Raw genomic sequence first — 72,089 nt, 5'->3', positions numbered from 1 at the left:
GCGCTCATGTATTACGCGATAGTTATAAAAAGTTTGAGAAAGTAGGAGTGCGAAAACAATTACTTGTCCAATTCTGGGGTTGTGCATGATTTACATTAGTTGTGTGAGGATGATGGAGCATAGCCAGACCAAATGATTTTGTAGGGATAACTTTCTTTGGCCTTGTTATGTTGAAAGTTCATCATTACTTTGCTAGTTTGCTTGAAGTATTATTGTTTTCATGTCAATAGCAAACTATTGTTTTGAATCTTACGGATCTGAACGTTCAGGCCACGTGAAAGAAGTTGCAAAGGACAACTATGCTAGGTAGCATTCCACATCAAAGATTCATTCTTTATCACCTCCCTACTCGAGGACGAGTAGGAGTTAAGCTTGGGGATGCTTGATACGTCTCCAACGTATCTATAATTTTTGATGGTTTCATGCTATTATCTTGTCAAACTTTGGATATTTTGCATGCCTTTTATTTATTTCTATGACTAACTTATTAACTCAGTGCCAAGTGCCAGTTCCTGTTTTTTCCATGTTTTTGACCCCTTTCAGAGGAGATTTTGAAACGTAGTCCAAACGGAAGAAAATCCCCGAAAAGATTTTTTTCTAGAACGGAAGAAAATCGGAGAGCTTGGGGGCCAAGCCAGAAGAGCCCCAGGGGCCCCACAATCCCCCACCCCGCGGCCAGGGGGGCCGCGCCATCCAGGCTTGTGGGCTCCCTGGAGGTCCCCTGACCTAGATCTTGCGCCTATAAATTCCCAAATATTCCAAAATAAATCAAGTGACGATCGCAATTACTTTTCCGCCGCCGCAAGCTTCTGTCTCCGCAAGATCCCATCTGGGCACGTCCTGGTGCCCTGCCGGAGGGGAGATTCGGACACGGAGGGCTTCTTCAACAACACCATGACCTCTCCGATGATGCGTGAGTAGTTCACCATAGACCTACGGGTCCATAGCTAGTAACTAGATGACTTGTTCTCTCTCTTGGATCTTCAATACAAAGTTCTCCATGATCCTCATGGAGATCTATCCGATGTAATCTTCTTTTGCGGTGTGTTTGTCGAGATCCGATGAATTGTGGATTTATGATCAGATTATCTATGAATCTTATTTGAGTTTCTTTTGATCTCTCTTATGCATGATTTCATATCCTTGTAATTCTCTTCGAGTTGTGGGTTTTGTTTGGCCAACTAGATCTATGATTCTTGTAATGGGAGAAGTGCTTGGTTTTGTGTTCATACCGTGCGGCGACCTCACCCAGTGACAGAAGGGGTAGCGAGGCACGTATCGTGTTGTTGGCATCAAGGGTAAAAATATGGGGTTTTCATCATTGGTTTGAGATTATCCCTCTACATCATGTCATCTTGCTTAAAGCGTTACTATGTTCTTCATGGACTCAATACACTAGATGCATGCTAGATAGTGGTCGATGTGTGGAGTAATAGTAGTAGATGCAGAAAGTATCGGTCTACTTGTCTCGGGCATGATGCCTATATGCTAGATCATTGCCTTGATATCATCATGACTTTGCGCGGTTCTATCAATTGCTCGACAGTAATTTGTTCACCCACCGTGATATTTGCTATTATGAGAGAAGCCTCTAGTGAACACTATGGCCCCCAGGGTCTACTCCACACCATATTTTTAGCCCTACACTTTTTACTTTGTTGCACTTTCCGCCTTCAGATCTCACTTTGCAAACAATCTTGAAGGGATTGCCAACCCCTTTGAAGCGTTGGGTGCAAGCTTGTTTGTGTTTGCGCAGGTACTTTGGGCTTGACGAGGCCCTCCTTATGGATCGATACCTTGGTTCTCAAAATGAGGGAAATACTTACTGCTCCTGTGCTGCATCACCCTTTCCTCTTCAAGGGAAAAGCGATGCAAACCAGAGAAGCAACAAGAAGAATTCCTACGCGCCAGGGAAGGACTTTTCTTGCCGTAGCATCATCCAAGTGTAACATAATCCATGTCGACTAGCCCGTGTCCGATCATCACGTGAGACGGACTAGCCATCGATGGTGAGCATCTCCATGCTGATCATATCAACCATACAACTCATGTTCGACCTTTCGGTCTCCCGTATTCCAAGGCATGTATGTACATGCTAGGCTCATCGAGTCAACTAAGTGTTTTGCGTGTGTAAATCTGGCTTACACCCGTTGTATGCGAACGTTAGAATCTATCACACTCGATCATCACGTGGTGCTTCGAGACAACGATCCTTCGCAATGGTGCACACTTAGGGGAATACTTATCTCGAAATTTTATGAGGGATCATCTTATCTTTGCTACCGTCGTTCTAAGCAATAAGATGAAAAACATGATAAACATCACATGCAATCATACAGTGACATGATATGGCCATTATCATCTTTGCTCCTTTGATCTCCATCTTCGGGGCATCGCATGATCATCATCGTCACCGGCATGACACCATGATCTCCATCATTGTGTCTCCGTGAAGTCGTCTCGCCAACTATTACTTCTACTACTATAGCTAATCGTTAGCAATAAAGTAAAGTAATGACCACATGGCATTGCATCTCATACAATAAATTAAGACAACTCATATGGCTCCTGTCGGTTGTCATACTCATCGACATGCAAGTCATGAATCCTATTACAAGAATATGATCAATATCATACATCACACATGTAACATCACATCCTTTTGGCCATATCACATCACATGGCATACCCTGCAAAAACAAGTTAGACGTCCTCTAATTGTTGTTGCAAGTTTTACATGGCTGATTTGGGTTTCTAGCAAAACGCTTCTTACCTACGTGACAACCACAATGTTGATATGTAAATTCTATTTACCCTTCATAAGGACCCTTTTCATCGAATTCAATCTAACTAAAGTGTGAGAGATAGACACCCGCTAGCCACCTTATGCAACAAGTGCATGTCAGGTGGTGGAACCAGTCTCACGTAAGCGTACATGTAAAGTCGGTCTGGGCCGCTTCAACCCACAATACCGCCGAAAAAAGATATGACTAGTAACGTCAAGCAATTGACAAAATGAGCGCCCACAACTTTTGTGTTCTACTCGTGCATAGAATCTACACATAGAACTTTGGCTCACATGCCACCGTCGAGGAACGTAGTAATTTCAAAAAAATCCCTACGCCATGCAAGGATCTATCTATGGAGAAACCAGCAACGAGTGATGGGTTAGAGCATCTTCATACCTTTGAAGATCGCAAAGCGGAAGCGTTGCTATGAACGTGGTTAATGGAGTCGTACTCGCAGCGATTCAGATCGCGGTGGATTCCGATCTATGTGCCGAACAACGGCACCTCTGTGTTCAACACACGTGCATCCCGATGATGTCTCCAACGCCTTGAAGCAGCAATGATGGAGGAGAGGTTGAGGGAGAGCTCCGGCAGCACGACGGCATGGTGGCGGTGGAGCTGTGTGGTTCTCTGGCACGGCTTCGCCAAGCGCTGCGGAGGAGGAAGAAGAGAGAGGTAGGGCTGCGCCGTGGGAGAGTGATAATTGTCTCTAAAAAATCCCAAAACCTCAAGTATATATAGGAGGAGCGAGAGGGAGGGCTTCCTTGGCCCCTCCTCCAAAGAGGAGAGGTTCGACCGAAGCTAGGGAGGTGGATCCCTTCCTTTTAAACTTCCCTTTTGCCTTATCTCTTATCCCTAACCACATGGGCCTTTAGGGAAGGCCTTGGCCAGCCCAATAAGGGTTGGTCCACATCCTATAACAGCCCATGAGGTCCTTAGGTCGTCACACCCCTCCCGGGGGTCCTCCGGCACCCTCCCGGCACTCCCGGTACACTACCGATGAACCCGAAACTTTTCCGGTGACCAAAACAGGACTTCCTATATATCAATCTTTACCTCCGGACCATTCCGGAGCTCCTCATGGCGCTCGGGATCTCATCCAGGACTCCGAACAACCTTTGGTAACCATGTACACTATTCCCATATAACCCTAGCGTCATCGAACCTTAAGTGTGTAGACCCTACGGGTTCGGGAAGCATGCAGACATGACCGAGACACCTCTCCGGTAAATAACCAACAGCCAGGTCTAGATATCCATGTTGGTTCCCACGTGTTCCATGATGATCTCATCATATGAACCACGATGTCAAGGATTCACTTAATCCCGTCTGCAATTCCCTTTGTCTACCGGTATATAACTTGCCCGAGATTTGATCGTCGGGATCCCCATACCTTGTTCAATCTCGTTACTGGCAAGTCTCTTTACTCGTTCCGTAGCACATCACCTCGTGGCTAACTCCTTAGTCACGTTGAGCTCATTATGATGATGTTCTACCGAGTGGGCCCTGAGATACCTTTCCGTCATACGGAGTGACAAATCCCAGTCTCGATTCGTGCCAACCCAACAGACATTTTCGGAGATACCCGTAGTACACCTTTATAGCCACTCAGTTACGTTGTGACGTTTGATGCACCCAAAGCATTCCTATAGCATCCGGGAGGTGCACAATCTCATGGTTTAAGGAAATGATACTTGACATTAGAAAAGCTTTAGCAGAAAAACAACACGATCTAGTGCTATGCTTAGGATTGGGTCTTGCCCATCACATCATTGTCCTAATGACGTGATCCCGTTATCAATGACATCCAATGTCCATGATCAGGAAACCATGATCATCTATTGATCAACGAGCTAGCCAACTAGAGGCTCACTAGGGACATGATGCGTCTCCAACGTATCTATAATTTTTTATGGTTCCATGATATTATCTTGTCAAACTTTGGATGTTTTGTATGCCTTTCATATCTTTTTTTGGGACTAACTTATTAGCTCACTTCCAAGTGCCAGTTCTTGTTTTTCCGTGTTTTGACCCTTTTCAGAGGACAATATTAAATGGAGTCCAAAAGGAATAAAACCTCCGAAAAGATTTTTTTTCCGGAACAGAAGATACGCAGGAAGCTTGATAACCAAGGCACATGGCACCAGGCGAGGCCACAAGCCCCCTAGCCGTGGCCTGGGGGGCCCGCGCCTAGCAGGCTTGTGGGTCCCCCTATGGCTCCTCTCCCCTACTTCTTGAGCCTATAAATCCCGAAAAATCCAAAACCACGAGCGAGGGCCACGAAAATACTTTTCCACCGCCGCAAGCTTCTGTCTCCGCAAGATCCCATCTGGGGCACGTTCTGGTGCCCTGCCGGAGGGGGGATTCGTACATGGAGAGCTTCTTCATCAACACCATTGCCTCTCCAATGATGCGTGAGTAGTTCACCATAGACCTTCGGGTCCATAGCTAGTAGCTAGATGGCTTCTTCTCTCCCTTGGATCTTCAATACAAAGTTCTCCATGATCTTCATGGAGATCTATCCGATGTAATCTTCTTTTGCGGTGTGTTTGTCGACATCTGATGAATTGTGGATTTATGATCAGATTATCTATGAATCTTATTTGAGTTTCTTCTGATCTCTTATATGCATGATTTCATATCCTTGTAATTCTCTTCGAGTTGTGGGTTTTGTTTGGCCAACTTGATCTATGATTCTTGCAATGGGAGAAGTGCTTGATTTTGGGTTCATACCGTGCGGTGACCTCACCCAGTGACAGAAGGGGTAGCGAGGCACGCGTCGTGTTGTTGCCATCAAGGGTAAAAAGATGGGGGTTATATCTATTGCATGAATTTATCCCTCTAGATCATGTCATCTTGCTTAAGGCGTTACTCTGTTTGTCATGAACTCAATACACTAGATGCATGCTGGATAGCGGTCGATGTGTGGAGTAATAGTAGTAGATGCAGAAAGTATCAGTCTACTTGTCTCGGACGTGATGCCTATATGTATGATCATTGTCTTAGATATCGTCATGACTTTGCGCGGTTCTATCAATTGCTCGACAGTAATTCGTTCACCCACCGTAATATTTGCTATCATGAGAGAAGCCTCTAGTGAACACTATGCCCCCCGGGTCTACTTCACATCTTATTTTCTGCCCTACATTTTTACTTTGTTGCACTTTCCGCCTTCAGATCTCACCTTGCAAATCAATCGTGAAGGGATTGACAACCCCTTTGTAGCGTTGGGTGCAAGTTTGCTGTTTTTGCGCAGGTACGGTGGAGACATGGCATGATACTCCTACTCGATTGATACATTGGTTCTCAAACTGAGGGAAATACTTAGTGCTACTATGCTGCATCACCCTTTCCTCTTCAAGGAAAAAAACAACGCAAGCTCAAGAGATAGCAAGAAGAATTTCTGGCGCCGTTGCCGGGGAGCATTAAGTGAAGCTTATCCAAGTAACCGTTGCAAACTCATCTCTTGCATTTACTTTTTTTGCCTCTCGTTTTCCTCTCCCCCACTTCTGAAAAACAAAAATTTACAAAAATATTTGCCTTTTTCGTTTGCCCTTTTCTTTCGCTTGCTTTATGTTCGCTTGTGTGCTTGTCTGCTTGTTGAAGTCACCATAACTGAAAACACCAAACTTTGTGACTTGTCGAATACTAATAATAATGATTTTATTAGTGCTCCGATTGCTCCCGCCACTAGTGCAGAATCATATGAAATCAATGCTGCTTTACTGAATCTTGTTATGAAAGAGCAATTCTCCGGCCTTCCTAGTGAAGATGCCGCATCCCATCTTAATACCTTCATTGAGTTATGCGATATGCAAAAGAAGAAAGATGTGGATAATAATGTGATTAAATTGAAGCTATTTCCGTTCACATTGCGAGATCGAGCAAAAACTTGGTTTTCATCTTTGCCCAAAAATAGTATTGATTCTTGGAACAAGTGCAAAGATGCTTATATATCCAAGTATTTTCCACCGGCTAAGATTATCTCTCTCCGTAATGATATCATGAATTTAAAGCAACTAGATCATGAACATGTTGCACAATCTTCGGAGAAAATGAAATTGATGATTAGAAATTGTCCCGCTCATGGCTTGAGTCTTTGGATGATTATACAAATCTTCTATGCTCGTTTGAATTTTGCTTCTAGAAATATCTTGGACTCCGCCTTCGGTGGAACTTTCATGGAAATCACATTAGGAGAAGCCACAAAACTCCTAGACAATATCATGACAAACTATTCTCAGTGGCACACTGAAAGCTCACCTACTAGTAAAGAAGTGCATGATATAGAAGAAATTAACTCGTTGAGTGCTAAGATGGATGAGTTAATGAAATTGTTTGCTAGTAAAGGTGCTCCTTTATATCCAAATGATATGCCCTTTTCTTCCTTGATTGAGAGTAGCAATGAGAGCTTGGACGTTAATTTTGTTGGTAGGAATAATTTTGGCCACAACAATGCTTTTAGAGGAAACTATATTCCTAGGCCTTTTCCTAGTAATCCCTCTAATAACTTTGGCAACTCCTACAACAATGCTCATGGAAATTACAATAAATTACCCTCTGATCTAGAGAGTAATATTAAAGAGTTTATCAACTCGCAAAAGATTTTCAATGCGTCCATAGAAGAAAAACTACTCAAAATTGATGATTTGGCTAGGAGCGTTGATAGAATGTCTCTTGATATTGATGCTTTGAAAGTTAGATGTGCTCCTCCCAATATCAATATGGATGAAACTTAGAAAGATATGCGTGTTTCCATGAATGAGAGTAAAGAAAGAACCGCCCAAATTCGTGCTAGACATGAATGGCTTCAAAATGTGTCTTCTCGTGATGAGAATCATGAAGATCTTAAAGTGCTTGGTGTGACTCCCATTGAATCCTTGTTTTCTAGTGTCAAACCTAATGATGATGGGGCTGGATAAGAATCCACTTTGGTTGAAAAACGCCCCAATGATTCGGAGTCCATCTATCTTGATGCTAAAAGCATTGAAAGTGGAGTAGAGGATATCAAAACTTTGAGTAGTAATGAAACTACTACTTTGGATTTCAAGGAATTCAATTATGATAGTTTCTCTTTGATTGAATGTATTTCCTTGATGCAATCCATGCTAAACTCTTCACACGCTTATAGCCAAAACAAGGCCTTTACCAATCATATCGTTGGTGCTATGATGAAATCTCTTGAAGAGAAACTTGAATTGGAAGTTTCTATTCCTAGAAAACTTCATGATGAGTGGGAACCTACTATCAAAATCAAGATAAAAAACTACGAATGCAATGCTTTGTGTGATTTCGGTGCTACTGTTTCCGCGATTCCAAAGTCTTTATGTGATGTTCTAGGCTTCAATGAGAATGATGAGTGCTCTCTTAATTTGCATCTTGCAGATTCTACTGTTAAGAAACCTATGGGAAGGATCAATGATGTTCTTATTATTGCAAATAGGAACTATGTACCCGTAGATTTCATTTTGCTTGATATTGATTGCAATCCTACATGTCCTATCATTCTTGGTAGACCTTTCCTAAGGACTATTGGTGCTGTCATCGATATGAAGGAAGGGAATATTAGATTTCAATTTCCATTAAAGAAGGGCATGGAAAATTTTCCTAGAAAGAAAATAAGATTGCCTTATGAATCCATGATGAGGGCTACTTATGGTTTGAGTACCAAAGATGACGATACGTGATTCTATCGCCTTATGCCTAGCTAAGGGCGTTAAACAATAGCGCTTGTTGGGAGGCAACCCAATGAATTTATCTTTGCTTTTTGCTTTCTGTTTTGTTGCGTCCACACCATCTTAATTCTGTTATGATTGTGTTTTTGTGTTTCTTTTTGTGTTTGAGCCAAGTAAAACCTTTATGACTAGTTTTGGTGATGGTTGTTTGATCATGCTGGAAAAAGACAGAAACATTTCGCTCACGATATTATTTTCCATTTTTATCCATAAAGAGATTTTGAGTTGATTATTTTTGCTGTTGGTTTATATGCCAATTTCCCAAATTGTCGTAATTGTGCAGAATTTTTTAGATACCAGAAGTATACGAAGTATACACATTGCTACAGACTGGTTTGTTTTTGACAGATTCTATTTTTGTTGTGTTGATTGCTTATTTTGTTGAAACTATGGATAGTATCGGGGGGTACTAGCCATGTAAAAGTGAGAATACAGTAATCTAACACCAATATAAATAGAAATCAAGTTTGCTACAGTACCTAAAGAGGTGGTAGTTTGTTTTCTTGTGCTAATGATATCACGAATTTCTGTTTAAGTTTTGTGTTGTGAAGTTTTCAAGTTTCGGGTGATGTTCCCATGGACAAAGGGATAAAGAGTGGAAAGAGCTCAAGCTTGGGGATGCCCAAGGCATCCCAAGCCAAATTCGAGGACACCAAAAAGCCTAAGCTTGGGGATGCCCCGGGAAGGCATCCCCTCTTTAGTCTTCAATCCATCGGTAACATTACTTGGAGCTATATTTTTATTCACCACATGATATGTGTTTTGCTTGGGGCGTCGTGTATCATAGGATTCTTTTCTTTTTGTTGTGTCACAATCATCCTTGCTGCACACCTTTTGAGAGAGACATGCACTCCTCGGGAATTTGCTAGAATACTCATTGAGCTTCGCTTATATCTTTTTAGTTAGGCAATTTAGCTCACATGCGCTTCACTTATATCTTTTGAGCTAGATAACTTTTCTCTAAGTGCTTCACTTAGATCTTTTAGAGCATGGCGGTGTCATATTTTGGAGAAATAAGAACTCTCGATCTTCACTTATATCTTTTTGAGAGTGCTCTCTCTGAGTAACTTGGTAGTTGGCTTGTGCTATGAAAGTAGTCCTAAAGATGATAGGCGTCCAAAGAGGATACAATAAAACTTCCATATTCTTGTGCATTGATGAGAAAGAGAAGTTTGATTCCTCTCAATTAGTTTCGAGACATGGATTTGGTAATATTAAGAGTCATGTTAGTAGGCTGTTATGAATCTAGAAATACTTGTGTTGAAGTTAGTGATTCCCATAACATGCACGTATGGTGAACCGCTATGTTAGGAAGTTGGAGCATAATTGATTTATTGATTGTCATCCTTTGTGTTGCGGTCGGGATCGCGCGATGGTTAACACCTACCAACCCTTCCCCTAGGAGTATGCGTTTAGCACTTTGTTTCGATTACTAATAAAAACTTTCGCAATAAGTATGTGAGTTCTTCATGACTAATGTGAGTCCATGGTATAGATGCACTTTCACCTTCACCGTTGCTAGCCTCTCTAGTGCCGCGCAACTTTCACCGGTATGCAAAACCACCATAGACCTTCCTCAAAACAGCCACCATACCTACCTATCATGGCCTTTTCATAGCCATTCCGAAATATATTGCCATGCAACTCCCATCATTCTGTCTCATGACTTGTGCCGTCACTTTCATATTGCCATTGCATGATCGTCAGATAGCTAGCGAGTCATACGCTAAGCTAGATCGTTGCCCATCCCAGTACACTACCAGAGGCATTTCCTATAGAGTCGTCATTGTTCTAAGCATTGAGTTGTGAGTAAATAAAAGTGTGATGATCATCATTATTAGAGCATTGTCCTATGTGAGGTAATAAAAAAAAGAGGCCAAAGTTGCCCACACAAAAAATATGGAAAGAGGCCAAAGAGCCCAAATAAAAAAAAAGAGAAAAGGAGAGAAGGGACAATGCTACTATCTTTTTCCACACTTGTGCTTCATATTAGCACCATGTTCTTCATGATTGAGAGTCTCTTGTTTTGTCACCACCATATACTAGTGGGAATCTTCATTATATAACTTGGCTTGTATATTCCAATGATGGGCTTCCTCAAAATTTCCCTAGGTCTTCGTGAGCAAGCAAGTTGGATGCACACCCACTAGTTCTCCTTTTGAGCTTTCACATACTTATAGCTCTAAGTGCATCCATTGCATGGTAATCCCTACTCTTTCACATTGATATCTATTGATGGGCATCTCCATAGCCCTTTGATATGTCAAGTCGATGTTACCATCTCCTCCTTTTTGCCTCACAACCTCCACCACACTCTATTCCACCTATAGTGCTATATCCATGGCTCACGCTCATGTATTGCGTGAGAGTTGAAAAAGGTTTGAGAAAGTAAGATTGTGAAAACAATCACTTGGCCAATACCGGGGTTGTGCATGATTTAAATTCGTTGTGTGGGGATGATGGAGCATAGCCAAACTATACGATTTTGTAGGGATAACTTTCTTTGGCCTTGTTATTTCGAAAGTTCATGATTACCTTGCTAGTTTGCTTGAAGTATTATTCTTTTCATGTCAATAGCAAACTATTGTTTTGAATCTTATGGATCTCAACATTCATGTCACATGAAAGAAGTTACAAAGGACAATTATGCTAGGTAGCATTCCACATCAAAAATTCAGTCTTTATCACTTCCCTACTCGAGGACGAGCAGGAGTTAAGCTTGGGGATGCCTGATACGTCTCCAACGTATCTATAAATTTTGATGGTTCCATGCTATTATCTTGTCAAACTTTGGTTGTTTTGTATGCCTTTTATATCTTTTTTTGGAACTAACTTATTAACTCACTGCCAAGTGCCAGTTCCTGTTTTTTCCGTGTTTTTGACCCTTTTAAGAGGAGAATATTAAACGGAGTCTAAACGGAATAAAACCTCCGAAAAGATATTTTTTTTCCGGAACAGAGAATACGCAGGAAGCTTGAGAACCAAGGCAGAGGGCACCAGGGGAGGCCACAAGCCCCCTAGCCGAGGCCTGGGGGGCACGCGCCTAGCAGGCTTGTGGGCCCCCTGTGGCTCCTCTACCCTACTTCTTCCGCCTATAAATCCCCGAGAAATCCAAAACCACGGGAGAGAGCCACGAAAATACTTTTCCGCCGCAGCAAGCTTCTGTCTCCGCAAGATCCCATCTGGGGCACGTTCTGATGCCCTGCCGGAGGGGGGATTCGGACATGGAGAGCTTCTTCATCAACACCATTGCCTCTCCAATGATGCGTTAGTAGTTCACCATAGACCTTCGGGTCCATAGCTAGTAACTAGATGGCTTATTCTCTCTCTTGGATCTTCAATACAAAGTTCTCCATGATCTTCATGAAGATCTATCCGATGTAATCTTCTTTTGCGGTGTGTTTGTCGAGATCCGATGAATTGTGTATTTATGATCAGATTATCTATGAATCTTATTTGAGTTTCTTCTGAGATCTTATATGCATGATTTCATATCCTTGTAATTCTCTTCGAGTTGTGGGTTTTTTTGGCCACTTGATCTATGATTCTTGCAATGGGACAAGTGCTTGGTTTTGGGTTCATACCGTGCGGTGACCTCACCCAATGACAGAAGGGGTAGCGAGATACGCATCGTGTTGTTGCCATCAAGGGTAAAAATATGGGGTTTATATCTATTGCATGAATTTATCCATCTACATCATGTCATCTTGCTTAAGGCGTTACTCTGTTTTTCATGAACTCAATACACTAGATGCATGCTGGATAGCGGTCGATGTGTGGAGTAATAGTAGTAGATGCAGAAAGTATCGGTCTACTTGTCTCGGACGTGATGCCTATATGTATGATCATTGCCTTAGATATCGTCATGACTTTCCACGGTTCTATCAATTGCTCGACAGTAATTCGTTCACCCACCGTAATATTTGCTATCATGAGAGAAGCCTCTAGTGAACACTATGGCCCCCGGGTCTACTTCACATCTTATTTTCTGCCCTACACTTTTACTTTGTTGCACTTTCCGCCTTCAGATCTTACCTTGCAATCAATCGTGAAGGGATTGACAACCCCTTTGTAGCGTTGGGTGCAAGTTTGCTATTTTCGCGCACGTACGGTGAAGACTTGGCTTGATACTCCTACTGGATTGATCCATTGGTTCTCAAACTGAGGGAAATACTTACTGCTACTATGTTGCATCACCCTTTCCTCTTCATGGGAAAAACCAACGCAAGCTCAAGAGGTAGAGGACACATTATGATCTATATATTCACACATGTATTACTGTTTCCAGTTAATACAATTGTAGCATGAACAATAGATAATTAACATGAACAAGAAAATATAATAATAACCATTTTATTATTGTCTCTAGGGCATATTTCCAACAAATTTGCCCTTTTAATTTATTGTAATCATTTTTGGCTTTTGTTCCTACTAGCAAATATGCCCGTGCGTTGCAACGGGAAAAACTATTAGATTATGCAGGTGTGGTAGATATAAAAAAGTATGATTTCATAAACAAAAAATATGATGCTCATCGCGATTTGATTCTTTAAGACGTCACAACATAATATTTTATGGTTGAGCAAACTGCATTTACGGACCATGTCTGAGCTATACTGATGAATGATGTGCATCGACTTAACTTAGCGTAGCAGTGCTTACCATAACCAGTATTCTGGTACGAGAATAAACATAATTGTGTACAAAACTAACCCATAAAAAGATGTATCAATTTGGTTGGGCTCAGCGTTGTACAAAACACGAAAACCTTTTTTTGCCTAAAGCGAGGGACTAAAAAAATTATAAAACGACCTCCAGTGGTCTTGTAATAAAACCTTTATGTAAGCGACATTTAGTTTTGTTCATTATTTACGGATGTGTTTTAATTTTTGCGAACATTTTCTAAAAATAGATGGAGATGTTTTTCAAATTCCTGAATATGCTTTAAATACCGGATCATTTTTAATTTTTTTTTGAACATTTCTTACTTCATGAAAAATTATTTTTGATTTTTCATAATGTGTGAGCAATTTCTGAACTCATGAACTTTTTATGATTTTCCGAATATTTTTCTGAATTCACAAATGGTTTATCATTTTTCTATTTTTTTCAAACTCGCAACTTTTTTATATGCAAGGATCTAAATAAAATCATGAAATGACCTTTACAGATATCCTAATAAAATCTTTACGTAAGCGACAGTTCGTTTTGTTCATTATTTATGGATGTGTATTAATTTTTATGAAGATTTTTTAAAAGATGATGGACAAGCTATTCAAATTCATGAATATGTTTTGATTACAGGATAATTTTATACAAAAATCATGATCATTTAGTATTTCATTACAATTTATTTATAATCGTGATTTTTTTATAATATATGTAATCAATTTTCGAACTCATGAATATTTTATGACTTTTGAATATATTTGTCGAATACACAAATAGTTTTTGCTTTTTTGCTACATTTTTTATACTCATAAATTTTTGATACTTTGTTCTTTTAAAATCTGGAATTAATTTAGGAAAGAAAATGAAAAAATGAAAAAAAATATAAAACAGGGGGCCTGACCTGTACATGGGCCGGCCCATGCTTCAGAGAGGTAAAGAAAAAGGAGAAAAATATGATCGAACCCTAGTGTCAAATCTGGAGACTTAACCGTTAGCCGTCGAGCTACTCGTCAGTTGTTCTCTTAATGTATCGGATGATATAACAACAAAGAACGGCACCGACTTCTGAAATCCGAAAACAAACCTTTTTTTGACTTACGAGTAACATTGGTGGATAATTTTAGTCAACTATGGGGGCAATTTAATTGACGGATGATCAGAAACCGTATTTGCTTTATTATTAGGGAGAGATTTTACCACGCGAAATGACTCTACTACCCGTGTGGTAAATTAGCAATTCTTTCCTTTCTTCTCTGTTGTTGGACTAGATTAGTTCCATCGAGCAGCTCGCCTTCCCAGTTCAATGCCTTTCTTTGCTCTGTTCTTCTTCCCCACTGCTCTTGCGAGAGAAACCTACTCGATGAGAACGACAACGACACCTTGGCCCCCCGTAGTAGCAGTCCGGCGCCCCGGCGGAACCCGTTGTGGCTCCTCGGCCCGACACGCCGGCTCCCACTGTAGCTCGGCGGCCCGTGGCGGCAGAACCCGCTGCAGATCCTCGGCCCGGCATAGCGGCTGCCATTGCAGCTCGGCAACCCACGGTGGCGGAACCCGGTGCAGCTCCTCGGCCCGGCACGGCGGCTCCCGCTGCAGCTCGGCGGCCCGTAGTGGCGGCTCCCGCTGCAGCTCCCCGCCCAGCAACGGAGGCTCCCGCTGCAGCTCGACAGACCGACGAGTCCCGGTGCACCTGCTCCAACTCGCAGCTGCGGATGGCGGCCTCGTTGCCAGTAAAAAATAACTTCTATAATTAATTGATTGATGGATTTTTAGACTGACAATGTATGTTCACTTAGCACATGGAATTGGTAGGAAATCACAAACTGATGTTACAAAAAGGTCGCTCGGTTCAAATGACATGGCAAATTAATCCGAGTTTACATGAAGCAAAATAATAATTCTTCCGAGTCCATATCTTTGAGTGCACTAAAATTAGAACTTCTTTCTCTTTGGGGTCAAAAAAAATTCTTGCATGTCGTAGAGCTTGAAAGGAAGTGAGAAATAGGTGATGCTACAGAATTAATAGTTATCCCAGATGGGTGTGATGCATCGTCTCCAGATATGGCCATAGCAAGCCTCCTACATATTTACACACCAATGTTATAAAAGTAGGATTTTTCTTTTGCATGAGTCAAATATGCATATGTCAAATATAATAGTTACCTCCTTGTGATAGGCCCAGGGCTGTTATGAAGGCTGGGAGGCAGTGTGATTGTTGTTGTACGTGTAGGTGTCGCAACAATAGTCGGAGCGAGCTCGTGAGTAGACACGTCACTAGAAAAGTTCAATCACACCAGATGTTACAAATGGTATAATAGTACTAGTTTGATACTAATATGGAGTAGATTAGATACTAGTGCATGGGTTACCTCTCTTTAGTTTCCTTTTCATTGCAAGTTGCTTTCCTCTGCCCCAATATCCCACATTCTTTGCACCTATTTTTGCTGCCAAATCTCTTCTTTTCTTTTTCCTTCTTTTTGTCACCTCCTCCTTGTTCTTTTTTTGCCATTATCATCTTTTTTCTTCCGTTTGCTGCTACCACCACCACCGTCTTCAAGGAAACTTTTGATTCTTTCTTTCCTCCGTCTCCCAACAGAGCTCTTTAAAATCGGTGGCACCATCTCAAAATGTAGATTAACATGAGGCCATTGAGACTTGTGTGTAATTGGTTCAATCTCTGCAGCATAAGCAGCCCGGAACCTACCCACGGAGTACTACTCATGTACATATGGTTCAAAGTTTACATCCGCCATCTCTGTAAGGAATGCAAGTGCATGCTCACAGAGTTTTCAGGTGTGTTGCCATTCTAGTCAAGTGCACTCAGGGCTGCCTATCTTCACAACATGCCTAAGATTATTCTTGCTAGTGTCTTTGACCTCACAACTTTCTCCGGTTGATCTTCCAACAACCAAATGGTCAAGTTGCCTAGTTCTATCATTTATTTGTTGAATGATGGCAGGCAACATCTCTCCCTGGAGCATTTCCCCAATCCTTCTCCTTCTATAAACAAGTATTATAATTTTCTCTCTTATTGTATCGGCTAGCTCATCCATGGGCAGCTCCTTTGTTCCTTTGATCCAACTATTGAAGCACTCGACCAGATTATTGTGAATGTAATCATATTTTATTTCTGTGTCGAAGTCACATCTCATCCATTTTAAGTTGGGATAGGTACACAAGTACGCACTTACTGTAGGTTAAACTTCAAATATCTTGCCCATATGATAGTTAAATGTTTCTAAATGATAAGCCTTGGTTGCTGGCCACATGCGACCAAAAACATCTCCATGAAACTTTTTTTTTCAAGTTTGCCATTAGATGCCTAAAGCATTCCCTTTGCCCAGCTTGAGGAAACACAATTTTAACTGCATTCTCTAACCCTTTGCATGCATCAGTACAGATAGCTAGAGTTTGAAGATGTCCTATTGCCCAATGTAGTTGCTGCATAAACCAAATCCAGCTATCCTCGGTCTCTCTACCAAAGAAACCAAATGCTAAAGGAAACATCCAATTTTGTCCATCTAGTGTTGTACATGCTGCTAATTGACCATTCCACTTTTCAGTCAAAAATATGGAGTCTACACTGACATATGGTCTACAACCAGCCAAGAAGCCATCAATGCACGACTTAAGTGCCATAAAAAAAAATCTGCGGAAATGCACTTCACCTCCTTCTGTCTTGACATCAACCTCGATAATGCTACCGGGAGATCTTTTAGCAATCTCAGCTTTGAAGTTCAACAAAGACTGAAAGCTTTTTTCCCAGGTCCCATATAAACTATTCATGGCCCTTTCTTTTCCCTTGTTAATAGTATGATACCCAATAGTACATTTGTAATCCGCTTGTAGCTTTTTTTGGAGCTCCCTAGCACCAATGTTTGGTTCACTTTGAAGATACCCCATTGCCTTTTCTGCCACCTATGCTTGGTCTGCCATGTTTGTAATCACTGCAGCGGTTGATGAACACTTATGAGGCTTTACTATCTTGTTAACCTACACAAAACACAATATAACCATCGGTTGCAAGTGATTTATAAAAATAGTTTCAACATAAAAATGATTCATGTTAGATAAGTTCGTACCCTCACTGTTTTCCATCTTCTATTGTCCTAGCAGTTATTCTCCAAGGCCATCCATTCCCTTTACAGTGACCCAAAAGTATAGTAGTGTCACTATACTTGATCTTGATGTCAAACTTGCCTCTAGTAGCAAATGTTCTCATGAGCATCCTGAAATCATTCACTGAACAAAACAAAGATCCTTCCTCTATCATAGGATGTTCCTTATCATACCAAAAGTGATCCTCTTCAGGCATATAGTCAGGCACAGGAAGAGCAACATCAACAAGTAAATCCTCATCAATATCAGACGCACATGCATCAACATCTGCAATGGAGGCTTTCATAGCTGCTTCAGATATAAATTTTTGATGTGCAGGTTCGTCATTGATGCCAAGCACCGAGCACATGTTCTCTTGTGTTATAGGAACATCAATTTCGTCATCATTCATTGGTGCTATCTCAATCTGGGACCAATCAATGCCTCCTTCCATTGTTGATACATGTGTATCATTTCTAGCAACCACCGTTGGCCTACTTAGAGAACAAATAAACATTTTAACATAAGGGCATCATCCAATTAGTTAGAGAACATTGCATCAAATAACAAAAACTACTTAGAGAAATAATAAACATTTTATGCTTCATCTTAGTTTACTCTACTTTCTTTAGAGGTTTATCAACGCCACAAAAGTGTTGTGCTAGCTGCAACAACCATGGGAAGTGGGATCCTAGGTTCATCAAAGCCAGGATCCATGGACACGCGCGCACATGTACACCATGAACTGAGTTCAATAGGATTAGATGTACGTGACTGATGATGTTGTCAAATGCATGGTCTGTTTGTGTTGTACTGGGAAGCGAGATCTAAGAAAACGACCCTCAAGGTATTAGTGCTGGCCGCAAAAAGCATGTGAGAGGGTGTGCGTTGATTACTAACCAATCTGAATCTGGGCCATCTCGTGATGGTCCATAGATGCAGGAGTCCCGATCAGCAGTTTCAGGAATCACCTCGTCTATGAAGATACAAAATAATTACAGAATCAATCTATGATCATTTGCTGGTTGGATATAGCAACGCAAGGATAGAAGAAAGAAAGAATTGCTAATTTACCACAGGGGCAGTAGAGTCATTTCGTATGGTAAAAATAGGAATAAAAAGCCAAAAATAATTACAATAAATAAAAAAGATATTATCCAAAGACCAAAGGAGAATGAAAAAGGGGTACATAATCTAATCCCCTGTAAAGTATGGTAAATTATCAAATGTCCAAATAAACTGTGGTATATGATCCAATCTCTCCTCTCACACTACACGAGAAGACAGAAACCTAGCTCCCCTCTCTCCCCACCACTCCTAGCCGTCGCCGCCTCTTGTGGCGCCCGATCCAGGCCGATTGCGGCGGTCGCCACCGGCGCTCGGCACACCCACGTGATGACCTCGATCCGCTCCCCCATCTCCTCCGACCAGATCCGACGAGCGCGTGTCCTCTTGCGGCCACGCATGACCCACCCCGCGACTAGGGATTTGGCCACCAAGTCACCTAAGAGCAACTCTAGCAGACCCCGCATCCCGCCCCGACCTGCAAATAACCGCCAAAGTGCGGGTCGGGGCGGAAAAACCTGCCCGATCAGACCCCGCATCCCGCCCCCGCCGGCAAATATTTTTGCAGGGCGCGGCAAAAATTCCTCCCAACCTCTAGTTTCACGGGCTGGGAGGCCGACCCGAGCTCAGCCTCTATCCGCAGCAAGATTTGGTGGGAGGGACATTTCCGCGCGGCCATTCCCTCTTCTCCCACCCGCCCGCCACCCATTGCCTCGCCACTGCAAGCTCCGGTGCATCCTCCGCGGCCGTCCCTCGTCGCCATGGACGCCTCCTTCCTGCCGCCCGTCACCATCGAGGTCGCGCATGCTCCTTCCCCGGCTCTCGTCGCCGGCCATGTTAGCCCTGCCGTCGCTCATGCTAGCGCCGCTCCTTACCCGGCTCTCGTCGCCGGCCATGTTGGCCCCGCCTGCGCCGTGCCGGGAGGAAATCCGACAGCCCCCGCCGCGAAGGCTCGCACTCCGGGCGCTAAGGCTGTGTGCGATCTCGGCCGGCGACGGAGAAGGTCACCAAGGTCGCGGGCATCAAGAGGAAGAGGATTCAGGCTCCTCCTTCATCCTCTCACTCCATCCCGGAAAGAGATGCCCCGGCGATGCCGTTCAACGGTGTCGCTCACCCCGCAAGCAAGGTGTTCGACGAAATGGCCGGAAGGTATGCGTCTTCGGTCATGGTCATTTCCTTTCGTTTGCGCCATTTGTTGCGATAGCTCGTGACTTATCAATCGTTCAAAGATCAAAGAACTACACGATCTTGAAAGATCAAGCTTTGATCCAAGCATGGAGTGCGGTGTCTCTTGATGTCTGCACAAGTACATTTCAAACCGCCAAGAGATATTGACAAAGGATCGAAAATCAATACTTCCGCATTATGGCAAAGTATCCCAATACGACTCCACGCATATTTAGGTCGCTTGAAGGGTGTTGGGAGAATATCAAGTCTACGTGTAGCCGTTGGGCAGCTTGCTTAGAGCAAGTACGCAATGCACTTTCAAGTGGCACCGTGGAGTCAGACTATGTGAGTTTGTTTTGCCTTTGTTCAAGTTGTGTGCAATCATATTTGAATATCATGAGAATTGATTATATCACTTTGTTCACATTGTGTAGGACAAGATTGCCCAACATAGATACAAAGACATGGAAGCTTTGGAAGGCAAATTCTTCAAACTAGAGCATTGTTGGGAGTTACTCCAAACGTGCGAGAAGTGGAAGTTGATCGACAAAGAATCTTTCTTGCTCGTCAAAGAGAACAAGATCATGTCAATGAACCGCGATGACATGGACGACCTCATCAAAATATGGCATGATATGGCAAGTAGAGCGATCTTGAAGAGGAGGATGGAAGACTCTGCTTCATATGGTGGCATGATATGGCAATGAGATAGATCTTAAACATGCCATGATATGGCAAGGAGTGAAGCTCGACCAAGATGATGCAAGACCATCTTTTGTGTTTGTCCTACTGAAGTTGGCTTTTATTTCCGCGTAAAAGTGAATTATGTTTGTTTGAATTTGAACTTATTTGTGTGAACTTATGTCAAATGCGAGAATTAAGCGTTTTCTGTTTGCGGGTCGTCGCGGCCGTGTCGGAACAGACCCCGCAAAGCTGACCCGTAAAAAAACATATTCGACGAATATATTTTTATACGGGTCAGTTTGGGGGGTCTGCATCTGTGCCACTCTGTATCGGTCCACAAAAATGATTTCGCGCGAACTGCAAACGCGTTTTGTGGGTCGGCATTATGCGGGGTCTGCTAGAGCTGCTTTGCTCCGGCGAGTCCAGCGAGTCCATCCGCTCCTCCTCCTCACAGCCCTCCCTCTCTTCCTCACCTCATCTTCTCTCCCTCCCCCACTCTCTCACCAGGGAGAAAAGATCGAGCCACAGCAACTATTCCAATCTTTGAGATCTCAGCTTCCTCTTCCTTTTCCTGCTTCGGCAATGCCTCCAGGGGCCGCAACCCTCATGCTGCTGCTACTGCTCGTGTAGGGGAGAGGAGGCCATGGCGCCATCACCATTGGCAGCCTAGACATGGACATGTCCATGGGGGTGGAGGCAGTGTAGATGGGCTCGGAGCCTGCGGCGCACGGGCGGCTGCTATGGGAGGCCGACGGCGGCGGCCGGAGGTACATTAGCTACGACGCGCTGCGGGGGGACGCCGTGCCGTGCTCCAGGCCCGGGGTGCCCTACTACAACTGTCGGGTCAGCACCACCACTAACCCCTACACCCGCTGCTGTGATTCCATCACCCACTGCCGCGACGACGACTCTTCCTAGGTGCTCCCTCCGTCCCAAAATTCTTGTCTTAAATTTACATATAAATGTATCTAGTCACGTTTTAGTATTTACATACATTCATTTTTAGATAAACTTAAGACAAGAATTTTAGGACGGTGGGAGTACGTAACAAGTAATTGGCGATTAAAATTGCTGGATCCAGAGAGAGGGTGTTGCTACTCATTTTGTGTGTGCTTTAGTTTTTGGGTCAGTAGCAGGTGTAGTATTTTGCTGGATCGTATCACCAGTCAATATTATCCATGAGCAGGGGGAACACGGGCGGGCGGGCGCTGAATCCATTTTACAGTGAGAGGTTAGGCTTGGTGATTTACTGACTGATTGAACTAGCTTGCTGTATTCATCAGATTTATTGGCCAAGTCAGTGGTTGGATTCAGACGCGCAAGATACTGTGAATTTGTTGCCGTTGCGTTTCTGAAGAACTTTGCATCAAGTTTAAAACAAATGTTCTAGTTTAACTATTTTTATTCTTGCTTCGTGCAGTTTACTTGACCATTGCTCACACCTTGTATGTTCATATCCTCTTGGAAAGATCCTTAATAGTGGCCGAACCCCATTTCCCCAGAATCTGGTAGTCTCACCATTGCTGGTCCAAGTGTGTGACTATTCTGTAGCACTTCTCTGATTGTTTGATATTACTAGTAGAAACTAAAATAGATTTGCTTAAATCTGAAATCTGTTTCCCCAAAATAGCTAGTTTCTTGTTTCTTCTATCAAATTAAGGTTTCATTCTGTCAGATTAAGGTTTGACTAAATATATATATAGCTCGGTTTCTTATAGAGCAACTTATTTTTTATACAAAAACATAGTACTATCCGTCAACAGCTTCTTTGGTCCCTCTTTCCTTCCTTCTTGTTTACTATACCATTGCCCTGAATCTGTTATTGTTTCCTCTTCTGAACACTTGTACTAAAATGTTCTCTTCTCTTTGCAGAAATGCTTGGCACAGATGGTGTTGCTTGCTGTTCCACGTGTGGTCATGTCAACGTTTTTGCTTGGCATCCTTGTTAAGGTATTTGTGCTACTCGGATTCGGATTCCGAACCTGGGCCGTCGGTTTCAGAATTCTAACATTCAGGCGAAATAATTCACGTTCTGATACTGGCTAGTTGACTTGCCGCAGTTTACTTTTCCATATGACTGGAACTGGAAAACATCCTTCTTGTTTAGTGGACTGCTCAGCGCAACCGATCCCGTCACTACGTTGCGCCCTTGAAAGACCTTGGATCAAGCAAAAAAGCTCAGTACAATTATTGAAGGAGAATCCCTAATGAACGATGGCTATGCACGCTACTGTGACCCGCAGATGCGGATTGTTCCTATTTTTTATATCCTTACAATGCATGCATTTCTTTTCATGCCTGTCTAGCTGCTCTTGCTTGCTGTTGTTGCTGTTGCCTTGTTGCTGCTACTTGCTTGCTGCTGCTGCCATGCCGCTTGCAGCAGTTGCTGCTGATGCCTTGCCACTGCTGTTACCTTGTTGCTTATATGACTACCTTGCCGCTTCTGCTACTACTAAATTGAGATAGCATTGAGTTTAATATAGTACTGATGATTGTCATGGTTTGCCTTTGAATAATGCTTGTATTTTAGCTACTGCCACTTTGAGCTTCTATAGGCTTGTAGTTATCAATTGTAGTTGGCCTTATATATTGCATTTTCGGACCTGTCGATCACCATTTCTAAGCTTTTATGTTATATAAGACGAACCAATGTTATGTTTGCTGTGTGAGCTGACTAGTAATACTAGAGAGAACCTAGCTCCACTTTTGCAAATGTTAGGGTTGCACATTATATGGTTTCATTAGCTATGCGATGCCAAATACTTGTATTTTAATTTTTGGTTTGATGTAAATTTTGGTCTCGGTTACACATGATTGTTGGTGGTGCTCGCCTACATGGTTACCGGCAAAGCTGCAGTTCAGGTGGGCGCTTCTGCTCTCCCTCCACACGCCCTACATCCACGTACACTCTTCTATCGGTACCTACACATACATGCGCCAGGTGGCTGGATCTCGCTTGTTTTATGGCTCAGTTTTACTTCAGGAATATGTATATGGTGGCCCTTGAATACAAATGAATAATCAAATACTTCTCTGGATTGTTCCTTCTGCGTAACCCTTGTTGTTTCGTTAGTTACTTGTGCAGGGGCGATGTTTTTACTCACATCTAATGATGCATGTCAAGCTATTTGGAGCTTGCTTGCATCATTAAATGAGCATGCACTAATTGGACACAAATAAAGGAGATGAGTACTAAATGAACTTGTACTAAACAGAAACAATTTATTTATGGTGTACTCCTTCCGTCCCAAAATAATCGTCTCAAGCTAAGTACAACTTTATACTAGAGGTAATACAAAGTTGAGACATTTATTTTGGGACGGAGGGAGTACATAATTATCAAGTTGAAAGCTGATCTATAAATAGCAAGTATTGTCGTGTGTAAACCTTTTACTTGGTTTGTCTTTTACAGGAGCTCCATGGCTAAGAAAGTTAAAAGTGCGAAAGTGTGAACCCGTGAAACCCTACTCAGCAAAGAGTTGTTTGTTCTATTTGAGTGTAACGGATAGTAAATATTGTAAGTTGGCATATCTGGGTTGTGGGTTGTAATAGACAGCAACAATTGTAATAGACTAATTTAGTGTTATTTGATGGATTTCATGTCTTCTCTGTTCCGTTTGAAATATTTCGTTATGAATGTGATCTGAAAGTGTGTGAAATGGAAACTTGACCAGTGATACCCACTTATTGAATAATATGACAAATTTGGAACTTTATGATGTGTGGGGCCAATTTATGAGATGAACATGACTAGTGGGACCCATCTCACTAGTGGGGCCAGCTCCAAAATATAATGGTCAAAAGAAAAAAAATCAATAGATTGTAAATGGCCAAAGCCCAAAACTAAAAAGGTAGAAATGTTTTGGCCCATGAAGTCGAATAGTATTCAAAGACTGAATTGTTGGGCTTGGTCTATGTAAATCACCCCAACTCATTTCAACATAATTGTGCCACGTCAGCCTGCCACATTGGATCTGACGTGGTCTGGATAGATTTCCACTAACAAAAACAATTGGTCGTAAAATCTATGACCTTTTATTTTCGTCGTAACCTGATGTCTACTACAGAACTTTATTCTTGTAGACTATGTTGGACCTCCAAGCGTAGAGTTTTGTAGGACAGTAGCAATTTTCCTTATGTGGATGACCTAAGTTTATCAATCCGTGAGAGGTGTAGGATGAAGATGATCTCTCTCAAACAACCCTGCAATAAAATACAAAAAATCTATTGTGTCCCCAACACACCTAATACAATGGCAAATTGTATAGATGCACTAGTTCGACAAAGAGACGGTGATACAAGTGTAGTATGGATAGTAGATATAGGTTTTTGTAATATAAAAATCTAAAAACAGCAAGTAGCAAATGTAAAACAACGAGCAAAATGTTGTATAAATGCTTGGTAATAAGGCATAGGGTTCATACTTTCACTAGTGCAATCTCTCAACAACGTTAACATAGTAGAATCATATGAGCATCCCTCAATGTGTAACAAAGAATCACTTCAAAGTTCCTATCTAGCGGAGAACAATAAGACGAAATTGGTGTAGGTAGTAGAACCACCTCAAAGTTATTCTTTTTGATCAAATCTTTTGAGCTATTCCTATAAGTCTCACAAACAATCCTAGAGTTCGTACTAGAATAACACCGATGATACATATCAATCAACACTAATGTCATCTAGATACTCCAATGTCACCTCAAGTATTCGTTGGTGAATTATGCGACATGCATCAAACAGTTTCAGATCCATCATATTCAATCCAACACAAAGAACTTCAAGGAGAACCCCAACATTTCTATCGGAGAACATAATATGACAACGTACAATCAACCCCTATGCATAGATCCCCAAGGTCACCGAAATCCGCAAGCTGATGCCATAACATATATCAAGTGAATCACTTGAATACCCCAATGTCACTACGGGTATCCTCATAGTTCTCATACGTGGTTTTGGTAATTGATGACAATCCCTATGGACTAATGGTTGCATTGAGTTATATTCGAAGGATTTGTCCATCGACACTTCTTGAAGTCCATATGTTGGTTTCAAGGAGTTTATATGATGACCAAGGTGGTATTTAAGGTATGACACAAGGTTGATCAAGACTAAGCAAAGAGTAAATCAAGATGATCAACACACGGCGTACAAGATGTACCGAGAGGGATCAAGTGATTCCATGGTATGGTAAGCATTGTCCATACGCTTTTGTGTAATAACCCATGGTCTTTGTGAGAGTTCTATGTGGGGTTAGGTGTGTTTCCATGGGTTTGCGTCAAGAGGAAGTTCTCATTCAACCCATGAAGGATGACATCAAGTGGTTATCGTCTTCAAGATTGCGGTGTGCAAGTTCAAGTGGAGTATCACGAAGATATCATTCTTGAATCTTGTCGCCCATTGTGGTGGCAATGAACTTGTGAAGATGTGCTGAAGAGTGGCTCACCCACAACGAGTATGGGGGAGCAGTCAATTTATCTTCATCAAGCCAACGCAAACAAGAAAGGTGGTCCATCTTGAGGAAGTCAAGATCGTCATATTCTAGCTTAAGTGGACTATGTGCAAGGTATAGGTTTGCCCTTGATAGGTTTTTCTATTTTAGGATAGATTGCCATACTGTCAAGGGGCTCTCAAGAGAGTAGTTTGATCATATCATTCATTGAGAGCTCAAACCATTTGCATCCTTGCATCATCTTTCTTGGTTCTTGTTTGGTGGTTCTCTTTGTGAGTTTTAGAGCTTATGGTCATATTTATGATAAGCTCAAGTTCATCGAAAACGAAGTTTATGTGAATCTTCTATGATGTTTCCGATGTTGGAGTTTTTGACGGTTCTTCATTCATAGAGGTCTCACATCTCTATATCATTGGCATTTTCATAAATCTTGTCATCCTGAATCCAACAAGCTTGAGTTTTCTTAATTCGGAGCTCATTCGCACAAGTTATGGCAGTTCCGGTCTTTCGTGTTTTCTTCCAACGGTTGAACCGCTGCCCCGGGCGGTTGTGCCGCCCACACCCTGGGCGGTTGAACCGGCCTAGCATCAAGCTTAAACCGGGCACGGTTCTGTTGAGCTCCGATTGTTGGGCAGTTGTGGACCGATTGTACTACTATATTACATAGCCCGGTACAACTACTGTTCCACGCGGTTGTACCGCTTGGGACTTTGTCGTGTCCAGGGTTCGAGTTGGGCGGTGGTTGGGTGGTGGGGACCTATTTAAGGGGGTCTTCTTCTCTAATGGTTCCCCATCTATTGAGCTCGATTTTTACCCTCATTGCTAACCCTCTTAGAGCTTGCTAACTCTCAATCCCTCCAATGATTCTTGCTAGTTCTTGAGGGAAAAGAGAGAGGAGATCTAGATCCACATTTCAACCAATCACTTTCTCTATTTTTTGACGGGAACCCCTTGGATCTAGATCGTGAAGTTCTTTGTGTTCTTCTTCGTTCTTCATCTCTTTTTATTCCATAGAACTAGTTGTTGTGGAGGGATTTGGGTGAGAAGGACTTGGGCACTTTGTGTGCTCGTGCCATTGCATTTGGTGCATAGGTTTGAGTTCTCCACGGTGATATGTGGAAGTAAAGTTGAGAAGCTTATTACCCTTGGGTGCTTGGTACCCTAAAGATTGTTCTTTATGGATGCTTTGGTGTCCTAGAAGCTTGGTTGTGCCTCGGAGCTCAATCATTGTGGTGTAAATCCCCGAGCAAGCTTCGGGGTCTCCAATTAGGTTGTGGAGATTGCCTCGAGCATTTGAGGATACCTCGAATCCATATTCCATTGTGGTAAAGCTTTGTGGTGTTGTTGGGAGCCTCCAATTAAGTTGTGGAGATTTCCCCAACCTTGTTTGTACTAGTTCGGTGACCGCCCTCAAGGGTCCCTTAATGGAATCATGACATCTTGCATTGTGCGAGGGCGTGAGGAGATTGTGGTGGCCTTAGTGGCATCTTGGGGAGCATTGTGCCTGCACACCGCTCCAAACGGAGATTAACATCTGCAAGGGTGTGAACTTTGGGATACATCATCGTCTCCACGTGCCTTAGTTATCTCTCACCCGAGGCCTTTACTTTGTGATAGCCATATTGTTTATTGTTATATATTTTGCTATCACTTAGTTGTTTATCTTGCTTAGCATAAGTTGTTGGTGCACTTAGGTGAGCCTAGTTGTTTTAGGTTTTGTGCTTGACAAATTTAACGTTAGTTTTATTCCGCATTTGTTCAATGCTAAACTGTAATAATTTTAAAGCGCATATTCGGCCCCCTCTAGGCGACATCCACGTCCTTTCATCTACAAATATAACTTAAGGCAACCATTAGTCCATAGGAATTATCATCAATTACCAAAACCACATATGGAGAAATATGCTCTACCAACTATGCTACTGATCATTGTGCTGCAGATACTAAATCTCCAAGTGTGGTTGAATTTACAACTCAACTGCTAATACCTACAAATATTCTTTGGCTCCCCTTGTGTCGAATCTATAAATTTTTGTTGAATACTCTACCCTCGAAAACTATCGCGATCCCATATACTTGTGGGTTGTCAATAACATTTTCTGGCGTCGTTGCCGGGGAGCATAGCTATATTTTCTGAGCCACTTGGGATATATATTTATTGATCACTATGAAGAATCTGAAAGATCGAAGAACCAAGATTGTTCCCTCTAAGACTAGGGGAGGTAAGGAAATTCCATCTAGCTCTGCACTTGATTCACCCTCTGTTTTGAATAGACTTGCAACACCGTCACCACATACTATTAATCGTGATATCTCAAAAGTAATTGATGATGCTACCTCTGCTATGAATGATGATAGTACTTTGCTTGATGATATTGTGCCACTAGGTGAATTTCTTGATGTGCAATTTGCTAGAGCTAAATAAATTGAGCATGCTAAAACTGATGAAGTCGTTGCTGCTAAAGTTATTGAAATACCTTTTAAACACGACTATCCTAGAACCGAGATGCCTGAAATACCAGAAGGTTATGTTATGGATGAAGGAATTGCTAGAGACTTTCCTGCTTGTAAGGATAGAGAAGATCTTAAGAAACTAATATGCAAGTTGAAAGAAAAATCCTTGAATGCTAGAATGAAATATGATCCTAAGTTTGTTACTTCACCTATCTCTGTTACCGATAAGGATTATGAATTCTCTATCGACCCAGAGATAATTACTTTGGTTGAATCTGATCCTTTTCATGGCTATCAAAATAAACTGTTGTGGCACATATCACTAAGCTAAATGATATAGCCACCCTATTTACTAATGATGAGAAAATTTGCTACTACTATATCCTCAAATTATTTCCGTTCTCATTAAAGGGTGATGATAAGATTTGGTACATACTCTTGCTCCTGGTTGTGTGCATAATCCATAGGATATGATTTACTACTTCTCTAAAAAATATTTTCCTGCTCATAAGAAACAATCTGCCTTACAAGAAATTTAACTTTGTGCAAATTGAAGAAGAGAGTCTCCCACAAGCTTGGGGGAGGCTTCTCCATTTACTTAATGCTTTGCCTGATCATCCTCTTAAGAAAAATGATATACTTGATATATTTTATAATGGCCTAACCGATGCTTCTTGGGACCACCTAGATAGTTGTGCTGGTTGTGTTTTCAGGGAACAAACTATCGAACAAGTTGAGGAATTATTGACTTATATATTGAAGAATTATGATGAATGGACACTTCATGAACCACCACCTAAGACTACTCCGAAGAACATAGGTATCTTATTCCTTAGTCCCAAAACTATGCAAGAGGCAAAGACATGCATGCAGGAAAAGGGCATTAAAGCTGAAGATGTCAAGAATTTACCACATATCGAAGAAATACATGGTCTCCAAACACCACCAGAGGTAGTGGAGGTAAATTCTCTTTTAAATTTTGATGAAGGTGATATCCCTTACAATAAACATCCTAGTCAATGCTTATATGAGTTTGATAATTATATTATAAAGCAAGATCATTTCAACTCCTATCATGAAATAATTGAAACAAAACTCTGATATGATTGCTTGCTTAAGTGACTTGTTATTTAGAATCACCAATGATGTAAGAGGTTTAGGAAAACATGCTTCTATGGTTCAAACCCAACTAGAACAGGTTGCTAAATCCCAAAGTGAGTTACTTCATGAAATGACTAATAATATGAATGATCATGTTGTTAGAGTAATGACTAGAGGAGGAACAATCACTCAAGATCCACTATATCCAAAAGGTCATCCTAAACTAACCGAACAAGATTCACAAAGAATTAATATTGATGCACATAGTCCTTCTAGGAAGAATAATAAAAAGAAAAATGATAGGACCTTGCATACTTCTAGTGAACCTGAATTAGAGAAACCTTTTTCTAATGCTAATGATATCTCTATCTTTGATGCTGAAACTCAATCTGGTAATGAGGATTCACCTAGTGATAATGAAAATGAAAATGATGATGATCATATAGATGCTCAACCTGACAATGATAAAGAACGAGATAATAATGTTGATATAGAACCTGCTATTGCTCTTGATAACCCACAACCTAAGAATATGTGTTATGATAAAAGAGATTCTGTTGCTAGAAAGCATGGCAAAGAAGAAAACCATGGGTTCAAAAACCCATGCCTTATCCACCTAAACCAACTAGGAAAAAGGATGAAGAGGAATTTGAATGCTTTTCTGAAATGCTTAGGCCAGTCTTTTTTTTCGTACTCGTTTAACCGATCTTATGAAGACCGCTCCTTATTGTAACAGACCCAATGCAATACCTTCCCCCCTCTTATAATATCTTTCCTTGTATGGCAACCTTCCTATGTTGTCATGATGAGTTGAATAAGAGTTTAAGCTTGGCCTTCATCACATGTTCATCATGGCATCATAAGCATGATATCATTTGTGTTGCATAATGTTTGTGTTGGGGAACGTTGCATGGGAAACAAAATTTTTCCTACGCATACGAAGACCTATCATGGTGATGTTCATGTATGAGAGGGAGATCGGATCTACATACCCTTGTAGATCGCTAAGCGGGAAGCGTTAAGAAACACGGTTGATGTAGTGGTACAACTTCGTGATTCAAATCACCGTCGTCCCACGACCCGTTCCGATCTAGCCCCGAATGGGCGGCACCTCCCCGTTCAACACACGTACAGCTCGATGACGATCTCCGCCTTCTTGATCCAGCAAGAGAGACGGGGAAGTATATGAGTGCTTCGGCAGCGTGACGGCGCGCCGGTGATGGTGATGATCTATTCCTGCAGGGCTCCGCCCGAGCTCTGCAGAAAACTGATCTAGAGGAAGAACTACAAAGTAGAGGTTTGGGTTGCATGTGGCAAAGTTGTGTCTCAAAAACCCTAAAAACTCTAGTATATATATGAGGAGGGGAGGGGCTAGCCTTGGGGAGCCCCAAGGGCGCCGGCCGGGAGGAGGAGGAGGACTCCAATTCCAATTTGGTTTGGGGAAGGAGGAGTCCTCCTCTTCCTTCCCACCCCCCTCTTTTTTTTCTTTGGTTTTCTTTTCCTAGCCGACATAGCCCACTTGGGATGACCTCACCAGCCTACCAAGGGCTGGTGCGCCACCCATGGGCTATTAGGCTCACTACCGCGTGGGTGGGCCCCTCCCGGTAAAAACCCGGAACCCATTCGTCACTCCTGGTACACTGCCGGTTATGCCCGAAATCTTTCCGGAGACCAAATGAAACCTTCCTATATATCAATCTTCGTTTCTGAACCATTTCGGAAACCCTCGTGACGTCCGTGATCTCCTCTAGGACTCCGAACAACCTTCGGTCACCAACACATATAACTCACCTATACCGAAACGTCACCGAACCTTAAGTGTGCAGACCCTGCGGGTTCGATAACTATGCAGACATGACCTGAGACACTCCCCGGTCAATATCCAACAGCGGGACCTGGATGTCCATATTGGATCCTACATATTCTACAAAGATCTTATCGGTTGAACCTCTGTGCCAAGGATTCATATAATCCCGTATATCATTCCCTTTGTCCTTCGGTATGTTACTTGCCCGAGATTTGATCGTCGGTATCCCTATACCTATTTCAATCTCGTTACCGGCAAGTCTCTTTACTCGTTCCGTAATACAAGACCCCGTGACTAACACTTGAGTCACATTGCTTGCAAGGCTTATATGTGATGTTGTATTACCGAGTGGTCCCCGAGATACCTCTCCGTCACACGGAGTGACAAATCCCAGTCTTGATCCATGCTAACTCAACGGACACCTTCGGAGGTACCTGTAGAGCACCTTTATAATCACCCAATAACGTTGCGACGTTTGATACACACAAGGTATTCCTCCGGTGTCAGTGAGTTACATGATCTCATGGTCATAGGAATGAATACTTGACATGCAGAAAACAATAGCAACAAAATGACACGATCACATGTTACGTTTATAATTTGGGTCTTGCCATCACATCATTCTCCTAATGATGTGATCCAGTCATCAAGTGACAACACTTGCATATGGTCAGAAAACATTAACCATCCTTGATCAACTGGCTTGTCAACTAGAGGCTTACTAGGGACAATTTTGTCTATATATCCACACATGTATCTATGCTTTCATTCAATACAATTATAGCATGGATAATAAACGATTATCTTGAAACAGGAAATACAATAATAACTATTTTATCATTGCCTCTAGGGCATATTTCCAACAGTTTGTTCAAGTGCCATGTGAGTGGTTGCGGTGAGGTGTGTGCAATTGTTGAGTAGGCGCTAGCATGTGGGTTTTCAAACTTTGCAAAACCTTGGTTTCTTCAACTAGGGAAAACCCTGTTCTTCTTTTATTTTGGTGTTGTGTTAAAAAGTTACTGGTTTTGGCCAAATAAAAATGTGGCATCTTCCCCAAATATTCTGGTTGGAATTTTGGTGAAGTTAATTCTGGTGTGAATTGCTTTTGTGCCTTCAAACCTTGCAAAAGAGTTTGAATTAAATGTTTTGGGTGATATTTTGTTGTTGTAGACAAAATACCAAGTCATTTTTTCTAAAATAGTGCATAATGTGGTGAGGCCACAATATTTTTATTTTTGCAAAACCCCTTGTGTTTTCTCAATGTGCATTTTTAGATGTTGTTTTAAATAAACACATGGTGTTTATTTACTTAAGAGAGAGAGGCTTACCTGAGCCTTTCCCCCTCTCCTGGCGCAGCCCAGCAGCACCCCAGCAGCCACCAGCCAGCCCAAAGCATGAACACGTCATCCTCCTATGTACGGAGCGCATCGGTAGCAACCACGTCGGCGACCTCGGTGATTTGACGGCTGGTGGAAGCCCTAGAGGCCTATAAAACACATCCTAGACCTAGCCTGTGATCCCGTCGCTCCATTTCGTCCCTCCCCTCTCCTTGTCGCTACAAGGTAAGAGAGCCACACACCTCACCGTCGCCATGCTCCCGATGCTCCGGACGGGCCTCTGCTCGCGCTGGGTGATCCTTCTGCAGCCTCTAGTCGCGCTCTAGTGCCGTGGGGACGTCGCCCCGGGGAGCCTCTTCTTCCTCGATAGTTCGAAGGAGCGGCAAGGCCGAGAGAATAGACGTCCTCGACCTCTTCTTCTCCTTCAGCTCGGACCAGAGACACACCAGATTTTTTTCAAACCTCGCCTTCTCCGGCTCATCTTCGACCTTGCTACCTCTTGAGCTTGCATTGGTTTTTGCCTTGAAGAGGAAAGGGTGATGCAGCATAGGAGCAGTAAGTATTTCCCTCAGTTTGAGAACCAAGGTATTAATCCAGTAGGAGAATCAAGCCAAGTGTCCAGAGTACCTGTGCAAACACAAACGAGCTTGCACCCAACGCTATAAAAGGGGTTGTCATTCCCTTCAAGATTGATTGCAAAGTGAGATCTGAAGGCGGAAAGTGCAACTAAGTAAAGTGAAAGGCTGAAAATATGGTGTGAAGTAGACCCCGGGGTCATAGTGTTCACTAGAGGCTTCTCTCAAAATAGCAAATATTACGATGGGTGAACAAATTATTGTCGAGCAATTTATAGAACCATGCAAAGTCATGACGATATCTAAGGCAATGATCATACATATAGGCATCACATCCGAGACAAGTAGACCGATACTTTCTGCATCTACTACTATTACTCCACACATCGACCGCTATCCAGCATGCATCTAGTGTATTGAGTTCATGACGAACAAAGTAACGCCTTAAGCAAGATGACATGATGTAGAGGGATAAACTCAAACCAATGATGTAAACCCCATCTTTTTACCCTTTATGGCAACACGATGCGTGCCTCGCTGCCCCTTCTATCACTAGGAGAGGTCACCGCACGGTATGAACCCAAAACCAAGCACTTCTCCCATTGCAAGAATCATAGATCAAGTTGGCCAAACAAAACCCACAACTCGAAGAGAATTACAAGGATATGAAATCATGCACATAAGAGATCAGAAGAAACTCAAATAAGATTCATAGATAATCTGATCATAAATCCACAATTCATCGGATCTCGACAAACACACCGCAAAAGAAGATTACATTGGATAGATCTCCATGAAGATCATGGAGAACTTTGTATTGAAGATCCAAGAGAGAGAAGAAGCCATCTAGCTACTAGCTATGGACCCGAAGGTCTATGATGAACTACTCACGCATCATCAGAGAGGTCATGGTGTTGATGAAGAAGCCATCCGTATCCGAATCCCCCCTCCGGCAGGGCACCAGAACGTGGCCCATATGGGATCTTGCGGAGGCAGAAGCTTGCGACGGTGGAAAAGTATTTTCGTGGATCTCTCTTGCAGTTTTGGATTTTTCACGAATTTATTGGCGGAAGAGGTAGGGAGACGAGCCACAGGGGGCCCACAAGCCTGCTAGGCGCGGGCCCCCTGGCCGCGCCTAGGGGGCCTGTGGAGTCCCCTGGTGGCCTCTGCCTTGGTTCTCACGTCCCGTGTGTATCTTCTGTTCCAGAAAAAATCTTTTCGGAAGTTTTATTCCGTTTGGACACCATTTAAAATCCTCCTGTGAAAAGGGTCAAAAACACGGAAAAAACAGGAACTGGCACTTGGCACTGAGTTAATAAGTTAGTCCCAAAAAAGATATAAAAGGCATACAAAACATCCAAAGTTGGACAAGATAATACCATGGAACCATCAAAAGTTATAGATACGTTGGAGACGTATCAGACCTCCTCTTCGCGCCCTAGGTAAGCTAGGTATACCCATCCCCTTCTCTCTCGACTCCCTCTGACTCTAGTTCTCCGTGCATGTAGTAATCCGCATGCCAACGTCGAGATCTCAGAGCTCTGTCGAGCTCCCTGCTTTGTGTGCGCATGTGTTGTGCTGCACGCTGGACCGTGGCCCTCTCGGGCCCGACCTCATCTCTAGCGCGCCCTAGCGCGCGTAGTGCCCTGTGTCCCCGCATCCTTGGCCGCAGCTTGCACCTTGCATGGCCCGAGCCGAGCAAGAGCTCGAGCTCGAGCGCCTCGCCCCCCGCTAGCCTCCCACGCATGCAATTGCTCCAAACCCCGGCAACGGGACCCCTAGGGATCCCGCAAGCCTCGCTAGAAACCCCTGGTCGCAGCCATCGCCGCCCGGCTCATCGGCGACGAGTCCTTCTCCTCTGCCTGAAGGAGGAAGGAAGCCAACGCCTGGCTATAGCTCAAAAAGATCTAGCCCCCGCTTAGACCAAGTTCCCCTTGCTAGACTAGTGTTTTGACTAAGCCCATGCGAACAAGAGGTCCTGATTTCGAATACCCCCGGCGCCCTTTTTCTTCCCTTTATTTCAAGCTGAACCGTGGGACCTCGGACCCACATGTCATGCTCTTAGGGGCCTCTGGTGTCTATGCCAGCGGGACCCCCCTATCATATTTTTTTTATTTTTTATTTTGTGTGTTAATTCCATTTCTGGAATAAGTCCATATGTGGAATATGCCAAATCTGACTTGTTTTGACTCATAAGTGCTATAGGTTTTGTAGTGTATTTTCCTTTTCTGTTTTGTGTAGTTTATTTACATGCAAGCATATGAGTGTGATATATGGATTTGGGGTAGACAAACCCAAGGAATCCAATGGTGTCATTGATTTCACTTTTGAGAAAGTTAGTGAAAATGTCATTTTGTGATGAGGTGGCATTTTTTCATTTTTGTAGGAATAATTCTATGCATGTTTTGAAGTTTGTGCCAACCTGAAAGTTCTAGAACTTTATGTTTTCTAGGGCTTGGTATTTCTGTTTAGCTTGATACTCCTCTGAATTAGTGGATCGTTTGCTGTTTTCAAGTGAAGGAAATGGAGCTGTTTGAGTAGATAGAAATATTTGTAACTGTTGGGAGTTATATTTTCTTCCCCCGTTGTGAGCTTAGTATTCATGGATGTGTTGGTCTTTGGTGGTTGCACCAATGGGATGATCTGTAGTGGTTGAACCCCTCTACAACTTGGTGCCACAAGATTGTTCATAGGAGTTTCATCATAGTTTATTTCCTTGACAAAAGTTGCTATTCTGTTGAAAATGGCAGCAAGTGAAAATCTGTAAATTTTCACAAAGTTTGAGAGGCTGATATTATTTTCTTGCCCTGTTGATTTGTTCCTATTAGGTTTTTTGTGGGGTTTTGCCCAAGCACGGAACTAGTGTTTGTTAGCATTTGTGTTCCTCTACAACCCTGTAGAATTTCATGCCCTAATGTGGGGTGTAGCTACTGTTAATTCTTGTGAGTAAGTGGTAAGATGCTGTTAGTGGGCACATTTTGTGCTATATTGTTTTGGCCTTTGTGTGAGCTATGTTTGATGGATTTGTGTGTTCTTTAGCTCTATTCCACATGAAATTTCATGCTTGTTCTAGTGGAAACCTTGGAATGCCAAGTAGATGCCCATAGCTACTGGGATTTTGCTGTTATGTCTCCGTAGCCCCTCGTGTCTTGTTTTGTAGTTTTCGGGAGCTATGTAACTCGGATCCCGACGTTCTTTATATGTTTTTGCTCCATTTCCTCATGTTGCATTCATTCCTGCCATGTTCATGCATGTCAAAATAACTTAACATGAGGTTCTGTCCAAAATGTAAACAACTCAACTAATGCATATGAAAGTGACTAGAATAGTGATGCATGCCCTCTTCATCACACACATGCATCAGATTGTCAGTTGCATTACCATTTGCTGGTGTTTATTTGCTGTTATTTATTTTGGCTAGCATCGGGAGTTGAGAACAAGTTCGAGGATTCTGGAGTATGTTCAGGAAGGTCAAGAGCAGTTCTAGTATGAAGATCTCACATGCAAGATGAGCGTGACCCTCGCACCATTTCTAGCTTTGTTATGCATAGTGATACATTTCCATCGTTACTTCTCCGCTGCCTACCACATGATATATAGGCCATCAAGCATTGCCATGAAACCTCAAACACCTCCCCTCCTAGCAAATATTGTTTGGCTATGTTAGGCTTGCTCAACCATTTTATTAGTGTTGCTAGTTGCACGTGCAAGCTGGTTCATGTGATAACATGGACAATTTGATATAATCTTACTTTAAATGCTATTTAATTAATGCACCTATATACTTGGTAAGAGGCGAAAGGCCTAGCCTTTTGCCGGGTGATTTGTTCCGCTTGTGCCGCCCTAGTTTCAGCTACCGGTGTTTTATTCCATAACCGAGTGCTCCTAACACGGTCGGGGTTGTTATGGGGACCCCCTTGGTAAGTCGTTTAGTGTTAAGGCTTGCCTGGAAAGACCCAAATTTGGTGTTAAATTTGCTAACAACTTATAGAAAGCATAGGGAATAGCTACCCCAAGGAATTAATCAACAACCCGAGCTAGTGCTCCTCATGAGTGTTGGTCCAAAACGGGCAGACTGCGAGGCCACCGCAAGGAAACTCGAGGACTGGTTTTCCCGTAGGCTTTCCCATCCGTCGTGGCCTTAGAACGAGATACACGACTCTTATCGGGTTTGTCGACACGTTGGGTGATCTTGCTGGACTTGTCTTACCTTAACGATATATCTTGTGTATTGGGATTCCGGTGAGACTTTGGGATTTCTGAGAGTTGAGGTTTTCCACTAAGGAATCCGACGAGATCGCGAGCTTCGTGATCAAGGATTTTTATGCGGCCTGTGGTGACTTGTGATGGATTAGTTGGAGCACCCCTGGAGGGTTAAATCTTTTGGAAAGCTGTGCCCGCGGTTATGTGGCAAGCATGGAAACTTTGTTAACATACGGTTCTAGATAACTTGAAGATAACTTAACTAAAACTGCCAGCTGTGTGCGTAACCGTGACTGTTTCGTTCTGGGTTCCTTCTCTGATCGAGAATGACGTAAGTAGGTGTTCAGGATCACTTAGTGATTATCTAGTTCACGACCGTCATGCGTAGACCACTAAATCTTTATTACTTGTTCAACGTAAGTTAGCCACCATATATGCTTAGGTTGCTGCAAACTCAAACACATACCCCTACCTCACCCAACAACTTAGTTAGAATCGATGCCTTGGTCATGAGATTGCTGAGTCCTTGTGGCTCACCATATACTACAACCACCCACAGGTACAGGTGAAGCAGAGGCAGGTTCATACGACGCTACTGAGCTCAAGTGGGAGTTTGACGAGGAGAGTGGCCGGATGTATGTGACATATCCCGAGGATTAGAGGCACGTGCTCGTGATCGTGGGCCTAGCAAGGCGGGATAGCATTGGCTTTTGTCGTTTATCTTGTCCGTATTCGGACCCTGGTTTTCATTCGCAATGTATGATTGTGCGATCCTGTAATATAGCTTGTGGCAAGTGTAAGCCAGATCTTATTACTCTTACATCTATTATGTAATGCAATGTTTATCCTGCTTGCGAAACGCTTAGACGCGCCTCTTTCCCCGTTTGAGGCCTCGACCTCAAACAAGGAAAGGACCGCATCTTAGTCGTTACACTTATGTAAGTACATGAACGACATCGTCACTAATAAAAGGAAAATACGTGAAGCTGAAATCTCTACCATGCTTGCTAATTATACCTTTAAGGATGGAGTGCCTAAAAAACCAGGAGATCAAGGAATACGAACTATAACATGTTCCATACAAAATAACTATGTGAAAACTGATTTATGTGATCTAGGAGCTGGTGTTAGTGTTATGCCTTTCTCTTTATACGAAAGACTTGACTTGAACAAACTCACACCTACTGAAATTTCATTGCAAATGGGTGGCAAATCAACTGCCATACCTATCGATATTTGTGATGATGTACCCGTTGTTGTTGCAAATGTTACTAGCTTGACAAACTTTATTATACTTGATATGCCCGAGGATGACAACATGCCAATTATCCTTGGTAGACCTTTCTTGAATACTGTAGGGGTTGTTATTGATTGCAACAAAAGAAAGGTCACTTTTCATGTCAATGGTAAAGAACATACGATGCATTTTCCGAGGAAACAATTTCAAGTGAATGGTGTTAAAGTTATTGAAAATTATCCGATTACCATCAATGAAAGTTTTCAACTACCCCCACCTACAACTAAAAGTAAATATGAGACAATTATTTTCGAGGATATGCACATCCCCATTGAGGTAACTTAGTGTTTTACGAAAATTCTTCGGGATCATGCTAGTTGGAAGTGGTTGTTAATAAGACTTGATCAACCTTATAAATAAATCATTTTCAAGAAGCATGAGGTTGATGAATTCAGTAGGCACAACTCTTTGTACCCACTTTTTTATCCCTGTTATTGTTAGTTAATTATAATAAAAGTCATGATTATCATGTTTTTTGTTTTTTCTGTGTAATAAAAATGCCCAAAATAAAAGGTCCCAAAATGACTTGAAACTTTTACATGTTTTTCTTCTAAATATTTGAGAATATCTGGCACTAAAAAAACTGCAAGGGGGTGTCCCAAGTGGCCACTAGATACCACGGCGCGCTAGGCCCCCTCGTGTGGCCAGGTGTCCAGTGGGCCCCTCGGGGGTCCCCTCACCTATACCTTCATCCCACTTCATCACTCACCTCCAGAAAAAAAATTCAATGTACCCCTCTCTCTCTCACGTTCTTGCTCTCAAACCCATGGATGTGACAACCCGATGCCGACGCGCCAGAAGATTCCCCTTTTATTTCCGTTTCCGTCGTGTGATTAGTTTTATTTGTTGCATCATCATTTAGTTTGCATCGTCGCATCATGCATGGCATCATGTCAACTGTGTTTTGTCGGTGTTGCTTGTTGCTCCATGTTGTTGCTTGTGAGTGCTTGTGAGTGTGGCGTTGTTCGTTGGCGTGACGAGAGTGGGTGCAATAGAGCCGCTTCAAACCCTGTTGCACCGAGGACCTAAAACCTTCACTCCCCTCCTCTCCTCTTTTATGTGTTTTTGTGGTTTGCTAAAGATTTCAGTCTTAACCCCCCCCTTTTAAAAAATTTGTGTTCTTTTAAAAAGTCCTTTTATTAAATGTGGAGGCAACCCCTTGGGTTTTTCTTTTGTTTCTCCTCTTGTTTTATTTTAAAACAGTCTCATTTCTTTTCTCCTTTAAAGAGCCTTTATTTTAGTCTTTAAATAAAAGGGGTTTGATTTTTATTCTTTTGTAAGTAAAGGGTTTATTTATGTCTTCAAAGGTTTTAGTTTTTATCCGTTTAAAAATGCCAAACTAATTTAAAGTTGGGGTGTATTTTAAAGGAGTAAAAAAAGGCATTTTTTTATCTTGTTAAAAACCTTTTTTTATTTTGTGTTGTTTTCTGATTTCTTTTAAAAAAGAGTAAAAATAGAGAGTGGGAGAGAGGCCCAGCCGGCCCAAGGCCAACCAGGCCCCAAACCCTAGCGCCCTCGTCCCCCTGTTTTCCCCCCCGTGCGCCGTCGCCTGCCCGATGCCCCGATTCCCCTCTGTCCCGATTCCCCTCGTCCCGTGTCCGCCTCCCTGCGAGCGCTGAGCCACCTCTGTCTCGCCGCGCCGCTTGGCCTCGCTGGCCTCCCCGCGCGCCATGGCTCCTCCTGCCCTGCCGGCTTGCCCCTGCAGTAGGGCCTCCCCGCGTGCCCCGTGCTCGCTGATGTAGCCTCGCCGCCTTGGTCCCGCGTGCTCCCGAGCCGCCCCTCGCCGTTCCCGCGCTCGCCGTGGCCGCGCCGCCATCCTGCGAGGTCTGCCATGGCCGTCTCCCTGCCGCCATGCTCGCCCCGCCGCCGGTTTGCCCTGCTGCTCCGCCTCGCCATTCCTCCCCGCGCCGCCGACCTCCTCCTCAGGAGCTGCTCGCGAGCTGCTAGCTGTGCCGCCGCGCGCCTGTGCTGTTTTGCTGCTCCTGTCGCCGTGCCGTGTCGCCGTTCTGCTGGCCTGCTGCTGCGCGCTGTAGCCGCATGCTCCTGTTGCTGCTTGTGCCGAGCCGATGTGTGCTTGCCCTGTTGCTGTTGATAGCTGTAGCTGCTGCTGCTAGTCTGCTTATGCTTGCTTGCTAATGCGTGCTAGTTGCTGTGCTAGGCTGCCGTTTTGCTCTGCTGCACCGCTTGCCTGTAGTTGCTAGCTTGCTTTGCTAGCTGCTTTGCTGCTAATGCTAGCCGACGCTAGTTGTTGCTAGGCTGCATGCTGTTGCTAGGCCATGCGTGCTGTTGTTTAGCTGCTGCTCTTGCTGCTGCCAGATATTGCTTGCTTGTGCTGCCGCATGCCGTCGCCGTGTGCACCATCCCCGCCTGCCGTGAGTCATCGATTAATTCGACGAGCACCACGACGCCCTCGATGACCCCCGGACCCGAGTTTGACTACCGACGCCGAAGACCCGTGTTCGACTCCCGATGCCGAAGACCATGTACCGACAACAAGAGTACGACTACCATCGATGAGACCCGAGTAACACTACTTCCACGACGACCACGACTTTCACGACGTCCGTTACGAACCGAACCACTCCGATTCGCACGCTTCGAAGGTATACCAATGAGACGTTGTCGTGACCGAACACATGAGATGTATGAGATGTAATGTATGTTTGCACCGTATGTTTGACCGTTGCACGTTGTCCCTCTTTTGTTGTGCCCCGACACATGGGAACCCGGTAACCGGGATCACCCCATTCTTTATTTAGCGTTCCCGCACACGCTCCCTATTCGTTGGCACGTAACTCGACGAGTTATAGGGATAGGAACGTTTCCGTGGCATCGTTTCCGTCTTGCCGCCATGGTTCCCTCTCGCTCGCCATGGCGACATATGCTTCTTTCCCTTTTGCCGTGTTGTTGTAACTTGCATGCATGACACATTCATGGCATATGTCATGTGTTGCATGCCTCTTGTGCCGTAGCTCCGTTCTATGTTTCGCGTGTTACCCGACTAGTATGACAGGTAGAATCATCGCTTCACCCCTTGCCATGTTAACCACATTTAATATTGCCTTGTAAATAATCGGGAGTGAACTAAATAATTAAACGTGGAGTTCGTCGATATGCAACCCGTTGCATATCGAGCTTCAGTTATTGTGTAGTGGTTGTGTGAGGTGAATTGCCATGCCATGCCTTGCATTTTGACCTATTCATGCATCATAGTAGGTTGTGCATCATGTTGTGCATCGTGTGGTGAATATTTGTGTTGATGGTTGTTTCCGGTTTGCTCCGTCTCGATAGAGTTCTGCAAGCGTGTCAGAATGTGAGGACCCGTTCGACTACGTTGGTTCGCCGACTTCACGGAGTTGTTCTTCTTCCAAGCGGGATCTCACGCAAGATGACCATTTCCCCAGATACCATTACTATCATTGCCATGCTAGTTTTACCGCTTCTGTCGTTTATGTATCGTTGCCTACCACAAGTTAAATATCAGCCTCTCAACAATGCCATGACGACCTTCAACCTGTTCGACCTAGCAAACCACTGATTGGCTATGTTACCACTTGCTTAACCATGTTGTTAGCGTTGGTAGTTGCAGGTGTAGTTGCTTCCATGTGTTTACATGGGTTCCTTGTCATATCACCACATTAAATGCTATTTAATTTAATGCACCTATATACTTGGTAAAAGGTGGAAGGCTCGGCCTTTTCTAGCCTGGTGTTTTGTTCCACCTTTGCCCCCTTAGTTTTCGGCTACCGGTGTTATGTTCCATAATTGAGCGCTCCTAACACGATCGGGGTTGTTATGGGGACCCCCTTGATAACTCGTTTTAGATTAAAGCTGGTCTGGCAAGGCCCAACATTGGTACTACATTTGCCTAATAACCTAATAAAATTGCATAGGGACTTTCTGGACCCCGAGGATAATTTAATCAACCCCCCGGGCCAGTGCTCCGCATGAGTATTAGTACACCCACCTAGCAGTCGGCGGTGCCACCTCGGGGCAACTCGAGGTTTGGCTAATGTCCACTATGCATAGACGGTGTGTCCTGAGAACGAGATACGCGGCTCCTATCGGGATCGTCGACACACCGGGTGGCCTTGCTGGATTAGTTTTACCTTTGACGAGATATCTTGTGCATCGGGATTCCGGTGATGCCTTGGGTAATATCAGAGTTGAGGTTTTCCACTAGGGAATCCGACGAGATCACGAGCTTCGTGATTGAGGATTTCTATGAGGCTTGTGGTAATTTGTGATGGACTAGTTGGAGCACTCCTGCAGGGTTAAACCTTTTCAGAAAGCCGTGCCCGCGGTTATGTGGCAACGTGGAAACTTTGTTTAACACTGGTTCTAGATAACTTGAAGTTAACGTAATTAAAATATGCCAACTGTGTGCATAACCGTGACTGTCTCTTTCGTGAGTTCCTTCTCCGATCGAGGACACGGTGGGGTTATGTCTGACGTAGGTAGGTGTTCAGGATCATTCGTTTGATCAACCGTAGTTCACGTCCGTTATGCGTAGATCTTCCCCCTCTTATTTCTTGTACTCGTTAGTTTTGCCACCAAATATATGCTTAGCCGCTACTGCAACCTCACCACTTAACCATGCCTCACCCTTTAAGCTTTGCTAGTCTTGATACCTTTGGAAATGAGATTGCTGAGTCCCCTGTGGCTCACAGATTACTACAACACCAGTTGCAGGTACATGTAAAGGTTACTTTACGCGAGTGCGTTGATTGTTCATTTGGAGTTGCTTCTTCTTCTTCTTCTTCATCGATCTAGGATGGGTACCACGCTGATAGCCTGGGATAGCAAGGATGGACGGTGTTCTTATTTTCTCGTTTGTTTTCGTTCGTAGTCGGACCCTGCTCTTACTCTCGATGGTTATGTAATGTACTGATGTGACTCTGATGTAGCTTGTGGCAAGTGTAAGCCAATTCTATTATATAACTCTTCGTTTCAGTACATGTACTTGTAACGATATCCATTCTTGCGACACAACGAGATACGCTTCTTTCCCTGACGAGGCCCTCGTGCCAAATTGAGGATAGGGTCGCATCTTGGGCGTGACAAGTTGGTATCAGAGCAGTACCGACCTAGGAGCCCCCTTGATTGATCGAACCTGGCCTTGTCGAGTCTAGCGAAAAACTACTTTGAGTCTAGTTATATATCGGAGAGTAGTATTCTTTTTTCTCCTCTTCCATGCTCTGGTGAGGAATCTTGACGTAATATTTTAATTCTACTCCTCTTCTCACTCAATTTTTTTTAGGATCACGCGGATATTCTTGGGATCTATATGATGCCGATGTGACGGAGTTCTGTCTTGGTGCCTCCAGTCTGACTTGATTTTCTTCCGGGGATTTGAGCTCCAGGGGATTCTTGAGCACATCGTTATCATTCAGATTTCTTAGTATCTAAGAACGAAGGATGTTCGAAATTGCTTCAATACTAGTAGTGGCGAGATAACCCCGATGTCCCCAGTACTGGTGCAGATTGTTCGGGAGTACTGCCATACTTTGTATCGTTGTGATCACGAGGGTCTGTAGTAGATGAAGGTTCGAGATTCTGGTTGTGTGTTGACGGATGTGATACAGGTGACGGGTTAGTATAGGAGTTGTGTGATATTACTCCTTGTATCCGTGTACCAGATTGCATGACCAGATATTTCGGGAATTCTTAGGTGGGAATTCAAGTATTTGCTTATAGGACAATCTTCCAACAAATGCATGATGTTAGGTTGGGGTTCGACATCTAGTGGATTCGGTTGTTGACGGTCGACTTACAGCGGTTCTCGTTGTGTCTTAAAGAGTCCTTGTAGCTTGCTACGACTCGGGGACGCTTCGTATGTCGGGTGCACTGCCTTGCACTTGATGTCTACTGTAAGGATCGAGCCCGTGCGATCGTGTCCACGAAAATGTCGGACGGAATCTTTCTCATGAGTTTGTTCTCGCTTGTTTCATAAGCCGCATCCTTTGTTTTGTTGTATATGGTAATTCAAATTGCTTCGATGTCAAGTGGTGATTTCAGATCTTTCCTAAGAGTTGTTCTCATATTTTTCTGTGAGAATGCAAATTCTTTTGTTCATTCAAATGGTCATATCAATTCTTGTCAACCGGAGTTGTCATGTCATTTCCTTTTTCAACTGGAGCCATCGTATTAATTCCATTCAACCGGTGTGCTTCTCTTTAGCTGAATTCAATCTTCTCCAGTTTTTGCAGATCATTCTCTCAAATTTTGCCGGAGTCGTCTCATCTGTCTCAAGTCGTCTTTGTTTTTCCCCGCCCTCCCACCCTTTCTTCAGTGTTTGGATTTCATCCAAGTGCCTTCTTATTCAGTGTTGCTTCTGCTATCTCTTCTTCCTTTTGTAGCCGGTGATTCATTATGAAGATTCTCAGGAGATTCGTGTCATATTTGTTCATTCTTGTCATCCTTACCGGTGAATTTAATTCAGCTATCCGTGTTCATTATATCTTATTTTATCCGTATAATTCTTTCCCATGTTGGAGATTCTTATCGGCCTATCTTGTTATTCATTCCTCTTTTTTCTATCCGGAGTGTTGAAGATATCTCGGAAGTTTCGTGTTTTCAATTCTTTTAGTTATTTCGAGGTGCTCAACCTCATCTAGTTCTATTCATACGGGTGCAATATCTCTCTTCTAAGCAATCCTTTCAACGGTGGTTTCCTTGAATGGGCCCATAACCCACAGGTTCTTTCCCAGGATCTTTCCTGGCTCTTTTAGTCTTTTCCCGGAGATCCTTAATTCTTTTTAACTATGACGTAAGTATGGATTTCATCAGTCATATTCCTTCTTCAAGATCTATTTGAATTAATTCTCTTATTTGGTTCAACTTTTCATTCTTCATTATTCCGGAGTGTCTCAGTTTATTCTTGGTGGTGTTCTCCTCATCATTCCAGCTTTGATGACAGAAGGAGTGTTTCTCTCGAATCTTAGTCCATTCTCTTGGAGATTCGTCATTTCAGCTTGGTGTCGTCATCTTATTTGTTCCAATCATGAGTGATCCCTTTCTTGCTATCCGGTGCGTTTCTGAGTTGTTTTCATTCTCGATCCTCCGAAGGCCATCATTTTAGAAGATTCTTCGTTCTCAGCTTTCAGCTTTCATCCTCAATTGTTGTCTCTTCGTTCGTCTCTCGATTATCCGGTGCCTTGTTCAAGTTTTCTCTCAGGTGGCTTATGTTCTCTTCATTCTCATGTATCTCCATTAATTCGTGGTGTTCCCATTCAATTGTGATTCCTTACCGGTGCTTCCTTCAATTATGCTTCAAGTGGTGTTTTTCTCTCTGTCTCTCCAAGATTCTTTCTTGAAGAATAAGGGGTATGCTAAATCCGTTGCTTGTCATCAATTCAATTTGATGAAGGATAAGCATAACATAATTCTTATTCTTGCTTCATCAGATGGTTTCAATTCTTCTTCCGGAGTAGCTCCTGATATCAATCCCTTTTCTCAAGTGTTCTTATCTTTTCTTTTTCGGAGTTCCAAGTTTTGTCAAGTATCTCTTTGTGAAGCTTCATCTAAATCTTGGCAAGGTCATAATCTTATTCTTTTCTACCTTCATATCTTGCATCATCCTTTTGATACAGAGGCTCGTCATGCTGGTTCTTCAAGGATGTCATTCATTCTCAAGTGTTCTTCAAGATTCCTGTTGGAGTACCTCAAGTATTCTTTCTCTTGCATCTCCAATGTGTTTGTTCTTACTTTATCCTTGAGGTGCTTTTATAGCCTTCTTGTTAGTGTAGGAGCCTGAAGAGTTATTCCTTCAACAATGAGATAATTAAATCCACCAATTCTATGATCATGAGATATTTTCAACCCATGATTTCTTCATTGAGCTATCTTGGTTTGGATTTCACCTAAAGCTTTTCCTATGGATTGTTGCTATTATGGTGCGTGTCATTAATCCATGTTCTCAAGGTATCCTCTTGGTGTAAGAAGTTTTGGTATCTTTGCTTTCATCTATCCTTGGTTCTTGTAGTGGTTGGTTGTCACCTCATAGATGTTGAGATGATTTTCTTAAGCCCACTACTATCTTGTTATTTTCGTTGTTGGTTTTCCAACTACGACGTCTATTCTCTGTCCGGAGGCTCTTCAATTCTATTGTGATGATAGTTGTCATTTTTTTCTTCATTCTCTTCTTCCGTATGAGCTAGTTCATATTCTCTTGTTCTGAAGGCATCGTGATGTTGCTCTTTTGGGTCTATCATCTTGTTCTGTCAAGATTGTGGTGTTCCCTTGTTCTATTTAGTTGTTTGTTATGTATATTGTCTAGTTCTCTCTTCTTATCGATTTTTTGTCCCATTTTCCTACAGAAGTGCTGCTGAAATTTTCCGTGAATTCTTGCTTGTTTCTCATATCAGTCCTCATCTCTTTGCAACCTTCAAGGATTGTTGTCACTCGTTTTTCAAAGAAGCGACTAAGTTTTACCTCTTGTTCTTTCTCATCCTCTCCCCCTTTCATCCTTGGATCTCGGGGCGAGATCCTCTTGTAGTGTAGGAGAGTTGTGACAGCCCGATGCCGACGCCCCAGAAGATTCCCCTTTTATTTATGTTTCCATCATGTGATTAGTTTTATTTGTTGCATCATCATTTAGTTTGCATCGTCGCATCATGCATGGCATCATGTCAACTGTGTTTTGTCGGTGTTGCTTGTTGCTCTGTGTTGTTGCTTGTGAGTGCTTGTGAGTGTGGCGTTGTTCGTTGGCGTGACGAGAGTGGGTGCAACAGAGCCACTTCAAACCCTATTGCACCGAGGACCTAAAACCTTCACTCCCCTCCTCTCCTCTTTTATGTGTTTTTGTGGTTTGCTAAAGATTTCAGTCTTAACCCCCCCTTTTAAAAAAATCGTGTTCTTTTAAAAAGTCCTTTTATTAAATGTGGAGGCAACCCCTTGGGTATTTCTTTTATTTCTCCTCTTGTTTTGTTTTGAAACAGTATCATTTCTTTTCTCCTTTAAAGAGCCTTTATTTTAGTCTTTAAATAAAAGGGGTTTGATTTTTATTCTTTTGTAAGTAAAGGGTTTATTTATTTCTTCAAAGGTTTTAGTTTTTATTCGTTTAAAAATGCCAAACTAATTTTAAAGTTGGGGTGTATTTTAAAGGAGTAAAAAAAGGCATTTTTTTATCTTGTTAAAAACCTTTTTTCTTTTGTGTTGTTTTCTGATTTTTTTTAAAAAAGAGTAAAAATAGAGAGAGGGAGAGAGGCCCAGCCGGCCCAAGGCTAACCACGCCCCAAACCCTAGCGCCCTTGTCCCCCTGTTCTTCCCCCTGTGCACCGTGGCCTCCCCCATGCCCCGATTCCCCTCTGTCCCGATTCCCCTCGTCCCGTGTCCGCCTCCCTGCCAGTGCCGAGCCCCCTCTGCCTCGCCGCGCCGCCTAGCCTCGCTGGCTTCCCCGCACGCCATGGCTCCTCCTGCCCCGCCAGCTTGCCCCTGCAGCAGGGCCTCCCCGCGTGCCCCGTGCTCGCCGATGCAGCCTCGCCGCCTTGGTCATGCATGCTCCCGAGCCGCCCCTCGCCGTTCCCGCGCTCGCCGTGGCCGCGCCGCCGTCCTGCCAGGTCTGCCATGGCCGTCTCCCTGCCGCCATGCTTTCCCCGCCGCCGGTTTGCCCTGCTGCTCCGCCTCGCCGTTCCTCCCCGCGCTGCCGACCTCCTCCTCAGGAGCTGCTCGCGAGCTGCTAGCTGTGCCGCCACGCGCCTGTGCCATTTGGCTGCTCCTCCCGCTGTGCCGTGTCACCGTTCTGCTGGCCTGCTGCTGCGCGCTGTAGCCGCATGCTCCTGCTGCTGCTTGTGCCAAGCCGATGTGTGCTTGCCCTGTTGCTGTTGATAGCTGTAGCTGCTGCTGCTAGTCTCCTTATGCTTGCTTGCTAATGCCTGCTAGTTGCTGTGCTAGGCTGCCGTTTTGCTCTGCTGCACCGCTTGTCTGTAGTTGCTAGCTTGCTTTGCTAGCTGATTTGCTGCTAATGCTAGCCGACGCTTGTTGCTGCTAGGCTGCATGCTGTTGCTAGGCCGTGCGTGCTGTTGTTTAGCTGCTGCTCTTGTTGCTGCCAGATATTGCTTGCTTGTGCTGCCGCATGCCATCGCCGTGTGCACCATCCCCGCCTGCCGTGAGTCATCGATAAATTCGACGAGCACCACGACGCCCTCGACGACCCCCGGACCCGAGTTCGACTACCGACACCGAAGACCCGTGTTCGACTCCCGACGCCGAAGACCGTGTACCGACGACAAGAGTACGACTACTGTCGACGAGACCCGAGTACCACTACTTCGACGACGACCACGACTTCCACGACGTCCGCTACAAACCAAACCGCTCCGATTCGCATGCTTCGAAGGTATACCGATGAGACGTTGTCGTGACCAAATGCATGAGATGTATGAGATGTAATGTATGTTTGCACCGTATGTTTGACCGTTGCACGTTGTCCCTCTTTTGTTGTGCCCCGGCACATGGGAACCCGGTAACCGGGATCACCCCATTCTTTATTTAGCGTTCCCGCACACGCTCCCTATTCATTGGCACGATATCTCGACGAGTTATCGGGATAGGAACGTTGCCGTGGCATCGTTTCTGTCTTGCCGCCATAGTTCCCTCTCGCCCGCCGTGGCGACATATGCTTCTTTCCCTTCTTGCCGTGTTGTTGTAACTTTCATGCATGACGCATTCATGGCATATGTCGTGTGTTGCATGCCTCTTGTGCCGTAGCTCCGTTCTATGTTTCGCGTGTTACCCGATTAGTATGACAGGTAGAATCATCGCTTCACCCCTTGCCATGTTAACCACATTTAATATTTCCGTGTAAACAATCGGGAGTGAACTAAATAATTAAACGTGGAGTTTCGTCGATATGCAACCCGTTGCATATCGAGCTTCACTTACTGTGTAGTGGTTCTGTGAGGTGAATTGCCATGCCATGCCTTGGATTTTGGCCTGTTCATGCATCATAGTAGGTTGTGCATCATGTTGTGCATCGTGTAGTGAATATTTGTGTTGATGGTTGTTTCCGGTTTGCTCCGTCTCGATAGAGTTCCGCAAGCGTGTCGGAATGTGAGGACCCGTTCGACTACGTTGGTTCGCCGACTTCACGGAGTTGTTCTTCTTCCAAGCGGGATCTCAGGCAAGATGACCATTTCCCAAGATACCATTACTATCATTGCCATGCTAGTTTTACCGCTTCTATTGTTTATGTCTCGTTGCCTACCACATGTTAAATATCAGCCTCTCAACAATGCCATGATGACCTTCAACCTGTTCGAGCTAGCAAACCACTGATTGGCTATGTTACCGCTTGCTTAACCATGTTGTTAGCGTTGCTAGTTGCAGGTGTAGTTGCTTCCATGTGTTTACATGGGTTCGTTGTCATATCACCATATTAAATGCTATTTAATTTAATGCACCTATATACTTGGTAAAAGGTGGAAGGCTCAGCCTTTTCTAGCCTGGTGTTTTGTTCCACCTTTGCCCCCTTAGTTTTCGGCTACTGGTTTTATGTTCCATAATTGAGCACTCCTAACACGATCGTGGTTGTTATGGGGACCCCCTTGATAATTTGTTTTAGATTAAAGCTAGTCTGGCAAGGCCCAACATTGGTACTACATTTGCTTATTAACCTAATAAAATTGCATAGGGACTTTCCGGACCCCGAGGATAATTTAATCAACCCCCCGGGCCAGTGCTCCGCATGAGTGTTGGTCCACCCACCTAGCAGTCGGCGGTGCCACCTCGGGGCAACTCGAGGTTTGTCTATCGTCAACTATGCATAGACTGTGTGTCCTGAGAACGAGATACGCGGCTCCTATCGGGATCGTCGACACACCGGGTGGCCTTGCTGGATTAGTTTTACCTTTGACGAGATATCTTGTGCATCGGGATTCCGGTGATGCTTTGGGTAATCTCAGAGTTGAGGTTTTCCACTAGGGAATCCGACGAGATCGCGAGCTTCGTGATTGAGGATTTCTATGCGGCTGGTGGTAATTTGTGATGGACTTGTTGGAGCACCCCTGCAGGGTTAAACCTTTTCAGAAAGCCGTGCCCGCGGTTATGTGGCAACATGGAAACTTTGTTTAACACTGGTTCTAGATAACTTGAAGTTAACTTAATTATAATATGCCAACTGTGTGCGTAACCGTGACTGTCTCTTTCATGAGTTCCTTCTCTGATCGAGGACACGGTGGGGTTATGTCTGACGTAGGTAGGTGTTCAGGATCATTCATTTGATCAACGTAGTTCACGTCCATTATGCGTAGATCTTCCCCCTCTTATTTCTTGTACTCGTAAGTTTAGCCACCAAATATATGCTTAGCTGCTACTGCAACCTCACCACTTAACCATGCCTCACCCATTAAGCTTCGCTAGTCTTGATACCTTTGGAAATGAGATTGCTGAGTCCCCTGTGGCTCACAGATTACTACAACACCAGTTGCAGGTACAGGTAAAGGTTACTTGACATGAGCGCGTTGATTGTTCATTTGGAGTTGCTTCTTCTTCTTCTTCTTCTTCTTCATCGATCTAGGATGGGTTCGAGGCCGGCAGCCTGGGATAGCAAGGATGGACGTCGTTCTTATTTTCTCATTTGTTTTCGTCTGTAGTCGGACCCTGCTCTTACTCTTGATGGTTATGTAATGTACTGATGTGACTCTGATGTAGCTTGTGGCGAGTGTAAGCCAATTCTATTATATAACTCTTCTTTTCAGTACATGTACTTGTAATGATATCCATTCTTGCGACACGACGAGATGCGCTTCTATCCCTGAGGAGGCCCTTGTGCCAAATTGAGGATAGGGTCGCATCTTGGGCGTGACAGTGGATTTCGATCTCTTTGGTCGAAATTTCGTTTCTGAAACTGTTTTGAGGGATTGCTCCTTGGTATGTCACTACCCACTCATCTTATTATTTTTTGCTTTAGTGGTTTATCTTAGGTGTAATTAGCTACTCTAGGTACTGCTGTAGATGAGATTGCATGTTGAATTCTTGAATTTCCAAGTAGTTTGAATGCTTTTTTGGCTCTAGGCATCCCTATGAGTAGTGTCTACCATTCTTGTGAAGTTTCGTTAACTTTAGTTTGTGATACAAAAATATTCAGAAATTATATGTAGGAATAATGAGCTGGTTCAAAAGGAGTTCTTCGAGGAGGAAGTCCTTGGAGGCATCATCTAGTGAGACTCTGATACGACAGTCTTATGCTGAGCCAAGTGAAAGTTCGATGCGAGAAGCGCATGCCAAATTGTGCCTTTGACCAAGGGATGACTTCATGTTGGGTGCAAGCATTAAGGAAGGATTTGAGCGATACATACATAATACCGAGCTCGCACCCTTCATCATAGATAAGCGCACGCAACATTATCATCTTAGATCTTACTGAAACTTTCACTAAGGGATTTAAATTTTATCCTCGAGAATTTAGTGTCTCCTTTAATCTCTACGAAAATGCCTTCACTATGCCTCTAGACGATTTCTCTGATGCATGTCAAATTCCACGTGGGGTTCGTTAGACAAACCACCAAAATCTGAATATGAGACATTTTAACTAGTATTTGCTTTGCCGAAGATGGGGGAGTAACTCAAGGCAGAATAAGCAATATACATTTTCCTTCTATTCGTTATTTAGCACTCTTTAATGGAAAATGCATAGTGGGCAAGCATGATTGTAGTACTGTATGTGCCCCAGACTTGAGTGTCCTGCATATTGGGTTAACTCGAATTAAATGCTATAATCTGGGAGCAATCGTAGCACACAGATTGCAATGCAATTCTGAGAGAGGTTATTTTTATGGCGAGGTTTATGCCTCTATTTTAGCTAAGAAGTATGGCGTGTCACCACGGTCTAATGACCCTATTCTTCCTACTCAGTATTTAGACTTTGAGGCCATGATGTGCCATAAGTTCATAAAGGCCACCGCTACTGATTATAACTACAACATCATGGCCAAAACACTGGAAGCTGGCGCGGGCGCGGTTGGATAGAACGCTCAAATCTGGTGCGGACGAGGACATCAGCCGGATTGTTGGAAACCAACGTGGACGAGGTTTTGTGGGTTCATCCGAGGGCAATGTCAATGTCGGAGTTGGCTCAACCTTGTAGTGATCTCCATCAAACGAATATGTACGTACAAGTTAAACATCCAATCAGCATGACGCATCCCTCTTTTTTTCTTGCCACTACAATCCTGAATTTTGCACTTCCAAAATTATCGAGTACATCATCATAGTGGACTTTGATATGTCTCCAGTGTATCGATAATTTATGAAGTATTCATGCCATATTTGCCTATGTTTATAATAAATTTATATGGTATTGATGCACTTTATATGATTTATTTAGAACTAACCCGGAGTGACGCTGTTTTCAATACAATTACCGTGGTGTTATTTTTTGCACAGAAAATGGAAGTTCTCGGAATCGGCCGAAACTTTTTATGATTTTTTATGGAACATATGAGCAACGTTGGAGCGAAGAACCACCACAGGAGGGCTGCCACGGAGGCACAAGCCAATAGGGCCAGGCCGCGCCCTGATGGCTTGTGGGGCCCATGTGGCTCCGTTGCGCGTGATTCCAACGCTGAAAAATCCTATAAATCCCAGAAACCCTAGAAATAAAGAGAGAACTTCTGCTCCACGACCGCAGCTCTCTACATCGTCAAAAAAACAATCAGGAGTGATTCCAGTACCCTGTAGGAGAGGGAAAACCATCATCGGTGGCCGTCTTCATCATCCCCGCGGAGGCCATGACGAGGAGGGAGTAGTTCACCCTTGAGGCTGAGGGTATATACCAGTAGCTATGTGTTCAATCTCTCTCTCCCTCTCGTGTTCTTGAGATAGCACGATCTCAAGAACATGGGCTTTGTGAATATAGTTGGATCAGATGATGTATTTCCCTTACCATCTAGTTGTGATGAATTGAGTCTTTTCCTTTAAGATCTCGTCATGTTGGATTGAGCATATTGGTACGAAAACACTTGATGTAAGTCTTGCCTGGGATACCCGTAGTGACATTGGAGTATTCTATTGATTAACTTGATATATGTTGAGGCATCAACTTGCGGGTTCCGGTGACCTTGGGGATCTATGCATAGGGGTTGATTGCATGTTTTCATACCATGTTCTCCGATAGAAATCTTGGGGTGCTCCTTGCACGTTTTTGTGTTGGATTGAATATGATAGCTCTGAAATTGTTTGATGCATGTCGCATAATTTACACACGGATACTAGAGGTGAGATTGGAGTATCTAGGTGACATTAGGGTCGATTGATATGTATCATTGGTGTTATTCTAGTATGAACTCTTAGATAGATCGAACGAAAATGATAGCTTGATTATGTTAGTACGAACTCTTGAATAGATTAAACGGAAAGGATAGCTTGATGTTATTTTAGTACGAAATCTTGAATAGATTGATCCGAAAGAATAACTTTGACATGGCTCTACTACCTACATCAATTTCATCTTATTGTTCTCCATTAGATAGAAACTTTGGAGTGATTCTTTGTTGCACGTTGAGGGATCCAACTATGTTAGCATTGTTGAGAGATTAATCTAGTGAAAATATGTACCCTAGGCCTTATTTCCAAGCATTAATACAATGTTTTGCTCGTTGTTTGCCACTTGTTACCTTGCTGTTTTTATATTCAGCTTACAAAATTCTATATCTATCATCCATATTGCACTTGTATCACCATCTCTTCGCCGAACTAGTGCACCTATACAATTTACCATTGTATTGGGTGTGTTGGGGACACAAGAGATTTCTTGTATTTGATTGTAGGGTTGCTTGAGAGAGACCATCTTAAGATTCATCCTACACCTCCCACAGATTAATAAACCTTAGGTCATCCACTTGAGGGAAAATTGCTACCGTCCTACAAAACTATGTGCTTGGAGGTCCAACACGAGTCTACAAGAATAAAGTTGTGTAGTAGACATCAGACTTGTGTCAGCAACGTCCGGATCTTGACTTGCCATATGGTAAACCTTCTTTCATGGTCTAGCAGTGGTGGACCGTACTTCATGAAAGCTTGTATAATCCTGGGTGGATGTAGCGAGTACTAAGGACCTTCTTTCATTGTCTAGCAATGGTCTCTCTGATCCTCATATAGCAATTAGTGGCGAGACTATAGCTTCGTGTGACGAACGGTAGTAATAGTAGTGCTACCATATCGACCTTGATGTGAGCACTCAACTAGTACTGCCTCTGGTCTTCACATGGAGGAAAAAATAGTAGCTGCTATGGTTGATAGCCTCGGGACTTGTAGTGTGCCCAACTAGCACACATAATAATTGCACCGTAGAAACAACGGTGTGGGCAATTCATGATTTGACGGCTTGACAAAGACGAACCATAGGAGATCTCAGTGGATTGCTCCCATCGGAATCAATATGGGGTTGATATCTATCGTAGTTGAATTAGAGAAAGTACAATAAGGTACAGTCGGCATGCTGTAAAGATTAAAATACTATATTTTTGCTGAGTTGGATGAGAGACAAGAGGAGAGAGAAGGGAAGCGGGATCTTCGTGAAGAGCTATCTCTAGCACATGCTCCTAGGTGCTTTGTGAGAATAAAAGGTGGGCCATATATGATAAAAATAGTACTCTTTTATAGCTAAATATTGTACAAGCTAGTGCAACTTCTCAAACAACAGCGCCAAAAATTGACACGTTGACGGAGACTTGCTTGCGTTGGTTTTTCCCTTGAAGAGGAAAGGGTGATGCAGCAAAGGAGCAGTAAGTATTTCCCTTAGTTTGAGAACCAAGGTATCGATCCAGTAGGAGGGTCTCGTCAAGTCCAGAGTACCTGCGCAAACACAAACGAGCTTGCACCCAACGCTTCAAAGGGGTTGTCAATCCCTTCAAGATTGTTTGCAAAGTGAGATCTGAAGGCGGAAAGTGCAACGAAGTAAAAAGTGTAAGGCTGAAAATGTGGTGTGGAGTAGACCCGGGGGCCATAGTGTTCACTAGAGGCTTCTCTCAAAATAGCAAATATCACGGTGAGTGAACAAATTACTGTCGAGCAATTGATAGAACCGCACAAAGTCATGACGATATCTAAGGCAATGATCATACATATAGGCATCACGTCCTAGACAAGTAGACCGATACTTTCTGCATCTACTACTATTACTCCACACATCGACCGCTATCCAGCATGCATCTAGTGTATTGAGTTCATGACTAATAGAGTAACGCCTTAAGCAAGATGACATGATGTAGAGGGATAATCTCAAACCAATGATGAAAACCCCATCTTTTTACCCTTGATGGCAACAATACGATGCGTGCCTCGCTACCCCTTCTGTCACTGGGTGAGGTCACTACATGGTATGAACCCAAAACCAAGCGCTTCTCCCATTGCAAGAATCATAGATCTAGTTGGTCAAACAAAACCCACAACTCGAAGAGAATTACAAGGATATGAAATCATGCATAAGAGAGATTAGAAGAAACTCAAATAAGATTCATAGACAATCTGATCATAAATCCACAATTCATCGGATCTCGACAAATACACCGCAAAAGAAGATTACATCGGATCGATCTCCATGAAGATCATGGAGAACTTTGTATTGAAGATCCAAGAGAGAGAAGAAGCCATCTAGTTACTAGCTATGGACCCGTAGGTCTATGGTGAACTACTCACGCATCATCGGAGAGGTCATGGTGTTTATGAAGAAGCCCTCCGTATCCGAATCCCCCTCCGGCAGGGCACCAGAACGTGCCCCAGATGTGATCTTGCGGAGACAGAAGCTTGCGGCGACGAAAAAGTACTTTTTATGATCTCCTGATTTTTTGTGGAATTTTTGGGGATATATAGGCGCAAAACCTGGGGCAAAGGGGCCTCAGGGAGCCCACAAGCTAGGGGGCCGCGGGCCCCCTGGCCGCGCCATGAGGGCTTGTGGGGTCCCTGGTGGCCCCCTGCCCTGATTCTCCGGCTCTCCGATCTTTTTCTGTTTCGGAAAAATCTTTTTGGCAGTTTCATTCCGTTTGTACTCCGTTCAAAATCCTCCTATGAAAGGGGTCAAAAACATGGAAAAAACAGGAACTTGCACTTGACACTGAGTTAATAAGTTAGTCCCAAAATATATATAAAAGGCATGCAAAACATCCAAAGTTTGACAAGATAATATCATGAAACCATAAAAAATTATAGATACGTTGGAGACGTATCAACTAGCTATAAGATGGGCTATAAGATGGCTTATAGCCAGTAGTTGGCTATACTATTAACCATGCTCTTAGCAGTCAAAGAACTTGTCGGTCTCGCTGACGTCAGTCTATGCTGAAGCAATCGATGTGGCTTCGCTAGGTCGAGTCAGCGGCAACACATAGAATGCTGCAACCCTAGAAGGGCTTGTCGCCAAAGTTAATCACAATTCTGATCACAAAACGATGCATTTGCTAGCTAAAGGTTATCCCATGTTGCGCTATCCTGCATAATTTTTCGTGCTGGATGTTCTTTCATCCTACCAAAAGCCATCTTCATGATACCTCAAGAGCTCCCTCGAAGAACATAACATCACTATGCGCTGTCTCCTTGATGGGCGTCAACTGTCGTGGTTTTGTAATGGCGGATGTCCTCGTAGGGGAACTTAGGTGTGATGCCATCGCAACTAGGTGGTAGCTTGAACGGGGTTGGTCGGAATCGAGAGACGCATATTTTACCTAGGTTCATTCCCTCGCGGTAGAGGTAAAAGCCTACATCCTACCTGATTGATATTGATGATGATGATCTCGATTACAAGGGTGCTGGTTCTCTTCCTCTAGTCTCGGAAGCTTCTACTTTGATCTTGTCTAAGACTTGTCTCTCTAATCTGACCTACCCCTTTTGGGGTGCCTTGCCTCTCCTTATATAAGTTGAAGGGGCAGGCTTACATGTAGAGTCCTAGTAGGACTACAACTAGTTTCTTTTATATTACAAGACGGATATTAGTCCGGGTAATACTTCCCTTAATTGGAGTCCTACGCTAAATCTTGTAGGTATTCTTTTTCTTCCAATTTGAGAATCCCTCTTGAGTATTATTCATGAGACAGCCGTTCGGGGTCCCTCCATGAGCCGACCCTTTAGGGTCCCTCCATGAGCCGGCCTTCGGCATGGTCTCATTTTGGGCCTTCGGGCCCTTCTCTGTGAGATGAGATATTAGGCTCATGTCAAGCCGGCCTCATGCCGGGTCTCGTAACTGAGGTCTGGTTTCCTCCTTGTCATCTTATCTTAACCCGGAAAACGGGGCGACCCATAGAGCTTTCAAGCTCTAGGTTGGGTCAAACCTTTAGCAGGTTTATAACCGTGGGTAATATCCCCAACATGTACCCTCCTAATCCCTATAAATTCAATATTTGTGGATCTATTATCTTATTTACTTTGGTGCCTCCTCACTCTGAGTGGGGAAACGAGCCACCTACCCTAGAGGAGATAAAGGAAAAAATTTGGGAACTGGAGAAAGTTTCAAAGGCTTGTGTCAATTTGATTAGAGATGGGATTGATTCTTACTAGTTTATGAGAAAAGATTTGGAATCAAGAGTAGATGGAGTTTTTCATAATATCGGGCTTATGATTGATACTCTTAACAAAAACACTACACAACTTGATTTTTTAACCCAGGCTGTAGATGGTCAACAAGCTGTGATCGAGGAACTTAAGAACAAGCTTAAAAGCATTTGCATTACCTTCTAGGGATTCCAGGAGTGAGCATGAAACATTTAGTGCCCGAATCTTCCCGAATTGATTGTAAGCTTGGGGGATTCATGTGTAAGATTAGAGAATAAGCTCTATTTTCAATAAGGTTGAACTATCATTTTTTTCCTTTTGAACAAGGGATGACCATTTCCAACGAGTTTATGCATATCTTAATGCGTGAGATCATTTCTTTTGTTTGAGAACGTGCTTGATTATTGTTGTGATCCAAATAATTGTCCATATTTACATACATGATGATTATAAGCCCCCCACATCTTAGTTGCATAATTTTTGTAAGGGAGATAAAACAACTATATTTGCTAGCTCATTGAAGGGTTCAACTTACTTAAGGAAAGCAAATAAAATAATCCTTCGCTAAAAGTACCTCGGGAAATGAAGTCTCTCTAAGAAATGAGGGTGGATTACACATAAATTTTTAATGAGCCTTCAGTATGATTCAATGATGAGAGACCAAACCTCTTAAATAAAAGCTCTCTACAAGTAAATTTAGGGAAACGAAAACTTCTTGCCTGGTTGAAACAATAATGAACTAGGATATGAAGTTGTTACTTGTCCTGAGTAAAATTAAATGACAAGGTGTGGATGCCTACATGATCAATACCTACGTAGGTATGAGTTGTTGTTTTCCACTGATGTCCCACAAGTATAGGGGATCAATCGTAGTCCTTTCGACAAGTAAGAGTGTTCAACCCAACAAGGAGAAGAAGGAAGATAAGCATTTTTAGCAAGGTATTCTCTTCTACTGCTATGAGTAACAGTAGTAGATATTTTTGTAGCAAAATAATTCATATAAAGTAACAAGTAACAATAGTAACCATACATTAAGTTATCCAAATCCTTTTTATAGCAAAGGACATGCCGGAAAGTACTCTTACATGAAGCATGCTTCCGAGGACACATGTGAATTTCTGTCTAGTCATGTTCATCATGTTGAGTTAATTCGCATTCATTACTTTGATAATTTGATATGTGGGTGGACCAATTCTAAGGTGTTGTTCTTACTTGAACAAGAAACCCACTTATGATTACCCCCTCTCGCAAGCATCCGCAACTATGAAAGAAGAATTAAGATAAATCTAACCATAGCATGAACCGTGCGGATCCAAATCAGCCCCTCATGAAGCAATGCATAAACTGGGGTTTAAGGTTCTGTCACTCTCGCAACCCATCATCTACTTGTTACTCCACAATGCCTGCCCTTTGACCCATAAAATGGTGAAGTGTCATGTAGTTGTCGTTCACACGACACCACTAAGGGAAGCAACAACATACACATCATCAAAATATCGAAGGAATACCAACTTCACATGATTACTTATAACAAGACTTCTCCCATGTCCCCAGGAACAATAGTAACTACTCACACCTCATCAACATGTTCAATATCAGAGGTATAATAATGGAGATCAAGGATCTGAATATAATATATTTTACCAAGTAAACCAACTAGCATCAACTATGAGATGTAATCAACACTACTAGTAACCCACATGTACCAATTTGAGGTTTTGAGACAAATATTGAATACAAAACATGAACTAGGGTTTGAGATGAGATGGTGTTGGTGAAGATTGGTCCTCCCACTAAGGAGGAAGCATTGGTGATGACGATGGTTTCGATTTCCCCCTCCCGAAGGGAAGTTTCCCCGACAGAATCTGTTTGCCGGAGAGCAAAAGGTCCTATGCACAGGTTTCCGCCTCGAGATGGCAGTGCTTCGTGCATAAAATATCCTTACGATTCTTTCTGTGGTAAAACACACCATATAGGAGAAGAGGGGGGGGGGGGTCGGGGGACCTGCTCGGGCCCCACAAGCCATCAAGGCGTGCCGAGGGGGGTGGGCGCACCTTGTTGGCTTGTGGTGAGCAGGTGGCAACCCTCTGGTATTATTTTGGCCCAATAATTCTTATATATTCCAGAAAAATCTCCGTGAAGTTTTTGGCCATTCGGAGTCTAGTTAATTTTTAGCCATTTTCTTAGTTTTTAGGTCCAGAATTCCAATTTTGAGTGATATCCCTCTTTGTGTTGTACCTTGCATATTCAGAGAGAAAAGACAAACGAATTGTATCGTAATGAGGAATAATGGAGAAGAATGACATAAATATCAATATGAATTCATGATTCAAAATGGGCGTATCAACTCCCCCAAGCTTAGACCTCGCTTGTCCTCAAGCGAAAGCCGAACTCGATAATAATGACCACATAATTTGAGAGAGAGGTCTCGATAAAAAAAAATACAAACATGAGAGAATCATGAATATTAACATTGCAGCAATTTTTTCATCATATAGATTCTCATAAACAAGTAACAATCTATCCATAACATTGAGTTAATCACAATTCATCATATTCTATAGAAGAGTCTATGTAAGATCTTTCTTCTAGCAAGTTCACATACTCAACTATCATTTAGTCTTCTATGATTGATGACACTCATTGCATATTTTTGGAGCTAATGTTTCCATTGAACACATAGGACAAGGGGGGCTTTATTATCTTTTCCACCCAACTTATTTACCTCAAGGATAACGCCAACAATAATGGTTCATGATCCCCTACATTCAACTGGATATATATATCTAGATCTATCTCGAACACATGATGCTTGCCAACTAGAGAGTTAATAGGTTGGAATAAGGATAAACTTTATTGACTCTTACTCAAAAGTAAATTCATGAATATAGAAGATAGGCTCTTCACATAGGGAAGCGGAGGTTTTCATGCGCTTTTAAGTTGGATGTGCAAACTCATAATGCAAAGGAACGTCACTTTGTATTGCCCTTATGATAGCAAACTTTATTATGCAATTTGTCACTTTATTTCTTTGCCATCACAAGATCGTACAAAGCTTATTTTCCCTTACAATAAATGATCGTACATATTTAGGAGCATTTTGTTACCGCTCTATGCTCTGATGAGAACTTAGTTCAAGGATCTTACTCAATCCATAGGTAGGTATGCTGGACTCTGATGGAAATAAACTGGGTTTAAGGGGTTATGGATGCACAAGTAGTTTCTCTACTTAGTGCAGAAAATCTTTGGCTAGCAAAAGATCTAAAGCAAGAACCACCCGTGAAAGGATCGGTGATCATATAATTATTATGTGAATGTAAACTATCATGGTCATTATGTTGTCTTCCATGTCCAACATCAACACTTTCTCATTATATAATACTTGGTGGGGGCTCACAATCATGAAAGATGTCCGAGATGGTGTATTTATATGAGAATCTCCTCTCCACTATCATAATCTTGCATAGATTGTATCAATGACTAATGCTATGTTTGTTTATTCCCAACAACTTTTATCACTTATACTTATTATATGTGAAGTAATTACTTCTCATGGGATTAGCATATAATCTTTTTATTTATTTTATTTCATGGCAGACAAACTCAACTAATCTTTATTATATAACTCTCACACTCGATTACAAGGATAGATAGATCTCAAAGCAAAAAACTCTAAGCAAAGCAAATATGAAAATTTCTTTTCTAGATCATGAAATAACTAAGTGAAAGGACGTGGATGTCGCCTAGAGGGGGTGAATAGGCGCTTTAAAATAATTACGGTTTAGGCTTGAACAAATGCGGAATAAAACTAACGTTTAATTTGTCAAGCACAAAACCTACAACAACTAAGCTCACCTATGTGCAGCAACAACTTATGCTAAGTAAGATAAATAACTAAGTGATAGCAAGATATATGACAATAAACAATATGGCTATCACAAAGTAAAGTGCATAAGTAAAGGGTTTGGGTAATAGACAACCGAGGCACGCGGAGACGATGATGTATCCTGAAGTTGACACCCTTGCGGATGCTAATCTCCGTTGGAGCGGTGTGGAGGCACAATGCTCCCCAAGATGCAAATAAGGCCACCGTAATCTCCTCACGCCCTCGCACAATGCAAGATACCGTGATTCCACTAATGGACCCTTGAGGGCGGTCACCGAACCCGTACAAATGGCAAACCTTGGGGGCGGTCACCGGTACGTACAAATTGTTCGGTGCAATCTCCACAACCTAATTAGAGACACCGACGCTTCCCCAGAGCTTTACACCACAATGATTAAGCTCCGAGACACCACCAAGCTTCTAGGACGCCAAAGCATCCATGAAGAACAATATCTAGGGTACTAAATACCAAAGGTAATAAGCTTCTCAAACTTCACTTCCACGTATCACCGTGGAGAACTCAAACCGATGCAACTAATGCAATGGCAAGAACACACGAAGCGGACAAGTCCCTCACACTCAAATCCCTCCACAACAACAAAAGCTATGGAGAAATATAAGAGGAAGAACAAGGAGCTCACAAAGAAATCCAAGATCTATATCCAAGGGGTTCCCCTCACATAGAGGAGAAAGTGATTGGTGGAGATGTGGATCTAGATCTCCTCTCTCTTTTCCCTCAAGACCAAGCAAGAATCATTGGAGGGATTGAGAGTAAGCAAGCTCTAAGAAGGTCAATAATGGGGGTAGAACATGATCTCAATAGATAGATGAGGCCAAGGGGGAAGAAGACCCCCTTTATATAGTGGGGAAGGAATCAGACCGTTACCCCCACTTACAACCCGTGCACAGCGGTACTACCGCTGCCCCGAGCGGTACTACTACTCAGGGAGGAGCGGTACTACCGCTAGCCTTGGCGGTACTACCGCTAGACCCTGGCGGTACTACCGCTAAAGGAAGTCTTTGCAAAAAGTCCGACGGAGAACAACCGCTCACAGAGAGGTACTACCGTCCCGAAGCGGTACTACCGCCCACACAGAGCGGTACTACCGCTGCCCCTAGCGGTACTACCGCTAGGCCCCTGGCGGTACTACCGCTAGGACTGGAGCGGTACTACTGCTCGCCACTGAAACAACCATAACTTTCGCATACGAGCTCTGAATCGAGCAAACCCAAGCTTGTTGGATTCAGGACGACAAGAGCTATCCTAACAACGACCATGAAGACATGAAAATGCCAATGATATAGAGATGTGAGATCTCTATGAATGAGGAACCGACAAAAACTCCAACATCGAAAACATCATAGTAGATGCATATGGACTCCGTTTTCGATGAACTCGAGCTTGTCATGAAGATGATCATAAGCTCTAAAAATCACAAAGAGAAACACCAAATAAGAACCAAGAAGTATGATGCAAGGATGGAAATGGTTTGAGCTCTCAACGAACGATACGATCTACCTACTCACTTGAGAGCCCCCCTTGACAGAACGACAATCTATCCTAAAACAGAAAACCTATCAAGGGCAAACCTATACCTTGCACCTCGTCCTCTTGAGCTAGATGACGATGATCTTGGCTTACTCAAGATGGACCACCTTCTTGATTGCGTTGGCTTGATGAATACTAGTTGATTGCTCCCCCATACACAACATGGGTGAGCCGCTCTTCAGTATATCTTCACAAGTCCATTGCCACCACAATGGACGCCAGGCTTCAAGCATGATATCTTCGTGCTGATCCACTTGAACTTGCACACCGCAATCTTGATGACGATCACCACTTGACATCATCCTTCATGGGTTGTATGAGATCTTCCTCTAGACGCAAGCCCATGGAGACACACCTAACCCCACATAGAACTCTCACGAAGACCATGGGTTAGTACGCAAACACGTAATGGACAATGCTTACCATACATGTGATCACTTGATCCCTCTCGGTACATCTTGTACACTTTGTATGAGATCTTCGTCTAGACGCAAGCCCATGGAGACACACCTAACCCCACATAGAACTCTCACGAAGACCATGGGTTAGTACACAAACACGTAATGGACAATGCTTACCATACCATGGGATCACTTGATCCCTCTCGGTACATCTTGTACGCTTTGTGTGTTGATCATCTTGATTTACTCTTTGTCTGAGATCTTGATCAACCTTGTGTCTCTATGACCATTCTTTGGATAATACCTTGAATACCATCTTGGTCATCATATAAACTCCTTGAACCCAACAGATGGACTTCAAGAAGTGCCTATGGACAAATCCTATAAATATAACTTAAGGCAACCATTAGTCCATAGGAATTGTCATCAATTACCAAGACCACATATGGAGATATATGCTCTAACACTAAGGATCAAACTAAGATAGATGGTAATGATGAAAGTGATGGTGATACGATACCGGAGCACCTCCCCAAGCTTGGAACAAGCTAAGGGTGGTGCCCATACCCATGTACTCAAGTGTCCTTCTTGGTTGGTGGTGGTGATGATGTGGTAGGCTTGTCCTTTGTCTTCCATGGTATAGGTTCCCCATTGAAGAAAGAAGAGCTTGTCTCTGGAACACTGAAATTTGCATCTATACTCATCCTCTAGAAACGATATTCATACTCACAGTTTTGGTTTTGCAGATCAAATATTTGAGCTTGTTGATCATGAAGCCTGTCATGGAGCTTGAAGATCATATCCAAAAATTCCTTGCTGCACTTCTTACTCTCATGAATAAAATCCGTGATCATGGAGTGATTAGCACTAAGTCCATGCTCCACCATCCACTAGCATTTGAAGATCTCATGTTCCACTACTGCAAGTCTGGCCTTCTTGCTTCCCTCCTTATTTGGTCCTTGTATGTACCAGATATGAAGCACCTGTAGTGCCCCAAGTGTAAAGCTTTCCCTTTTTGTAACCTTCCATGTGGGACCACCTTGACATTGTCATGAGAGCTATCTATGCATGTATGATTTCATGTGTCACCTTGTATTCCTTCTTTTGCATGCATGCATCCATGCCATACCATTCTTACCATGCCTTGTTGTGCTTGCATCTATACCTTGCCATGTCTTAGTGTGGAGACTTGTGATTTCATGTTTGTGTGGCTTGTGTGGAGTGGAGCATGTGATAGTAAGTGCTAGGTTTAAAAAAAACCCTCTTCACCCCCTCCTCTCTATTTCTCCTATGTCAAGATTCCCTTCTCCCTTCCCTCTTTTAGAAATGCCCATGGTTTAGCAGGTTTTGTGTTGGATATGGAGTGGTGTGTTTGCTATTTTTAAAACATGTTTTGAGGGTGCATATAATTGCAAAACAGACCAAGTTAATTCTGTTTTGTAAAATATTTACGTGCTCCTAAACTCTTGTTTCTATTTTTATTAATTAGGTTTAGATTTTACATGTCCAATGCAAGTGCCATTTTTATTTTAGCACTTGTAGTTTATCTTGGTTTTTTTTTTCTCCCTGTTATTTCTGTAAACAGGAATAAGCTTAGGATGTATTTTTCTTCCTTATGTGGCGCCTAAGGTGGGCTCCCTCTCCCTGGCGGCCCATTCCCTCTCTCTCTCTCTTGCTGCAAACTCCTCTCCTTGGTCCGTATCCCTTCGCAACAGAGCCCACATGCGAGACCTTATCTTCTTCCTCCCGACGTCATGCGTGTACGATCAAGTGTCAGCCTCCCAATCAGCTTAAGCTTGATCCAGCGGCTCAAGCTCGTCCCCCGAGGCTCATATAACACTCCTCTCCCTCCCCCAGGCAGCTAGGGTTCCTCCTCTCCCTCCTCTTCTTCCTCCCGCGCTGCCAGAGACCTCGAGGGCGTCCCCAACGCCATGATCAGCTCCGGGTCGAGCTCGTCACCGGCGCAGCTTCAACCTTGTCGCCTCCCCGTAGCTGCGCAAGCAAGAGGACCCAGGAGGGGTTCCATTTTTGCGCGGAGCCGGAGCCGGAGCTTCTTCCTCGACGTCCCCGACGTGCACCTCCTTCCTCGGGTTCGGGCGGCGTCTTCCTGCAGCGACCAGCACCGCTACTTCTTCTTCCTCGACGCCTGTGTCCTCTCCTCTCCTTCCCCCTCGGTGAGCAGCCGCCGTCCCTTCCCTTTCCTCCCTAGCGAGGCGTAGCGCTAGATCATCTTCGAGTTGCTCTACTCGGGAGCCATGGCAGCAACAGACAGGGTAGATGAGGTTCTGCCCGTGGCTATATGCGTCGGTAGGCTCCTTTCGGGACTGGAATGGATCCCCTGCGTGTCCTATTACACCCCCACAGCATAGTATGGCGTAGGTGGTCGAGGTAGACGCAACTCCGTCCTCTGGTTCGGTCGCCGGTGAGATGTTCGTAGCAGGGACGATGATCTTCAGAGATGCCTCCTCCTCTCTATCAGTAGCAGTAGCGTAGCGCAGTGGTTGGCGACTTGGGGTTGTTCCCGCGAGGTGCTGGGATCGAATCCCAGGGGATACACCTCCCCCTTTGTTCATTTTTGCCTGACAGAAGTGTTTACAACAGCAGTGCAGATTATCCTGCTTAGTTAGTCTTCTCTGTCGAGCAGGGCTTCTCAGCCCAGTGGTGTGCTGCAGAGTTGCACACCAGAGGCACAGGGGTTCGACCCCCAGGGTGCCCTTTTATTTTTTTCCCTGTTATTTTTTTTCCTTTTTGCTCTTTTGCTTGCCTGATGTTTGTGCATAAAACTTAGATGGCAGAGGGCATGTTATTGTTTTTCTTTACTGCTATATAATGGCCATTAGGGGTGATGTGTGCATGTGTTCTTGTGAGAGGAATGTGCAAGTGTGTGTGTGCACACACTTGATGCTTGCCAAATGTGCATGTGTGGTGCCTCCATTGTAGTTGTTGCAAGTGTAAGTGGTGTGTGTTCTTTTGCTTGTGTGTCTAGATAGGTGGCAAGATATGTGCATGTGTGTGTGAGTGTTGCACACACATGAGGTGTTGCTAGTATAAGTATGCAAGTGTGTATTTTACTTGTGAGTTTACTTGTGTGCCTTGCTAGGCTAGAGCATGTGGGTGCTAGTCATCCTCATGATGGTGGCCTTGTGCAAGTTTGTGTGTGAGTGAAGGGTTCTCTCCCTCACCACATATACCTTGTGTGTGTGAGCTTGTTCTAGTGCTTATTGCTCATAACATGTGTAGGTATGAGATTTGATCTAGAGCATGATGTGCTTGTGGGTGATGTGGAGTAGATGTGTGTGTGAGTAGCATTCCACCTTTGCAAGCAAGCTTTGCACCTTCACATGACCATATGTGAGAGGGCATATCATGTTGTTTGCGTGGGAAGTTTAGTAGAAGGGGTGGTGAAGTTGATGTGCATGACACATACATGGGGTTCAAACCCCCATGTCACTTTTCATTGTGCACATGAGCTCCACCTTTGTAGTTGTTGTTCTAGAGGGAACTACATGAAATGATGCCCATTCCCTAGGCATGATTTGAAGTAGTTCTCTCTCCCTTAATTTGTGGTCACTTGTCCCAAGTAGGTGCACACAGTTTATATATGATCTTAGGGTAGAAACTCCCAAGAAATCCAGTGGTGAAGTTACTTTTGCCATTGGGAAACGTTATGGAGTTGTCATATTCAGATTTGTTGCAAGTTTGATCTTTGATTCCATGGAATAGGTGGAGCCCAAGGGCATGAGTTTTTGTGTGATAGTAGTAGGGGTTTTGCTCTACACCATAGTGGTGTCATTTATCACTTGGTGTTATGTGTGTGCAAACTATGCCTAGACAAAGTGGGCATGTGGCTGAAAAATTCCAGTTTAGTGAAATCTGAAATTTCACTAAGTCTGGGATTCTGGAAACATTTTCTTCTCTTATGGATGAGGATGTGCTGGTCATTGTGTTGTGAACTAGCCTTAGTTCAGTGCTAGGATTTTGGACCTGATATGTTTTTGAAGCTCCCTGTCAAATTTCATATCATTTGGAGTCCAGTAGGTTGTGTTTTGATTGCTGTAAAAAAGCTTCAGAACAAAACAGAAATTCAGGTGCAGGAATTTTCACTAAGTCCCTGAGATCTGATGGTTTTGGGAAAGTTTGAGGCCTTGTATCTTCTGGAGTTTAATTCCTTTTGCTGTAATTCTTGCTGGTGCTTGTAGTGTTCTTGGTGGGCTACAGCCACATATATCATTTGTCATATTTGGTGGCCTGTAGCTATGTTGCATGTAGCTCCCAAAGAGCTAAGATGCAGATTATGGCAGATTGAGTTGTATAGTCATTTTGATCATTGTGTGTGCTTAGTGGATGTTGTGGTGTTCTTCCTTGCTCCAATACATTCATGTTGGATTGTTACATGTCCTGGCAACCTGGGAATACCAGATTTGTGCCAATTGTGGGTGTGGTGTTGATTCTTCCACGTAGAGCTTCGTATCTTGTTTCGTTGATTCCCGTTGATCCGTAGCTCCGTTTGTAATGTTCTTTATATGGTTTTGCATCGTTTTCACGAGACGCATCTGTTCATGCCATCCTCATCCATGTAAAAATAGATTTGTGTACAGTTCTGTACAGAAACTTGCAGTAGTTTATTTTGCTTGTGCTAGTGATAGAAATAGTGGTGCATGCTCATTTTTCATCTCATGCATCATGTGATTGTTGCATCTTGTGGTGCTGCTGTTCATTGGCTGTTATTCTTATGTTGGGTAGCACCGGGATCGGAGAACGAATACGTGGAGTCAGGAGAGTACGTGCAGGACGAACCAGAACCATTCCAAGCTGAGGATATCACAGGCAAGATGATATGACCTTGATTCCATCTCTAGACTTGTTATGCTAGTTTCGTTTCCCTGTCATATTGCTTGCTGCCTACCACTGAAATTAAATTGCCTCTTCATATGCCATGAGCCCAAACACTGTTCTCCTTCCTAGCAAAACTTGTATGGCTAAGTAGACCTTGCTCAGCTACTAATGTTAGCATTGCTAGTTGCAGGTGTTTTTGACTCATGTGATAACATGAGCTTGATATCATTATGTTAAATTCTGTTATTTAATCAATGCACCTATATACTTGGTAAATGACGGGAGGCCTAGCCTTTTGCCGGGTGCTTTGTTCCGTTATTGCCGCCTTAGTTACCGGTTACCGGTGTTTGATTCCATAATGATCGCTCCTAACACGTTCGGGGTTGTTATGGGGACCCCCTTGATAAATCGCGTAGTGCTAAGGCTTGTCCGGCAGGACCCAACATTGGTGTTAATTTGCTAATAACTTAATAATAATCTGCATAGGGAGTAGCTACCCCGAGGACTTTAATCAACAACCGGGGCCAGTGCTCCTCATGAGTGTTGGTCCAACCCAGAGCAGCTTATTACGCTCCCCGGGGCAACTCGGTGTTTTGGCGTGGTAACCATCGCTCATCCGGCGTGTCCTGAGACTGAGATACGCGGCTCTTATCAGGGTCGTGACACGTCGGGAGGTCCTGCTAGCCTTGTCTTACCTTAGCGGTATATCTTGCGTATAGGAATCCCAGTGAAGCTTTGGTTTCCCCCAGAGTTGAGGTTTTCCTCTAAGGAATCCGACGAGGTCACGAGATTCGTGATAGAGGATGCCTTTGTGGCATGTGTTCATTTGTGATGAACTAGTTGGAGCACCCCTGCAGGGTTTAATATTTTGGAAAGCCGTGCCCGCGGTTATGTGGCAACTTGGAATATTTTGTTAACATCCGGTATTAGAGAACTTAAACATAAACAAATAAAACTGCCAACTGTGTGCATAACCGTGACTGTCCCTTCGAAGATCTCTCTTCGATCGGGAACACGGCGGGGTTATGAATGCCGTAGATAGGTGTTCAGGATCACTTAGTGATCAAGTAATCCCGACCGCTAGCGTAGACCACCTTCACTTCTACTTTGCGTAAGTTAGCCACTTAATCAAGCTCAGGATGCTGCAGCCGCATACACTTCACCCTTACCCTACCTAATAACATGACTAGTTCTGGCACCAAGGTCTTAGATTGCTGAGTCCCCGTGGCTCACGGATTCCTCCGGAACTCCCAGCAGGTACCGGTACCCCAGAGACAGATGATCCCGACGGCTCCCAGCTGGCGTGGCAGTACGACGAGGAGACAGACCGCCTCTACGTGAACTATCCAGAGGACTGAGGTGTGGTCGTGATCGTGGCCCTACAGGCAGGGTAGCATAGCATTTCCATGTTTTGTAGTCCGTAGCGGAACCACCTTGATTGTATCTGTGATGTACTCTGAGTTATTAATAAGAAGACAGTTGAATCCCGAATTGTCTACTTTTATTATTATTTGTGCTATGTTACTTGCTTGCGAAACGCTTAGATGCGCTTCTTTTCTATTCGGGGGCCTCGACCCCCAGATCGGAAAGGACCGCATCTTGGTCATCACAGCACCCCTCATGCATGTCAATGGGTTGAGGGTGTTTCATGACATCTAGAAGGTACGGATTGAGGACCTTCTCATAGAACTTGTCCTTGGAGGAGCTTAGCGTCGTCCTAATGATCTAGATCTCTCAGAAAACAACTCAAAACAATAATAGAGGAGAAACTCGTGATGCGGTGGTCAAAATTGTCAGGAGCATATATAATGATTTTTCTATGTGAGAATACGTGTCTAAGAAGAAAACAGAGTCCGGGAGGCACAGGAGGGCACCACAAGCTATCAGGGCATGCCAAGGGGCAGGGTGGGCACGCCATGTTCGCTTGTGCCTCCCTCGAGGGTCCCCTTGAGCCCCTTAGATGTTTGGAAAATTTCTAAAATACCAAAACCAACAGAAAATATTTTTTGGAATTTCTGGTGTCGGTTTACTTATTGTATCACATACCTACCCCTTTTCAGTTTTTTGGAGCGTTCGAGAAGGTCTCTTTTTTGTGTTCTTCCAGAGTCATTGTCGTGGTATTTCCACGGAAGATGCCATGGGGTGGCTTAGATCGTGTTTTGGGACTGACGGGTCCCGGCGGCATCTGGGAACAGGTGAAAGCGCAATACACATGACGCAGATCTACCCGCCCTCTGATGGAGGTAAACCCCTAGTCCTGCGGGAGTGACTATAGGTGGTCAAAATACAGAGTGTTCCTTGAGATGTTTCTGAGGAGAAAGATGGAGCTCTGACTACCAACCTTGCCGCCTCTATGGTGTGTGGTATGTGTTGTGTGTCAAGTGTTAGCTAGCCATCCCCGCTCTCTGGGGAATGGGGTTCGACTTTATAGCACAGCCGGATGATTACCATAAGGAGGGAAATGGAGGTGCGGCCCCAGGCTGCCAGATCTCGGGCTGGACGTGGGGCCCGTTGGCTATTAGGTATCGTCGAGCACGGGACCCGTCAGCAATGCTCCACTGTGGCCCACCATCACAGAGTAGGTAGATGCATGCCCGCTACAGAGCCGCCTCGCCCGGTTAACATGAGTGATGACCGCGGTCCTGTAGCCTTGCCCTACTTGCGGTAGAGGGGTCCTGTAGCCATGCAAGGCTTGTCAACATGTCATGTAGCCACAGATGCCCGTCGCCGGGGCATTCTCTTGTCACCGTACAATGATACGGGAGGATGTGACGGGAGCAGACCTGCCCGCTGTTGTTGCGACTAGATGGATGGGCCAGCTATCGCCAGCCGGCCTAGGGACCAGCCGACCCTCGAATGTCTTGGAGTGGGGTTTCCTCCGCTTTGGTATACCCAGGGTTATATCTCCATCAATATCCCTCGAAGTCGTTGGGGTCCACAGGATTCCTGACGAAGGGGGCGGTGGCTTCCCCCCAGAGATCGATGTTGTTGAGGCCAACGGGCCCGTTGGGTGCTGGCGGGCGGAACGTCGAGCATGGGCGGCCGGCACGGCCGGCCGGCTAGCGACCAAATGCCTGTGGCCTGGCGCCTGGGGTCATGAAATGCCACTTCAGGTCCGTTGTGGGCCAGTACGCGTCACGTGTGGCCTGTTTATGGAGAACGGGGCTGCCACCACGCGCGCGACGTGTCACCACCGCACGCCTAGTCCGCTAGGCCTTGGCCCACGAGTGGGATCCTCTACGGGTGCGAGCTGTCGGACAAGGAGATGGACACGCCGCTCGCTTGTTCGTGGGAGGGCTCAGTGGTTACCGCAGATAACATCGAGTATCTCTGTCGGATGTGCAAGATCCAACCGATGGAGAGGGTGGATGCTCCCGCATCGAGGGACAAGCGTGCGCCCGTGCCACACGATGGTGAACGGGTGATCTACGCCTTGCACTTAACTTTGGGTTCGGACTGCCAGCTGATACGTCCATTTTGCATCATGCTTTTATGTTGATATT

The 72,089-nt window shown here is 43.7% G+C and overlaps 1 protein-coding gene across 2 annotated transcripts; it reads left to right on the top strand.

The window, feature by feature from the left end:
• Positions 1-20,608: 20,608 nt before the first annotated feature.
• LOC123398871 (sodium/hydrogen exchanger 8-like) lies at positions 20,609-22,501 on the top strand. 2 transcript variants are annotated; one of them, XM_045093316.1, is made up of 3 exons: positions 20,609-21,049; positions 22,079-22,156; positions 22,267-22,501. In XM_045093316.1, the coding sequence occupies exons 1-3, from the start codon at positions 20,912-20,914 to the stop codon at positions 22,357-22,359; spliced, it is 309 nt and encodes a 102-aa protein (XP_044949251.1). In that variant the 5' UTR covers positions 20,609-20,911; the 3' UTR covers positions 22,360-22,501. The 2 variants fall into 2 exon arrangements, with proteins under 2 accessions (XP_044949251.1, XP_044949250.1); XM_045093315.1 differs by lacking the exon at positions 22,267-22,501 and having other exon boundaries at positions 22,079-22,260.
• The last annotated feature ends 49,588 nt before the right edge of the window (positions 22,502-72,089 follow it).

This window comes from Hordeum vulgare, chromosome 5H, assembly GCF_904849725.1.
Source record: "Hordeum vulgare subsp. vulgare chromosome 5H, MorexV3_pseudomolecules_assembly, whole genome shotgun sequence".
NCBI lineage: Eukaryota > Viridiplantae > Streptophyta > Magnoliopsida > Poales > Poaceae > Hordeum > Hordeum vulgare.
This window is presented reverse-complemented; position numbering and strand designations above follow the sequence as displayed.

What these genes read in the sequence shown, in the direction of transcription:
- LOC123398871 (XM_045093315.1), top strand. Translation starts at nt 20,912, where the DNA reads ATGGGCTCGGAGCCTGCGGCGCACGGGCGGCTGCTATGGGAGGCCGAC. An exon ending in TGCCCTACTACAACTGTCGG is followed by an intron (nt 21,050 to 22,078) that starts GTCAGCACCACC and finishes TTCTCTTTGCAG; the next exon opens with AAATGCTTGGCACAGATGGT.